Source organism: Sceloporus occidentalis, unplaced genomic scaffold (assembly GCF_023333645.1).
Source record: "Sceloporus occidentalis isolate IW3139 unplaced genomic scaffold, rSceOcc1.0.p SCAF_1, whole genome shotgun sequence".
NCBI classification, from domain to species: Eukaryota; Metazoa; Chordata; class Lepidosauria; order Squamata; family Phrynosomatidae; genus Sceloporus; species Sceloporus occidentalis.
In genome coordinates this window covers 4,594,616-4,657,926 of record NW_028316981.1, presented here as the reverse complement: position 1 = coordinate 4,657,926, position 63,311 = coordinate 4,594,616, and the positions used below count along the sequence as shown (strand labels likewise).

The 63,311-nt window shown below is 44.0% G+C and overlaps 1 protein-coding gene across 1 annotated transcript; it reads right to left on the bottom strand.

Moving 5' to 3' along the window:
- Positions 1 to 5,862: 5,862 nt before the first annotated feature.
- On the bottom strand, positions 5,863 to 29,739 carry LOC149320438 (vomeronasal type-2 receptor 26-like). Its single transcript, XM_089499711.1, has 5 exons — positions 29,458 to 29,739; positions 21,263 to 21,667; positions 18,096 to 18,326; positions 13,768 to 13,894; positions 5,863 to 6,917 (listed from the first exon to the last, which is right to left on the bottom strand). Exons 1-5 carry the CDS (start codon positions 29,737 to 29,739, stop codon positions 5,992 to 5,994), a joined length of 1,971 nt encoding a protein of 656 aa, XP_089355837.1. The 3' UTR covers positions 5,863 to 5,991.
- Between the last annotated feature and the right edge of the window lie 33,572 nt (positions 29,740 to 63,311).

Genomic DNA, 63,311 nt, shown 5'->3' with positions numbered 1-63,311 from the left:
TCACCACGGGTCAGCGTAAGAGGGGCGCCCCAAAGAAGAGATACAAGGACTCCCTGAAACAACATCTCAGGCTTGGCCAAATTGATCACCAACAATGGTCTGCCCTGGCCTCGCATCAGGAGGCATGGAGACGCACTATCCACGATGCTGCAGCCTTCTTTGAAAGCTCACGCCGAACGAGTCTCGAAGAGAAACAACAACACAGAAAGAGCCACAACCCAGAAACATCACCCAAGAAGACTTTCTGCTGTGCTTTCTGCAACCAAACTTGTTTATCTCGGATTGGCCTTTTTAGTCATCAGCGCGCTTGTAGAAAGTGCAGGATGAGTCCTTCCTGAATCTTTGTTCGCGAAGTAAAGCCAGAGAGAGATTATTTTAAAAAATAAATTATTATTATTATTATTATTATTATTATTATTATTTTAAAAACATTTTTTGGTTTTTTTTAAATTATAATTATTATAATTATTCTCCATGCTCCCTAAAATACCACCTCCCTGAATCCAATCCACTCTCCTTCCCTTTGTAACAGTTGCCTTCTCTTAGGTTGCATCCACACTGGGGAGATAATCTGGTTTAACTCCACTTTAACTGTCCTGGCTCAGTGTCATGGAATTCTGGGAGTTGGAATTTGTTGTGGGGTCCTTGGTTTGAGGCTATGAAATTCTGGGAACTGGAGTTTGTTGTTCCCCCCAGCCTCCAATGCCCCCCTCCATTGCTCCCATCTCTCCCCCCAGCCTCCTGTTTCATTCCCTCCATCCCTGTCATCTACCCTTCCGAGCAACGGAAGCAATTGGGGCAAAATTGCAGTGCAGCATCATGGGAAATTTGCCTCTTTGGAGGTTTTGGGGGGGGGGGGTGTACCGGGATGGAAGCAAAGTTGCATTCCACACCAGATCAATTCGGAGTGAAATCGAAGTGAGCTTGAATGCAAATTCTGTGAATTCACTTTTTACTGATTTCCCCAAAATGTGGAGTCACTTTGCATTCACTGCGGAAGCACCATGGAAGGAGCACCCATAGAATGGGATCACGTCTGATAACACATTCATGTTATAATGTGAATTCGCATCGTTGGACCCGCAGTCACCCCAGAACTAAGCTGCAAAAAGCTTTAAAAACCTCCGTGTGATAAACACCCCTGTCTTGGGTAGGAGAATGAATTTGGACCAAAGTCGTATCTGCACTGCTTTGCAATAGTTCATGTACTCTCCCCACTCCCAGAACTCCTTTGGTGTGATCAAGTGGATATTTTGTTGGGTTGTTTTCACCAAACCACTCTCTGACTTTTATGTTTCCCACATGAATCTCCTTTTGGTAGAGTGGTAAGGCATTAGGTATGTGGCGAGTGACCAAGAATCCCAAACCACAGCACTACTAACTTTTGATAAAATTTACTACTTTGTTTCAGTTGACAGCAAATTCCAATAAGAAAAATAGGAGGGAATAATAAATAAACAGACTCCTTTATCTGCATAGAAACAACTGCCATGGCTCTATCCTCTAGGCTCCTGGGATTGGTGGTTTTGTGAGGCACCAGCATGTTTTGGTATAGAAGACTAAAGACCGCATGAAATGACAAATCCCAGTATTCCATAGGATACAGCTACAGCACCTAAAGTGTCGTCAAACTGCATTATTCCTCCATTTTAGATACACCCTTAGGCTAAGTCAACTGAATCAAGAGGCTGGATGGCTATCTGTCGGGGATGCTTTGACTGAGAGTTCCTGCATGGCAGGGGGTTGGACTGGATGGCTCTTGCGGTCTCTTCCAACTCTGATTCTATGATTCTATAATCAGAGTCGTTAAGGAATATAGGTCTTTTCTTCCACATACTTTTCAGAGAAAATATATGCTTAGGTTTATTAGCGTAAATTTGAAGAAGATGATGTAAAGCACTCACAGTTATTTGGCTGGGTTCCTGAGAATCTGCTCCCAGGCCCAAGAGTGATAAGTCTGGCTATCCGTATTTTCCTAGAAGCCTTTTTCCTGGGACCATTAGATAATAGGTATATTCCATTTCAAATGATGCCTTTCTGGCTCACCTTCCCTGGTGCAAAACCCATAAGAGCTTAATTACCATCAGGGCAGGTAATGTTGAACTTTCTGCCCCAAGAAGCCATGGCAGAAGGTGGTTAAGATGATTCAAGTGATGACATGAGCATTATCTCTTCCATTTCCCAGGGTCAGTTTATTGGGATACATAATCATAGTACCCCCACAAATGGCCATCCAGCCTCTGAGTAAAACCCTCCAAAGAAGGAGACTCCATCACTCTCTGAAAGAGCACATTCCACTATCAAGCAGCTCTTACTGCCAGGAAGTCTTTCCCGATATTGAGCTGGAATCTCTTTTCCTATAGTTTGAATCCATTGCTCTGAGTCCTATTCTTTGGAGCAGCAGAAAAGGAACTTCTCCATCCTCAATATGACCACCCCTCAAATATTTAAACAGGGCTATCATATCACCTCCTAACCTTCTCTTCTCCAGGCTAAACATACCCAGCTCTGGGCTACCACCCCCTTTCCTCTTGGGCAACAACCCTAGCACATCTGCAGTCATATTTTTTTATATTAAGCCTACTGTTCTGCAAATTCAGAACAGCCAGTCTCAGTCACTGCTCCTTTTGCACCAAGTTATCTTGGAAACAGCAACCAAGCAGCTGGCTGAGAAGCAACTGAGAAGCTTCTTGCTTGTGCCAGTCTTGCAGCAAAGCTTGGCACAGATGAAAGTCTTTTTGGTCGCAGTTTGACTCGTTGTTCAGTCACTGCTCCCTTTGCATCCTTTCATCCTGGGAGCAGCAACTGAGCAGTTGGCTAAGCAGTCTCTCACCCATGCCAGCTTTGCAGCAAAGACCAGTGTGGATAAGAGGCCTCTTGGTTGGTGCTCAGTCAGTTGCTCAGTTGCTGCTCCCACGGTAACCAGGTGCAAGGGAGAAGCTTCATTGGGTCAGAGAAACACACAACATGTGGGCGGTTTACAGAGTGAAAATTGTCTTGGACCAGGAAAAGGAGAGATGTTAACTACAGGAGCTGCTCCAAGATAAAGGACTCTTTCCAGTAATCTAACAGAGTTACTCCTTCTCCAGAAATGATGATATTATTATTATTATTATTATTATTATTATTATTATTATTATTAAATACCCCGCTATTTAGAAATGCTCTCAGAGCAGAAGACATGTCTTCCCCATGCAGTTTCAAGTGTCCACTCTCTCTTTAAAAAATGTTTTTTCTGCTACTTCTGTCTGATGAAGGAAAACAGGAGCAGCAGTGCAACTCCAATCTGCTAGCTAAGTCCCAGCAAAGCTCACAAAGCTTAAGCAGGCTGCCAAATTTGAAAGCTCCCTTTTGCAGCCACTTTCCCACCACCACTATGCGTTCTTTGCTTTAGTCTGTCCCAAAATGGTGCCACTCCAAGCCACAGAAGCAATGCCATGCTCAAGCCTCACAAGAGTTTCCCAATTGCCACTAGTAGCGAAAATGATTCATTGTTCTGTCAGAACTGGGATAATGAAGTTTACCATCATTAGCATAACATTGTATAGGACCCAAGGTGAGAATCAAATGGATAAATAAAGTAACACCCCAAATAAAAACATCTGTTAACCTGTGCTAAAAGAGGGTATATAAAAAAGCTCAGCATGAAATGTGAATGAATAATGAAATGGGTATGGAAAATGAATAGACTAGAATAGAGTAACATCACAGATAAAAATCTCTGTAAGTTCATATTTGCTACAAATGGAGAATATTGTAAAGAGCTCTCTCTATGAAGTTGATCATAAAATCCTAGAGTTGGAAGAGAACCTAAGGGCCATCCAGTCCAACCTTTCATCATGCAGGAAGACACAAAGCACTCCTGGCAGATGGCCATCCAGCATCTGCTTGAATACCTCCAAAGAGGGAAACTCTATCACATTCTAAAGCAGCATGTTCCACTGTTGAACAGCTCTTACTGTCAGGCGGTTCTTCCTAATATTTATGTACATGACAAGTCCATGTGGTCATGCCTAACAGACCCTGGCTGGAATTAAGAATGGGACTTACATCTTTATAAATGGACTAATGTGTGTGGAAAATAGAATTTATTTATTTTGTAATGTCTCTATTTGCCTGGGTCTACTGTGATGTTACAACATATGGGTGTCCATTGTGTAATGATAGCCATTGGTATGATTGATGTGTCATAATCCCAATATACAATGGGCACTGATGCACAAGGCATTCATAAATCATAATGCACATTGAGACACTGGCTAGCAAGTACTGGAGTGAAACAGGAGTGCCTGATGTGCATGAGAAGTGACCAATGTGTATCAGAAGTGTCCCATGCTCCCTAGAAGTGCCTGATATTCATCAAGAGCACCCAGTGCCTATTAGAGGCACCCTGTGTTCACCAGAGCATTCTTGTCAGTGCCTGTATGTATATCTTTGTAATTCACTAGCAGGGATTCATTGAATTTCTGTAACATAGCTATGGATTCTTCTGAAGTAATTGCTCCAGGTCTTTGTTTCTGCTCATGGTATTTGTTTCTACTAGTAGAAACTGGAGCAATTACTGAGGAAGGTCAAGGAGGAAAGTGCCAAGGTCAGATTAATGTTGAACATTAAGAAAACAAAAATAATGACCATGGAAGATCTGCAAGAATTTATCCTAAACAATGAGAAAATTGAAATGGTCAAAGGTTCCCTCTGTCTTGAGTAAAATATTGATCAGAACAGAAACCAGTCAGGAAATCAGAAAAAGGCTGGGATTAGGAAGGGCAGCTATGAAAGAACTAGACAAGATCATAAAGTATAGACACAGAACTCTTTTGAAAGGCTTTCTCACTATGTCATGCTGATCCCATGAATGAAGTGGAATTGCCCACTCATTTCCCATCATTTGGTATTATTGGAACATCCTGTTAATGCAATTCCATTTCACTGACAGAACATGACAGGATCAGCCCAATGTAGTGAGAAAGGCTTTTGGGTGATCACTTTCACTCATGCTTTCTGGATGGGATAAGGATGCCCGTCCCCATGTGATAAAGTCCTAAGTTCAGAGTCTCTTGGCTCCATGATCTTATGTAGGCTGCACACTGTAGTGCTACTTTCTGCCACACCTATGTGATAGGAATCTGATAAATATCTATGATTCTATGAATAATGAAGCACAGAAAAGATGGGCCTCCAGTTCTCTGCCTGGAGAAAGCATGAGTGGCACAAATAACAGTTCAGTTCAACCTTTTCTATATTTCTACCTCTATCTGAAGCTCCCTTGAAAGTAACTGGCCTTGGATGCACTCTAGTTGTTTTCTGCCCTCAGTGGATGTTGTACTTTTAGGCGTGCTCCTAATGAACAGTGTGGGAATTTCTTCAACTCTAGTTTTTAGGAGCGGATATGTCATTCTTTGTTTTCATCATGAGATGCTGCTTTGTGTTCAGATCAGCCTGAACAAAATAATATAGCATTTAGGAATGAAGATGCAGTCCAGTAGCCCAGCATTGGAGGTCAAGATGGAGAAGATCTGCATGACTACCGTGTATTTCTCCTTTAACTCTACATGTCCTTAATATATGTAATTGATAAACATGTTATTGTTTCCTGTTTTACCAATTGGTTGCTGCATATATTGTATTGTTCTATTCAGATAACTCTCTCCTTGTTAATACACCATCTTGATTTATTTAGACTTGTATTGCTTTGTTCACCCTTGCATTTGGTGCTTTTGGTATTTTTGTGTTATTATTATTCTACACTGTAACCCCCCTTTTATTTATCATATAGTTCCTGTACATTATTTTGCAAAAAATATCTTTAATATCATAACATAAAGTAAATTTACATCCTTAAATTACTTTTTTTCCCATTAGTTCATCTATTGTAGTATAGCCAAAGTTCTCGGATCATTGTATCTGGCACTCCAGATGTTTTTTGCCATCCGCGGAAGTTGTTACAGTATTTTTGTCTACCTTCTGGTGAGGGGGTGTATTTCCTCAACCCTAATTCTTAGGATCAGATATATTACCCTTTGTTTTCATCATGAGATGCTCCTTTGTGTTCAGATCAGGCCTTAACATGATAATGTAGCACTTGGGGATAAAGATACAGCCCAGGAGCCCAGCACTGGAGGCCAAGATGGAGAAGATCTGCACGGCCACCATGTATTTCCCCTTGGTGCTCATATAGGTGGGCACAAAGGAGATCCAGACACTGCAGAAGACCAGCATGCTGAAGGTGATCAGCTTGGCTTCATTGAAGGCCCCAGGCAGCTTCCTGGCCAGGAAAGCAACTGTGAAGCAGGTGACAGCAAGGAAGCCCATGTAACCAAGGGCAGTGTAGAACATGGCAACAGAGCTTTCATTGCACCGTAGTAGGATTTCTCCTGGCTGGGAGTGCATGTCAGAATCAGGGAAGGGTGGAGAGGAGCTCAGCCAAATGGTGCAGATGATAACTTGAACAGATGAACAGGAAAACACAGTGGCATTGGCCAAGGTCTTCCCCAGCCATCTCCTTGCCCTGTTCCCTGGTTTTGTGGCCAGGAAGGCCAATACCACAGTGATTGTTTTTGCGAACACAGAAGAAACAGCCACTGAGAAGATGATGCTGAAAGCCACTTGTTGGAGAAGACATGTTGTTTTCTTTGGCTGTCCAATGAAGAGGAAGGAGGACAAGAAGGAAAGCAAGATGGAGACAAGAAGAATATAGGAGAGGTCCCGGTTGTTGGCTTTGACTATGGGAGTCTCTAGATATTTAATAAATATGCCTAACACAAACGCTGTAGTTAAGGACAAAAACAGAGTCAAGGAGAGCAGGACGAGCCCCAAAGAGTCTTCATAGGACAGGAAGGTTATATTCCTTGGGAGACATTGATTTTGGTCTCTGTTGGGATATTTATCTTCAGGACATCTGGAACACTTGTCTGCATCTGCAAAGAATGAAAAAGGAAAGGGACAGGCAGGGGAGGGGGAGGAGAAAGATGTCAGGATCACTAATATCATGTAAGTTGAACCAAATTTGGTACAAAATAAAGGCTTTGATCTAGCTTCAAATCATCATCATCATCACCACCACCATCACCCAAATTTCACAGTTCTTCCAAGGCACTCAGGATATTGCTACATTGGAGCCATGTGGGTAAGAATTTGAAGTGAGCCAGGAACTAGGAACCTTATTGCATGAGGCACCTGTCTTGCTATTATTGTGTTCCCTGTAAAAACAGGAGCAAACCAGGTTTGCCTTTTACCTTTCACACTTCCAGAACCATTGTGTCCATTAGTGCTAATGTGTTTCTACACAGAGTAACTGCTCACCCCCTCTTCCCTTTCAATATTTGGCACACAGGGCATTCTTGGGTGATGTAACTTTTTAAAAAAAGGAAGATGTATGTGCATGTGTGTTTATGTGTGTGTGAGAGAGAACGAGTATTAGAGAGAGGCAGAGGCTTTGCATTGGAACTGAGCAAATGAGAGAGAGGTAGCTCTATAAATGTGGGAGGCAGAGGCTTTGCATCAATACTGAGAGAGGGGGGATGTGTGAGGGACAGAGCCTTTGTATTGGAACTGAGCAAGAAAGAGAAGGGGATCTGTGTGTGTGTGTGAGAGAGAGAAAATGAAGCAAAGACTTGCCATCAGAACTGACAGTTGGGCATATGTATGTCTGTGTGTCAGAGAAACTTTGCATTGGAACTGAGCAAGAAAGAGAAGGAGACTTGTGTCTGGGAATTGAGCAAGCAACTGAGATATAGAGGGATCTCTCTCTCTCTCTCTCTCTCTCTCTCTCTTTGTGTGTGTTTGTATGAAGCAGATGGTTTAATCAGAACTAAGCGAGCAAGTGAAGGGAGAAGATGAGGTATTAGAATACCCTGCTATAGCAATGTTGCAACCAAAGGCACTATTATTCTGGCACTATTTTGCTCTACTGCGCCCATGAGATAAGCCTCTAGGAGGCACTGAACAAGTCAGTAGTCAGGACAAAGGAGTGCATCATAGCCAGAATAAATCAAGACACAGGAGCTAGCCAGAAATCTGCTTGGGGAAGAATAACCAAAACTATAGAGGCATGCCAGTCCTCAGGAAGTCCTTGTTGCTTGTGCAAGGCTGAAGAGGAAGCACTTCTACAAGGGTCCCTGTATGCAATGCTTCAGTGGTAGCTAGTGGGTTTCATGTCACTGAGCATGTCAGTTCATGCTGGTATTTAACTCCACTGTTCCTAGGCCTACCCTCTATGTTCCAAGTGCCATAGCTCTGGTCTCTGAGGAAGAGAAGAACAGCCAAATACAGCACCATTGTTCCTTGCCCTGAGGCAGGTGAGACCCCCTCTCTTCATCCTAACTCCCATTGCTCTGGTCTTTGAGGGAGAGAAGAGCAGCCAAGCACACGTCCATCATACGTGAGCTCCAGAGCTGGTGGGAGGATTTCCCTCCATGTCCCAAGTGTTATGGCTCTAGTCTCTGAGGACGAAAAAGAAGCCAGAATCTAAAATTTAATTTCCTCCCTCACTGACAATCTCTCTTTCCTTACTTATACCACCTTATTTAGACTGAAAGCCTCAGACCAAGGAACTGTCAAATTAATGGTAGTACAGTTCCCTGGGAGACATTTTGGCTGGAGGTAAGGCTTAAATACAGTGGTCCCTCCACATTCGCTGGGGTTAGGCGTGAAAGACCCCATTGAATGTGGAAAAATCGCAAATAAAAGCAACAACACTATTCTATTTACCTAAGAGAACACCTCTCTAGGGGGTCATTCCCACTACAATTTGCAGTGCATCATGATTCAGGGTATATGACCGTCGTTTCCACTTGAAACTGCTTCAGATCCTCATCTGATCGATTCCAGTTGGAATAAAACAGGGCAAATGCAAAAGAACAGGATTTTCCTGACACTACTTTCAAAGTGGTTCTTTTGAAAAGAATCGATTCTGAAGAGTGTTCAGCAAGTGGGAAGTACAGACTGGAATCACATCATTATTTTATGGAGGGGGAGGGACGAATGGGAGAGGGGTGGGAGATGTCACAAACACCCCGTGTTGCCTTTTTGATTTTTTTAAAATAAATATTAATCGATAAATCGACTGTTTGAATTTGCAGTTACCTGCAAAGGCAAGTAATTGCTAAACCACTCTACACCCTACTGATGTGGAAACCACCATTGAGAGACTCAATGACCAAACTGGAGATGGGATGAAGGGAGACAAAGACAGTCTGGGACTGAAAAGGTTCTTAGAATCATAGAATCATAGAGTTGGAAGAGACCACTAGGGCCATCCAGTCCAACCCCCTGCCATGCAGGAAATCCAATTCAAAGCATCCCTGACAGATGGCCATCCAGCCTCTGTTTAAAGACCTCCAAGGAAGGAGACTCTATCACCCTCCGAGGGAGTGCATTCCACTGTCGAACAAGCCCTTACTGTCAGGAAGTTCCTCCTAATGTTCAGGTGGAATCTCTTTTCCTGTAGCTTGCATCCATTGTTCCGGGTCCTGTTCTCTGGAGCAGCAGAGAACAAGCTTGCTCCCTCTTCAATATGACATCCTTTCAAATATTTAAACAGGGCTATCATATCACCTCTTAACCTTCTTTTCTCCAGGCTAAACATCCCCAGCTCCCTAAGTCGTTCCTCATAGGGCATGGTTTCCAGACCCTTCACCATTTTTGTCGCCCTCCTTTGGACACGCTCCAGTTTCTCAATGTCCTTTCTGAATTGTGGTGCCCAGAACTGGACACAATATTCTAGGTGGGGCCTGACCAGAGCAGAATACAGTGGCACTATTACTTCTCTTGATCTAGACACTATACTTCTATTGATGCAGCCTAAAATAGCATTGGCCTTTTTAGCTGCCGCATCACACTGTTCACTCATGTTCAACTTGTGGTCTACTTGGACTCCTAGATCCCTTTCACACGTAGTTTCATTCAGCCAGGTGTCACCCATCCTATATCTGTGCATTTTATTTTTCCGCCCTAAGTGCAATACCTTACATTTCTCTGTGTTGAATTTCATTTTGTTAGCTTTGGCCCAGCTTTCTAGTCTATTCAGGTCATTTTGAATCTTGATCCTGTCCTCTGGGGTATTAGCTATTCCTCCTAATTTGGTGTCATCTGCAAATTTGATAAGTATGCTCCCAATTCTGTCATCCAGGTCATTGATAAAGATGTTGAATAGCACTGGGCCCAGGACAGAGCCCTGTGGGACCCCACTGGTCACCTCTCTCCAGGATGAAAAGGAGCCATTGTTGAGCACCCTTTGGGTTCGGCCGGTCAACCAATTACAGATCCATTTAACAGTTCCTTTGTCTAGCCCACATTTTACAAGCTTGTTTGCAAGAATGTCATGGGAAACCTTGTCAAAGGCCTTACTGAAATCAAGATATACTATATCCACAGCATTCCCTTCATCTACCAAGCTGGTAATTTTATCAAAGAAAGAGATTAGGTTTGTCTGGCATGACTTGTTTCTCTGAAACCCATGTTGACTTTTTGTGATTATGGCATTGCCTTCTAGATGTTCAGAGACTCTCTGTTTAATGATCTGCTCCAGAATCTTTCCTGGTATTGATGTCAGACTAACTGAACGATAATTGTTGGGATCCTCTTTTTTCCCCTTTTTGAAGATGGGGACAACGTTTGCCCTCCTCCAGTCTGCTGGGATCTCTCCTGTTCTCCAGGAGTTCTCAAAGATTATTACCAATGGCTCCGATATTACATTTGCCAGTTCTTTTAATACCCTTGGATGGAGTTCATCTGGTCCTGGAGACTTAAATTCATTTAGATTAATAAGGTGTTCCTCTACTATCTCTTTACTTATTCTGTGCTGAAATTCCCCTATTCTGTCCTCTGCTCCATTATCCTCAGGTTGAGCACCCTTTGCCTTTTCTGAGAAGACTGAGGCAAAGAAGGTGTTGAGTAATTCTGCCTTTTCTCTGTCTTCTGTTAGCATTTTGCCATCTTCTCCACGCAGTGACCCTACCGTTTCCTTCTTCTTCCTTTTGCTGCGGACATATCCAAAAAAGCCCTTTTTATTGTTCTTAACTTCTCTAGCAAGCCTGAGTTCATTCTGCGCTTTAGCTTTTCTGACTTTACCCCTACACATGCCTGCTATTTCTTTGAATTCCTTTTTTGTGATTTCCCCCTTTTTCCATTTCTTATACATGTTCCGTTTCAAACTTAGCTCAGTTGAAAGTTCGTTAGTCATCCATCCTGGTTTCTTGAGACACCTCCCGTTTTTCTTTCTCACTGGAACTGTTTGAAATTGTGCCTTCAGTATCTCTCTTTTGAGAAACTCCCATCCATCCTGAACTCCTTTATCTTTTAGTATTTCTGACCATGGAATCGCCCTCAATACTTCTCTAAGTTTACTGAAATCCGCTCTCCTAAAGTCTAGGATGCGTGTCTGACTCTGCCTGGCTTCTCCTTTCCACTGTATTACAAACTCCAGGAGAACATGGTCACTTCCACCTAATGATCCCACCACTTGCACCCCATTAACCAAGTCATCCTTGTTGGTTAGGATCAGATCTAAAATAGCTGTCCCCCTTGTTGCCTCTTCCACCTTTTGGACCATGAAATTGTCTTCCAGGCAAGTGAGGAATTTGCTAGACCTTGAGGATTTTGCTGAGTTTGACTTCCAGCAAATATCAGGGTAGTTGAAGTCGCCCATCACTACTACATCTCTCCTTTCTGAGTGTGTGGTCATCTGTTCTAGAAAGGCATCATCCAATTCCTCAGTCTGACTTGGGGGTCTGTAGTAGACTCCCACTGTAACATCCTTGTTGTTTCCCTCCCCTTTGATTCTTATCCAGATGCTCTCCACCTGGCTTCCATGATTGATGTCCAGGATCTCTTCACTGGTGTAAATATCTCTGACATATAGTGCTATTCCTCCTCCTTTCTTGTTTGGCCTATTTCTCTTAAAAAGGTTATACCCCTCTATTTCCACATTCCAATCATGAGACTCATCCCACCAGGTTTCAGTGATGCCTATTATATCATATTTGCTTTGTTGTACTAGGAGTTCGAGTTCATCCTGCTTATTTCCCATGCTCTGTGCATTAGTGTAGAGACATCGCAGACCATGGTTCCCTTTTACTTGCTGCCTGTGCAAGTTTTTTTGCCTCCCACTGTTGGGTCCTTGCACTGTTTGCCTTGTTTCCTCTGTGTCAGTTTGACTATTTTCGCCATCCCTTTTGCCTTCCTTAATATTGTCTCCCTTCCGATCGGAACTCAGTTTAAAGCTCTCCTGATCAAGTTCTTGAGACTGTTGGCAAAAACATTTCTTCCAACTGGCGTGAGATGCAACCCGTCTGTTGCAAGAAGTCCCTCCTCATGGAACCGCAGCCCATGATCGAAGAATCCAAATCCTTCTCGGCGGCACCATCTGCGAAGCCAGTTGTTCACATCTGCTATTTTCCTCTCCCTTCCTGGACCATGCCCTTCAACTGGCAGAAGAGACGAGATGACAACCTGTACATCCATTCCTTTCAGCTTCCTACCAAGCGCCTCGTAATCCCTTTTGATGTTCTGAATGCTGTGTCTTGCAGTATCATTAGTTCCCACGTGGACCAAAAGGAAGGGGTATTGGTCAGTAGGCTTGACCAGTCTTGTCAGCCTCTCTGTCACATCACGGATCTTTGCACCTGGAAGACAACACACCTCTCGAGACATCTTGTCAGACCTACAAATCACTGCTTCTGTACCCCTCAGCAAGGAGTCCCCCACTACGACCACACGCCTCCTCCGAGGCTTAGCAGCGACTGTTCCCTCGGGTGGGACTCTCAGGCTCCCCTGCTCCGTTCCTGAAGTCTGTCCATGCTGCTCTTCTTCATCCTCCTTGATAAGGGAAAGAGCTTGGAATCGATTCTCTAGCTGCAAGCTCCCCGAACAATTCCTTCTTGGTTTACTTCTCTTTGTGACATTCCTCCAGCTGTCTGCCTCCTCTGTTTGGCAAGTGACCTCTTCCACCCTAGCATCTTCCTCTGCGTGGTACTCATCCAAGATGGTTAGTTCTATTGTGTCCAGGAAATCCTCTTGTTCCCTAATCTGCTGAAGTGTAGCTACTCTGGACTCCAGCTGCTGCACTTTCTCCTCCAAGAGTGCTACCAACTTGCACTTGGTGCATGTGAAGTTCTCCACTTCTGTAGGCAAGAAGAGAAACATCCCACAAGAGTTGCAGGTGACTGCAGCAGATCCCTCGTTGTCCATACTGCAAAGTCTTTAGTAATGAGTATAACAGTCAATCTACTGGGAATACTTCTTTAAAGGAATGTACTGGCTGCTATCTTACACTTAAAGGGAAGGTTCTGTTTCAATATCCGATTCTAACCTGATGCCACTTGAGCAGAGTTGTTCAGTTAAAGAAAACTAAAATTCTGGAAGTTGGTATATAAAGCTAGTCTGCTAGCTCTGCCCCCTTGTGACTCACAGATGTGACTCACAGAAGCTCCTCCCCTTCAGCAACGAGCACACGGTCTCAAGCACACGGTCTCAAAATGGCTGCCAAGCAGCTCCTCTCCTTCTCCTCTCTCTGGCCGGACTGTTCTGAAGGCTCTGGAAGTTGGTATATAAAGCTAGTCTGCTAGCTCTGCCCCCTTGTGACTCACAGATGTGACTCACAGAAGCTCCTCCCCTTCAGCAACGAGCACACGGTCTCAAGCACACGGTCTCAAAATGGCTGCCAAGCAGCTCCTCTCCTTCTCCTCTCTCTGGCCGGACTGTTCTAAGCGTCTACTTATAACTTTTAATGGTTCACCATGAAAAATATCCCTTCCTTCTGTCACCTACCCTCATGAGTGGAGATGGTTCCTTCTGGGCAAGGCGCACAAGTGTAGCAGCAAATGGGCTTTCCTTCCTCAATCACTATGGTGTATCCCAAGTCACAACTCCTCGTACACCGTGAGCGGGGGAGTGTCTATACAAAGAAAGATCAAGCAAGAAAATATTAAGGAAAATCTCTGTCCATGGGGCAATATATAAATCTATATTATGTGTGTATGTGTGTATGTATGTACAAATAAATATGTATACTCTACCAAGATCCATATGCCATGTGGAACAAAGGTTGGAATCCTGTTGGTCACCCCAACTCATGTACACCCATTGAATCAATTGCTGAATGGGATGTCAACATGTAAGTCGGAGATGGGCAACTTTAGAATAACGGGGGGTCATATTAGCCCCTCAGGTGAACTTGGAAGGTCACATCCCTTCTACTACACCTGTTTCCATAGGGAAAAAATAATCAAGTTTTTGCTCCCAAGTACCTTTTGGTGGGATATAAGGGCACTTTTACGATGTTTTTTGGTTTTCCTAGACCATTTTAGGTCCAGGAGAGGCCTGTTTTTAACAGCAGGAAGTGAACAGAAGTCACTTCCTATTTCAAAAAAGGCCCTTCCTGATCCTAAATGGATAAATGGCAGCCATGGGCCTGTCTCAATTAGTCTCAGGGCCAACTCATTGTGCCGGTAATACTCTTGATGTGATCTTCAGTACGGACTTGGAGGCTCCGTGGGCAGAGATCTCTAGTGTCTCTCCCTTGCCTTGGACGGATCATTTCCTGGTTGAGGCTAGAATCAAGGCTTCTACCATTAACCCTCCCGGGGGTGGCGGACCTATTAGGATGGTCCACCCTCGAAGGCTGATGGAACCCATAAGGTTCCAAGAAGCCCTAGAGGGGTATACGACTGGCTCTGACGGCGATTCTGTTGATGCCCTAGTTGACATCTGGGATACTAATCTCTCTAGGGCTATACACAGCATCGCTCCCAAGCGTCCTTTCCGGCCTGCTTCCAAAAAACAACCCTGGTACACGGAAGATCTCAGGGTAAGGAAGCGGGTCGCGCAACGACTAGAGCACAAATGGCGAAGACATCAGCGCTTGTCTGACAGGACACTCCTTCGCTCTCATTTAAGAGCTTATGGAGTGGCAATACGTGCAGCAAAGAATTCCTTCTATGCTGCACGTATTGCGTCCGCAGAGTCGCGTCCAGCAGAGCTGTTCAGGGTTGTGAGGGAGCTAACCCGGCTCCCTCCCACCCTGAGCCCGATCTTGGAGCCATCTAAAGCCTGCTGCGACGATTTTAACAACTTCTTTGCGGATAAAATCTCTCGGGTAAGGGCTGATCTCGACGCCAGTTTTTGTGCAGATCCTATAGGAGAGGTGTCCGAAGCGTCCGTGGTCCCTGTTATACTGGATCGCTTTGAGTTTGTTAGTACCGATGAAGTGGACAAGATCCTCCGAAGTGTCAGGAGGACGACTTGCTCTCTTGATCCCTGTCCCTCATGGTTGACAGCTCAGGGGGGAGATGTGGTGCGACTAATGTTGCACCACATAATTAATACATCTCTAAGCGAGGGCCAGTTCCCATCTAAATTAAAATTAGCAGTGGTTAAACCCCTGCTAAAGAAGCCCTCCTTAGACCCCCTGCTTCGTAATAATTATAGACCAATCTCGCTGCTACCTTTCTTAGGGAAGGTGATCGAGAGAGCAGTCGCCTTCCAGCTTCAGTCGATCTTGGACGACACCGATTTTCTAGACCCATTTCAAACTGGCTTCCGGGCGGGCTATGGAGTTGAGACTGCCATGGTCGCCTTAGTTGATGATCTCCGTCTGAGCATGGACAGGGGGAGCGTGTCCCTGTTAGTGCTTTTGGACATCTCAGCGGCCTTCGATACCATCGACCATGGTATCCTTCTGGGACGCCTGAGGGAGTTGGGAATCGGGGGCACTGCTTTGCAGTGGTTCCGTTCCTACCTCTCGGACAGATCCCAGATGGTGGAGCTGGGGGACTGTCGCTCCGATAGGAGGGCCCTGATATCTGGTGTCCCTCAGGGAGCGATTTTGTCCCCTATGCTATTCAACATCTACATGAAGCCGCTGGGAGAGATCATCCGGAGACATGGGGCGCGGTGTTATCAGTACGCTGATGACACCCAGATAATTTTCTCTATGTCTCCGACTGATGCAGTAACTAAGGATGGCATCTCTCCTCTAGATGCCTGCTTGGCGTCAGTAATGGGCTGGATGAGGGAGAACAAACTCAGTGTGAATCCAGGGAAAACGGAAGTACTGGTGATAGGTTCCCCGGTTCCTGGTGGTGAGATTTGTCACCCGGCCCTGAACGGGGTCACGCTCCCCCTGAAGGACTCGGTGCGCAGCTTGGGAGTACTCCTTGATTCGTCGCTCCAGCTGATTTCTCAGGTGGATGCGACGGTCAGGAGTGCCTGTTATCAGCTTCGGCTGATACGCCAGCTGCGTCCCTACCTGGACCGAAAGGACCTAGAATCTGTTGTACATGCTTTGGTAACCTCTCGTCTGGATTTCTGCAACGCGCTCTACATGGGGCAACCCTTGTACCAAACTCGGAAGCTGCAATTAGTGCAGAATATGGCAGCCAGATTGGTCGCTGGTAGTTCCAGGTCGGACCATATAACACCTGTTTTAAAAGATCTTCACTGGCTGCCTATTCGCTTCCGGGCTCAATACAAGGTGTTGGTTTTGACCTATAAAGCCCTAAATGGCTTGGGCCCAGGGTACTTGGAGAACCGCCTCTCCCCACACAATCCACCCCGCACACTCAGAACCTCTGGGACCAACTTGTTGGAGGTTCCCAGGTCCAATCTGACCCGAACCTCACAGAGGGCTTTTACCACCGCTGCCCCTGTACTTTGGAATAAGCTCCCTGCAGAGCTTCGCTCCGCCGCCTCGTTAGATGTTTTTAAAAAACAGCTGAAAACATATCTATTTCGGCTGGCCTTCCCACCTTAAATTGTTTGTCTATTTCTCCTGCCCCTTTTTTTCCTCTGACCCTGGATTGATGATTGTTTTGCATTTTTCTATTGCCCCTGATAGATGTATCTTTTACTTATCGTCTTCCTGTTCCGGTTTTTGTAATAATGGTTTTTAACTGTTGATTGAATTTTACCTGTATTGTAATGTTTTTTATAACTTTGTAAGCCGCCCTGATCATTTCTTGGAAGGGCGGGGTAGAAATAAAATTTATTATTATTATTATTATAAATGTACCTCAAGGGCATTTGAGAGCAAATATCTACAATAGGGTCCCACCAACTGTGGGATTGTCATCTGCGGATTTGAGCAGCCTTGGATAGCAAGGCCTGTTGAGGTACAGTGTTTTTTCTTATCTGCAGGCAGGATGTGTGGGTCTGGAATGGATCTGCATTGATACGAAGAGTTGACTGTATATATATGTGGTGGTGGGGGGGATTTTGCAAACTTTTTGTTTGATCCCTGCAGGATCCAGGTGGTCTGCCTCAAACATGGTTGAAATGCCTTCTGCACTCCCTAGAATGCATTATTTTTGGGAAATAAACTTTTAAAAACTTTTTTACCCATAGTGGACCCTGGGGTCCCCAACAATGTCCACTTTTCCCACCCCTATATAGATAAATCCAATTGATTTAATTCGTCTCCTCTAGTCAGGACTAGTAATAGGATGTAGGTCATAAAATGCACAAATTAAAATACTAAGATCTTGCATCGAGTCACATGGAGTGTGATGCTGATGGTGTCTGGCTGTTTATACATCTATGTCCCAATGCATTTTCCCCATTAATATTCTCTAGCTAGCATCCTATTGGCATTCACATATATACATGTGAATTTAGGGGGGCAGCTGAACAGAGGGGATTGCCTCCTGTCCCACTGCTGTGCTCTAGGAAGAAAACGGAGAGGAAGAAAGTCACCTTCCCTCCTTTCTTTCCTCTTGCCATATCAGCATTCAGTTGGGCTTGAAAGCATGCTGAAGGAAGGCAGTGCAAAGTTGTAGGATTACAGTTACTGTGTTATTACTGTACAGTCTGCATGGCTACAGTGTTGCTCATGGTATCTCCTTGAAATTAGAGGTGAAGCAGATGAACCAATACTGTTGTTGTTATGTGCCTTCAAGTTGTTTCTGACTTATGACAATTCAATCACTCATTTTTCCTGACAAGACTTTTTCAGAGGAAGTTTGCCATGGCCCTCCTTTGTGGCTGAGAGAGTGTGACTTGCCATGATCTCCATGGCTGAGTGCGGATTTGAACCCCGGTTTCAAAAAATCCTTGTACAATACCAAAACCACCACACTACACTGGCTCAACATTTTACCCACCTGGTTAAACCAGCTGGGCCACACAATGGCATCCTGATCAATGTTGAACTTGATACGGGATGAGAATGCTTCTCGCTCTATACTCCCAACTTTCCTTCGGCCAAAGGAGCCATTAGGGAACAGCACCCAGTTCACAATATCATAGTCAGCAGCCAAGTCCCCATTCTCATCCACATAAACCTTATCAACAGAAGTGTTGCAAAACTGGGCATTTCGCAGGAAAGGGTGAAGCTAGAGTGACAAAGAGAATGGCAGGATTTAGGAAGCTGAAAGAGTTGCATGTCATGTTTAGAGGATCTATGTGGGACTGATAAGGAAACGCCTTTTCAGGCACAGGGAATAATGAATAAGTGGGCAAATGGTGGCCTGCAGGCTTCATGCAGCTTCTGGAACCCATTATTGTGGTCCTCGAAGCACCCAGCCAGCCCTCTCCTAGATCCCACCTTTTAAAAGAAAATATTCCATAGGATCTTCAGGCCCCAAAAAGGAATAGAAAGCCCTCAAACTCATGAACATATGCAAAACACTCAGACCAACACTCCCAGAACCCTGTACAAAACACCAGTTTCTTTCTCCAGTCCTTCTCAAAATGGTATCACTTCCCTTCCTCATTTTGAGAGGGACTGCAAGGGAGGGGAAGGAGAGGATTTTGGTTTGCTATTGGAAGTGCAGATTCTGGAGGGGAGGGTTCAGGGGGGCATATATCTTCCCATATAGGTCTGCCTGTGTTCTAAGATCCCACCAAGTTCACAAGCACATTTACTAGAAACACAAGAAAAGGCCTTTAGGGGTTGCCCCCAGTCTCTGGAATGACTTTCCCTGAGAGGCTATCCTTTTATTGGCATTTTTATTTTTATTCCAGCATATTTTTGAGAACTGTTGACATCAAGGGTGGGCAAAGTCCCCTCTAGAGGGCATGGGGACATTTCCATCATGTTTGGAGGCTCCCTGGAGCCCCTGTTCCCCATGAAAAAAAATTCCACAGAAAAATCTTTTTACTATCAAATGGAGGCATGGGGAAAGGAATTTCCATCATGTTTTGGCAACCCTCTGGTCTCATCAGGCTCAGAAAAAGCTTTTTTTGTTTTTGGAAACAAGAAGTGTGGTTAAAGAAAAGGCCTTTTCTGTGTCTAAATGGCCTAGGAAGGTTCAAAAACATAAACAATGCCCTCCATGTCTCCTTGAGGGTGTTGGAGGGCATTTGTTGACTTAAAACATGCTGGGTTTGGTGTGTGGGGGGGTTGCAACCACCCAATGTCTCGTTTTTGTTGGAGATTATTGCACATGACTCATACACAAAATATCTCTGATGCAATAGACATGTGTTTAACCCTCAATGATGGATTCATTGACTGCATTCTTCCATGGTGAACCATAGATAGCCCATATGCAGCCTGGGCGTATCCCATAGCCTTTCAAGAATGGGAAAATCCCATTCTTGAAAAGCCATGGGACAAGCACAGGCTGCATATGGCCCCACCACGGGAGAGTATGTTAAGATCCATCATTGAGGCTTAAATGCACGTCTATACCATTGGGGATATTTGCTTGTGAGTCATGTGCGATAATCTCTGTCTGCTGTTGTGTGCCTTCAAATCATTTCTGACTTATGGTGACCCTGAGGTTGAAACAAATACAGAGATTTCTTGACAAGATTTGTTCAGAGAGGGTTTGCCCTTGCTTACCTCTGAGCATGCGAGTGTGACTTGCCCGAGGTTACCCAGTGGGTTTCCATGGCTGAGTGCGGATTTGACTTCCAACACTCAAACCACTACTACACCATTTGGTCATCTGGTCTCCTGGGGGAAACTAATGCAGCCCCCTACCCTTTCATAGTTGCACTCACCTCATTTTCACTTGTTTCATTTTGGGCTGTCCCCTCATAGGTTTTTCATGTAAAAGACATTCAAAAGGGGTTTATCATGCCTCCTTCTGTGCAGTCCTGACAAGGGTTAGCTATGGCGCCAATGCTGTTGTCTCTAAGGGTTTCTCTGCCAATGTTATCCTCACTTCTGCTGCTGCCCAGTAGCTGTTTGGCATATTTAGGCTGCAACTGCACTGCAAAAATAATTAAGTTTGATGCCACTTTAACTGCCATGTCTCAATGCTATGGAATTCTTGGAACTGTAGTTTGTTGTGGCCCCATAGGTCTCTGACAGAGAAGGCTAAATGTTTCACAAAAGTACAGCCCCCAGAATTCCATAGCATTGAGCCACAGCAGTTAAAGTGGTATCAAACTGGATTATTTCTGCAGTGCAGAGGCAGACGTAGTCTGGCTCCTCAGCAAAAACCTTTCTGACATGGAAAGGCCTACCAACAGCACTACTGCCAACATGAGTAGCCTCTTGCCTGACAGGAACATGCAATCTCACCACGGTGGAAAGGCAGTGCCATGATGAGACTTTATGTGCCATTGTGGGACTTTGCTTTTATATGGTTTTAAGTCTGTAGACCAGTGGTTCCCAAACTTTCTTCCTCTAGATGTTTTGGACTTTAGCTCCCAGTATTCCTGACTGTTGGCTGAGCTGGCTGGGGCTTCTGGAAGCTGGAGTCCAAAACATGTGAAAGATCAAAGTTTGGGAGTCACTGCTGTAGACAGTTTAATGGTATTTTAATCTTAGGTTTGTCTGTTTTAGTTACCTTGGTTTTTGTTTGTCCTTTTTTATATCATAAACCACATTGAGTCCCATCTTTGTGGGAAAGGTGGCATATAAATAAAATTAATCAAGGGATAATAGGATAGATACCTGCCATGGCTGTAGCCTCTGGTGTTCCAACTGATTCCCATGCCCCATTGCTAGCTGTTTGGATCTGGAGAAACGCATTGCATGAATGGCATGTGCCATGCACTGGATAGTCTTGAATATACTGTATCCATCCTCAGAAAGGACACCTTTGAGCACATCCTGGGTTGGAGCCTCCAATTTCTCTCTCTCTCTGCATCTATCTTGGCTTTTCACAGACAATGCATGCTTTCCATCTGAACAATGGAATGCTTTGGTCCCAAAGTCCTTGATGGGTTTAAAAAATGTGTCTAATTTGTTATAGTTTTGCCCTGCTTGGGTCTGGATCGAGAAGGACAGAGAACCATGAAGGCGATGTATTTCTGAAACCAGAGGAGCCAAGGTGATGTCCTTCAAAATGGCTATGATCCAAATGCTCCCAACGATAGGTCGTTTCACAGTTGTCTGAAGAAATTTCTTCAGGGTTATGAAGTCAAACAGGGAGTGGGAGTCCCCATAGTAAAGCAATACAGTGACTTTTCTCTGCGTCATTAACCAGAGCACATGGCTCATGTCTTGATACATTTGTCCAAAAAAGATAGTCATTCCCATGATGCTTTTTGAGAAGGCCACACAAATGCCATTGGCAGTGAGTACAGAAGTCAAGGTCTGCACAAACCTTTCTCCATTATCGTTCTTTGGTGCTATCAGACCGACCCATGTCCACCTGAAATGAAGGAGCAATCTGATCATCCCCAGGTAGTGGGGCTTTTGTTCGGGAACCATTCGGTAAGAAAAAGGAAACAGTGCTTTATCATTGAGAAGATGGGAAGCAAAACCATAACTGGCCTGGAAAAGAAAAGAGGAGCTGGCTGTTTTACATTTGTTAGTCCTGTCTAGAGCAGACTCATTGAATCAATGGGATTTAGCTATGGGTTGACTCACCATTCAACAAATGGGGCTATTCTAGTCTAGAGATTAACCAACAAAATGTCAGCCAAAATGTGGAAACATCTTTCACTTCAGTAATAATAATAATAATAATAATAATAATAGATTTATTTCTAGCCTGCCCAATCACGAAGAATCCGGGCGGGTTACAACAATAAAATACAACAAATTACAATAGAGTTAAAAAATCAAACCCTAGACCTACCACCACCCCCCATTCCCAGTACTAAAACAGAATTAAACAGTAATAATATTAAAACATTAAAAACATTAAAAACACTGAACAACCAAAAAATAGGCAGAAACATTGGTGGGGGGAAATAGACAGATGAGGGGACAAATATCTCTATATCTGGGGAGGGTAACTAGGTTGGAAAGGCCTGCCGGAAGAGATCCGTCTTGAGTGCTTTCTTAAAAGCTACCAGAGTGGAAATGTAACGGATCTCCTCCGGCAGGTCATTCCATAGTTTAGGAGCAGTAGTAGAAAAGGCCCTCTGGGAGACAGATGTTAGCCTAGATTTTTTTGGCTGTAGTGGATTTCTTCCAGAGGACCTTAGTGTGCGGGACGGACAATAGGGAAGAAGGCGTTCCCTCAAGTACTCAGTAATGTTGGTCCTTTTCACACTATACAGTTATTGTGCTATGGTTCCACTATAACTATTACAACAATATCCTATAGGATCCTGGCTTTGCAGTTATAAATTCTCAGCTGGAATAAATCAGCAACCTCAAACTCAAACCTGGAAACATCAGCTTTGATGTGGTCTCCTTGTTCACCATAATGGACACCATCATCCGAAAATTTTTTCGGGAAGACATCACAGCCCTGTTCAAACATTGCCACACCACAAGCTACTTCCAGTGAAACAATGGATTCTATGAGCAGAGATGGGGTAGCCATGGGAAGGCCCCTGAGCCCTGTGATAGCAAACTTTCACATGGAACACTTCGAAAAGCAAGCCCTGGAAACAGCACCAAAAAAGCCTACAACATGGTTCTGATATGTGGATGACACTTTCACCATTTGGAGCCATGGAGAAAAAGATCTAGCAGTGTTTCTGAACCATTTGAACAACATCAACCCGAATATCCAATTCACGATGGAAAAAGAAAAGGAAGGAACATTGCCATTCTTGGATGTCCTGGTCATCCACAAACCAAACCAATGTTTCGGCTACACAGTATACAGAAAACCTACACACATGGATAGATGTCTACATAAGAACTCCAACCATCACCCAGGACAAAAAAGAAGCACAATAAAAACACTGGTAGACCAGGCAAAATGGATCTGTGAACCCCACTTCTTGGAAGATGAATTGAAGCACCTAGACTGGGCTCTACAGGCTAAAGGTTACTCCAGCTCAGACATCAGAAGGGCTGCCAGACCCAGAAAAACCCATAGGGGTGAAGACAAACAACCACTTAAAGGGAGGGTATATTTACCATACATCAAAGGAGTCACAGACAGAATAAGGGAAACTGGTCTACAAACCAATCAAGCAAATCCAGCAAATGCTTTACTCAGCGAAGGACAGGAAGGACCCTCTCATGGCTGCAGGAGTTTACCGCATACCATGCAGCTGTGGACAAGTCTACATAGGGACCACAAAATGCAGCATTCAAACACAAATCAAGGAACTTGGGAGACACTGCAGACTGGGTCAGCCAGAAAAGTCAGCAGTAGCAGAACATGTTATAAACCATCCTGGGCATAAAATGCTGTTTGAAAACACTGAAATTCTGGACCACACCAACCACTACCATGTCAGGATGCCCAGGGAAATAATTGAAATCCACAAATACCTAGACAACTTCAACAAGAAAGAAGAAACCCTGAAATAAACAAAGGTTGGCTACCAGTGCTGAAAAACAGCAAACGCAAGATCCAGCAAATGCAAATAAAAAAACCCCAGGTTCAGGGGGGTTTCCTAGCAGAAAATGGATCACTAGTTAAATAGACACCCCGAGGCCTTGCCTGGATTCCCTCCCCCTCCCCCCCGTTTTTTTAACTTGCACAATAACTTGAGATAGCTGACATTGCAAACATAACAAGACATTCACATAACATTCACACACATTCTCAGACACATCAAAACACCCACAGCCTGCTCTGCTCTGCTCTGCTCTGTGAGCAGCATTTTGTACATCAAAATTATCTATGGGGTTCATCACACTGGGGCTGATTTCACCATTAAAGAGAGATTAAAGTGCATTTAAAGCATCCCTCAAATGAAGCAGAAATGGCGGATAATTGCATGAACGATTATCACACACAATTGCGCAAATAAAGTGATATTGGATATGCATTCTTGCTGAAATCCCGAAAGTAAAAAGATGTGCATTAATGCTTCTTTGTGACCTCTTTAATGGTGGGTTTTGTGTGACATCATTTGAAATCGTTACATGTAATTACACGATTTTTCTGAGATATTCACAGGATAAACTCCCAATCTCCTTTGTGTGATAAAATTCCTATGTCAAAGAAGTCATGAGCCTGAGCGTTGTTCTTGTGTGTCTCCAAGTCATTTCTGACTTATTGTGACCTGGACACAAATCTTTCATGGGATTTTCCAGGGCTGAGAAAGTTTGACTTGCCCAAGTTAATCCAATGATTTCCATGGCTGAATAGGGAATCAGACTGATTTCCAGAGTCATAGTCAACACTACACCATGATGGCTCTCTAGCCTGATCATATTACTACAAAAATGCTGTTTGATGAAGTTTTCCCCCCAAAATTGAATTCATATTAGGCTTTGAAGGATGACAATGTATCTTAAAGCCTTATAGAGACCTCCCCCTGTCAATCCCCCTCTATCTCTGTATCTTATTTGCTTTTATGTGCTGCCAAGTTGGCTTTGACTTATGGTGAGTGAGAAATGAGAGATCTCCAAGAGACTCATTAATTCTCCCATTCAAGTCTTGCAAACTCAGGGCAGTTTGTGGCTTGCTTAACTGAGTCTATCCATCTGTAATGCAGTCTCCCTCTTTTACAATTCCCAGAATTCGCTACCATTGAGCCAGGGCAGTTAAAGTGGTCTCAAACTGGATTATTTCTGCAGTGTGTTTTGGATCTAATAATGCAATGAAACCCTGTTGGTAAATTGTGAAGATCATAGAATCATAGAATCATAGAGTTGGAAGAGACCACAAGGGCCATTCAGTCCAATCCTATTCTGCCATGCAGGAAATCTAGATCAAAGCATCTCCGAGAGATGGCCATCAAGCCTCTGTTTAAAGACCTCTAAAGAAGGAGACTCCACTACTCTCTGAGGAAGGAGTGTGTTTCAATGTCGGACAGTCCTTACTGTCAGGAAGTTCCTCCTAATGTTGAGGTGGAATCTCTTTTCCTGTAGCTTGCATCCATTGTCCTGTTCTCTGGAGCAGCAGAAAACAAGCTTGCTCCCTCCTCAATATGACATCCCTTCAAGTATTTAAACAGGGCTATCATATCACCTCTTAACCTTCTTTTCTCCAGGCGAAAAATCCCCAGCTCCCTAAGTCGTTCCTCATAGGGCAAGGTTTCCAGACCTTTCACCATTTTAGTCGCCCTCCTTTGGACATGCTCCAGTTTCTCAATGTCCTTTTTGAATTGTGGTGCCCAGAACTGGACACAATATTCCAGGTGGGGTCTGACCAAAGCAGAATATAGTGGCACTATTACATCCCTTGATCTAGACACAATACTTTTATTGATGTAGCCTAAAATCACATTGGCCTTTTTAGCTGCCACATCACACTGTTGACTCTTGTTCAACTTGTGGTCTACTTGGACTCCTGGATCCCTTTGATTATCTAGGCACTAGTAAGAGATCTTTAAAATTCACCAAGCACGTCTGATGTGCATTGAGCACTCCTGACATGAATTGGGAATTTCTATTGTGTTCTGGTACTTCCTAACCACTGTTCAGATGTGCATTGAGCACTGGCTCAATGCATATTGGTGACCATTGGACATCTGGCATTCCAGTGGCTATCATTGTTTAATGAATGCCTGGAAATTGCAATGTCAGGGCAGACTCTAGGTAAATATGGATATTGTGAAACTGTTCTCCTTTCTAACGAAGATGTAAGTCTCCTATAGAATACCAAATATCATTTCATCTTCTAATGTGTCCAAGGTACAATTGTTGTTGTTGTGTGCCTTCAAGCTGTTTCTGAGTTATGCCCTAAGGCTATCATGGAATTTTCTGGGCCAGATTTGTTCAGAGGAGGTTTGCCATTGCCTTTCCCTGAGGCTGAGAGCATGTGACTCAGCCAAGGTCACCCAGTGGGTTTCATGGCTGAGGTAGGACTCCAGAGTTGTAGTCCCATACTCAGGCGAGCTTGTTTGCTGCTGCTTCAAACCTGGAGCAATGGATGCAAGCTGAAGGAAAAGAGATTTTACCTAAACATTAGGAGGAACTTCTTGACAGAGCTGTTCAACAGTGGAAAACACTCCGTCAGAAAGTGGTGGAGTCTCCTTCTTTGGAGGTCTTTAAACAGAGGCTGGATGACCATCCATCGGGAATGCTTTGATTGACAGTTCCTGCATTGCAGAATGGGGTTGGACTGGATGGCCCTTGGGGGTCTCTTCCAATTCTATGATTCTATTTGCAGATGACACCAAATTCGGAGGAATAGCTAATACTCCAGAGGACAGGATCAACATTCAAAATGATCTGAATAGACTAGAAAGCTGGGCCAAAGCTAACAAAATGAAATTCAACACAGAGAAATGTAAGATACTGCACTTAGGGCAGAAAAATGAAATGCACAGATATAGGATGGGAGACAGATTGCTGAATGAAAGTACATGTGAAAGGGATCCAAGCAGACCATAAGTTGAACATGAGTCAACAGTGTGATGCGACAGCTAACAAGGCCAATGCAATTTTAGGCTGCATCAATAAAAGTATAGTGTCTAGATCAAGAGAAGTAATAGTGCCACTTTATTGTGCTTTGGTCAGGCCCCACCTGGAATATTGTGTCCAGTTCTGGGCACCACAATTCAAAAAGGACATTGAGAAACTGGAGCATGTCCAGAGGAGGGTGACTAAAATAGTGAAAGGTCTGGAAACCTTGCCCTATGAGGAACGACTCAGGGAGCTGGGGATGTTTAGCCTGGAGAAGAGAAGGTTAAGAAATGATATGATAGCCCTGTTTAAATATTGGAATGGAAGGGATGTCATGTTGAGGAGGGAGCAAGCTTGTTTTCTGCTGCTCCAGAGACTAGAATGTGAAACAATGGATGCAAGCTCCAGGAAAAGTGATTCCACCTCAACATTAGGAAGAACTTCCTGACAGTAAGGGCTGTTCGACAGTGGAACAAACTCCCTCGGAGTGTAGTGAAGTCTCCTTCCTTGGAGGTCTTTAAGCAGAGGCTAGATGGCCATCTGTTGGGGATGCTTTGATTTGGATTTCCTGCATGGCAGGGGGTTGGACTGGATGGTCCTTGTGGTCTCTTGCAACTCTATGATTCTATGATTCTGTGTTAGCTCCCCAAAGGTACAATAGCCTTGCTTTATTCGTTTTAGCTTCTAATGAGAGTTCAATTTTGATTTGCTGTTGGACCCATTTATTTAGCTCTGATCCATGGTAGCTGTAGAAGTCTCCTCCAGCACCACATTTCAACCCCCCCCCCCGCATCAGATTGATGTAGTGGTGGCTCCATATGTATTGGAAAATCTACCCTTCATTTCAATGATAACCCTCAGTTCAACAACAGCATCTCTACAATACGTCAGGTTTGTTGTTGAAGAGCTGTCCAACTGCTGAATCTATGCAAGTTCAGCATCTGAATCACTGCAGTAATCTTCACTGAGCCTCCTTCTGCCTTCCCCTTTACAGGCTGAGACTCCTTTATCTGGAATTCTGAAATGTGAAATGCCCTCCAAAACCAAACCTTTTTTGATGGTTGCCACATGGGAGGACACAATCAAAGCACCTCTGGCAGATGGCCATCCAGCCTCTGTTTAAAAACCTCCAAAGAAAGAGACTCCACCAGTTTTGAGGGAGTGTGTTTCATGGCAGAATGGGGTTGGACTGGATGGCCTTTGTGGTCTCTTCCAACTCTAGGATTCTAGGATTCTATGATTCACTATCGAACAGCTCTAACTGTCAGGAAGTTCCTCCTAATGTTTTGATGAAATCCTAATTATTGTGATGGAGCTCTGTCATCATACTTATCATGAGGCTGGATCTCATCCTACCTGTCACAATGGCTTACTTCTTAGTAGTTTTCATTAGCAAGGTTACTGATGTTAGCCTTCTCTGTCTCTGATGCCACAATAAAGTGGCTCACAAAAGATACTTTGAAAATCCAGTATAACTTGATAATCCGAATTTAAAACATTACCCCAATAAAACCAGTTAAAAATACAAAATCGTTAAAAACATGCTAAGCTAAAGGTACAAAAGCCTTAAAAGCATGTAAAAGATAACACCCCATAAGACCTCCCTGGGTACAATTACATATTAAAAGCTTGCTTAAATAAGAATGTTCTTGCTGGCTGGACAACGGAAAGCAGGGAGGGGGGCAGACTAGACTTCCATGGGCACAAATGCCTCCTGTGAAGGGTCTCTCTCATGTCCTTACCAAGCGGGACCAAGAAAAAGCCTTTTCCTGAAGATCGTAAGATTTTGATTAAGTTTATATGGAGTTGGAAGGGACCTTCAGGGTCATCTAGCTTAACCCACTGACCGTGTAGAAACCCACTGCTAAAAACCCCTGAGAGGGATATCAAATAAACAATTAGATAGATAAATGATAGATAATGAGCCAGTGTGGTGTAGATATTTGAGCGCTGGACTACAACTTTGAATCCTGACTCAATTTTGTGTTCCCACTGGGTGACCTTGAGCAAGTCACACTCTCTCAACCTCAGAGGATGGCAATAGCAAAAACCTCTCTGAAGAAACTTGCCAAGAAAACAGTGTAATAGGTCCACCTTAGGGTCACCCGTAAGCTGAAAACTCATAGAATCATAGAATCATAGAGTTGGAAGAGACCACGAGGGCCATCCAGCCCAACCCCCTGCCATGCAGGAACTCTCAATCAAAGCATCCCCAACAGATGGCCATCCAGCATCTGTTTAAAGACCTCCAAGGAGGGAGACTCACCACAGTCTCTGAGGGAGTGTGTTCCACTATCGAACAGTCCTTACTGTCAGGAAGTTCCTCCTAATGTTGAGCTGGAATCTCTTTTCCTGGAGCTTGCATCTATTGCTCCAGGTCTTAGTTTCTGGACCAGCAGAAAACAAGCTAACTCCCTCTTGAATATGACATCGAAGGCACACAACAACAACAACAACAACAACAACAACAACAAGATTATAGATAGCTATCTAGCTAGATAGATAAGAGAGATATTGTTCAATGGATATAGATATATTTTTTCAGTGAGCTGAAACATCCAGAGGTTACTGTTCATGGTATGAATTCAAGAATCCATAGCAGATTTTTGAAAATACTGGAGGCTTTGACATTAAAAAATTTTTTAAAAATTGCCACAGGTTTTTGAAAGGAGGTGGCAGCAAGACAACAATAAAGCTTAATGTTGACATAAGGGGGATGTTGAATGTTCACTATTCAAAATGTCCACTGCCTCACTTTTTGAGATCCATGGTTGTCTTGTGAAAAGATTGCAATGTGTAATTAATCGCAGCTATATACAACTACTACCTCCGTACCGCCCTCCCTTTCATACCTGTGGGATTTTGAAGTTGCCCAGCACAGTTGAAATCTGGTTAGAGATTTCATAGTTGCCCCCTTCAAGAACAGCCAGCAGGTGATTCTGTTTTCCACAAGCATAGTTTGGAACATTTGCCAGCCCAGAAGAGAGCAAGTCTGCCAAGGCTTCAGAAGTCAGTACTGCAGTGAAATAATTTTCATAGATGTTGTAACCCAAGGTGATATTGGGTAGAAGCCAGTGATTCTGGTTGATTTCACGAATGGCAAAGGAGAAGGACAGGATGTGCCAGTAATTCATAATGGCAGTCCTAAACACATAAATAGATCGCATTGTCTTGCTCTGTTCAAATATGACATGCCAAATTCCTCATTGATGAACTCATGAGGGTCTTTCCAGGGAAACTAAGTGTCTAGCTGTTGTTTTAAAGACACACTCCCCCCATAATTTCACAATGACATTGCATTCTTAGATGCAAGTCAACTTCATTCTGCAACAAAATAGAAGACTAAAAGGTAATATGATACAGCCTCCTTCAAGGGCTCTTACAGTATATGAATAGGGTTTCCGGAGTGAAAACTGGAGTGGGCTCCTGTAACTTTAATGGTTGTATAGAAGAGGAAATTTTAGCAAGTGTTGCTTGTCACACAACCAGATAACAAGCGATGCCAGCTGACATTCCCTCTTCTCTCTGTGTATCTGCCTTCAAGTCACCTGTTTGGCAACCCCATGGATTTCTTAAGCAAAGAAAACCCCGTGGTGGTTTTGCCAGTTCCTTCCTTTGAAATGTAGCCTGCTACATCAGTTGGAGGTCTCCCATCCAAGTATTAACCAGGGTTTACCTTCCAAGATTAGACAGGATCTGGTACCTTTAGGTACAGTAGTCCTCTCCAGTTTTCACTCTGGGAACCCTACTTGCGGAAGCTGGAGCACCTTGTTTCTGCTATTCCAAAGGGTGGGGCTTCTGAATTTATATGACAAGAAAGGAAATTCTGACTAAACATTCAAAAGTATTTCCTGGTGATCAGAGTTATTTAGGAATGGAACAACCTCCCTCAGAAACAAATGGCGTCAAATGACAAGAAAGGGAAATCAAATTTTCGCCTAACGTAAAGTAGTGGTTTCAAGCACTGGGCATGAAACAACAGATTTCAAGAAATGAGATTCCAACTAAACATTAGCCAGAACTTCCTGACAGTAAGAGTTGTTCAACAATGAACCACATTCCTCAAAGAAGGCAGTGGACCCATTGGCAATTGGATGGCCACCTCTCTGGGATGCTTTAGCTGTAGATTCCTGCAGTGTCAAAGGGTTGGACTAGACAGCTCACATGTTCCCCTCCAATTCTCACAATGTAAATAGAATATTTTCTATCTGAACAGGTCTCTGGGAGACAGAATAAAATCAGTATATAAAGAGATCTTGTAGCACCTTTGAGACTAACGAAAAGAAAGAAGTTGGCAGCCTTTGCTTTCATTGACTTAAGTGGAAGTAGACTTAAGTCTATGAAAGTTCATGCTGCCAACCTCTTCTCAGTTACAAGATTTATTACACATGTAAGCATGACAAGGACCTTATTTTTTGGTATTCACCAATTCTTTCTCAAGGGACAAAAGAGAGCCAGCACTTTACTAGGACTGAGCAGCTAAAACAAGGACTGGTCCTCTGAAGCAGGAATATCACGCTTCTATGAAATCAGGATAAAGTAGAATAGTAACCAATCTATCATTTCTTACGGGGCAAGTAATGTAGATGGAGTCCTGTGGAAATTGTATGGCAAGATAGTAGCAGTCGCTGTTGAGATGAGGCCTCCGATGAGGTAGTCTCCTGGCTTGTAATAGTTTATGGTCTCTATTTCATCCTTTTTCAGAGTCAGCAAGCATTTGGCCTTCAGCTTCATACAGGCAGCATGGGGCAGGAGAAGGAGGAGAAGGAACGATGCCAGCATCATGTCTGGGTCTGCTTGCAATAGCCACCCCCTCCTGTGGGGCTTGATGCTCTCAGCTACATCATGCAACCGAATCAGAAAAAGGAAACCTAACACAAAGTTGCTTGAAAGATGACAACTAGTATGATTTTTCTTATATAGAGCTTCTCTTCTGTTTCATAGCTGAAGGGGACTTTATCAAACTTCACAGTTCCTACCTCCCAGTGGCACAGCCAATGTTTTAAATAACAGGCCCTTCATTACAAGAAGTTCCTATGTGTTATAGGCTCAATTGTGATGTTTAGGCAATCTCTGGCACATCCTTTGAGACTTGAAGAGAAGGAGGAGGAAGAGAAATCACTGTGGTTTTGATAATTACAAAGAAGTATTGACCTCTGCAACAAAATCTGGCCCCATGTTCTTACTCCAGGCGCAGGTGTGTTGTTGTTTGTGCACCTTCAAGTTGTTTCTGATTGATGGCAATGGCAAACCTAAGGCTGGGTTTTCTTAGCAAGATTTATTCAGAGGGAGTTTGCCTTTGCCTTCCTCTGAGGCTGAGAGAGTGTGACTTGCCCAAGGTCACTGCAGTGGGTTTCTGTTTGAACCCTAGTCTCCAGAGCTGATAGTCCAACACTCAAACCACTACACCACTCTGGCTCCATATTACAATATCACTATTATTGTAGAATATGATATAATATTATAAAATTTATATTATGTGTATTCTATATTATATATACTTATCATATGCCTACGATTTTGTTTTTAAACCCTGCATATACAGCTGGCCCTCCATATCCACAGGTTCTTTAGCCACAGATTCAACCATCCGCAGCTTAAAAATATTTTTAAAAATATAAATTTTAGAAAGCATACCTTGATTTTGTCATTTTATATAAGGGACACCATTTTACTGTGCCATTGTATTTAATTGGGCTTGAGCATATATGGATCTAATTTAGCAAGGTGTCCCCCATCCTAATGGGGGACACCCCATTAGCTAGGTGTTCCCCATCCTATATTTGTGCATCAGGATGGGGGACACCTGGCTGAATGAAACTACATGTGAAAGGGATCTAGGAGTCCAAGTAGACCACAAGTTCCTGGAGTCTCGTTCAGCCATGTGTCCCCCATCCTATATCTGTTCATTTCATTTTTCCACCCTAAGTGCCATGTAAAGATGGCAAGATGGCTGTTATGCTAGCTGATGAGCCAGTGTGAAAGGGATCTAGGAGTCCAAGTACATGAGCCAACAGTTTGATGCAGCAGCTAAAAAGGCCAATGTGATTTTAGGCTGCATCAATAAAAGTATAGTGTCAAGATCAAGAGAAGTAATATTGCAACTCTACTCTACTTTGGTCAAGTCCCACCTGGAATATTGTGTCCAGTTCTGGGAACCACAATTCAAAAAAGACATTGAGAAATTGGAGCATATCCAAAGGAGGGTGACTAAAATGGTGAAGGATCTGGAAGCCATGTCCTATGAGGAACGACTTTGGGAGCTGGGGATATTTAGCCTGGAGAAGAGAAGGTTAAGAGGTGATATGATAGCCCTGTTTAAATATTTGAAAAGATGTCATATTGAGGAGGGAGCAAGCTTGTTTTCTGCTGCTCTAGATAACAGGACCCGGAACAATGGATGCAAGCTGCAGGAAAAGTTTCCACCTCAGCATTAGGAGGAACTTCCTGACAGTAAGGGCTGTTGGACAGTGGAACACACTCCTTCCTCGGAGTGGTGGAGTCTCCTTCCTTGGAGGTCTTTAAACAGAGGCTGGATGGCCATCTATCAGGGATGCTTTGAATGTGATTTCCTGCATGGCAGGTGGTTGGACTGGTTGATCCTTGTGGTATCTTCCAACTCTATGATTCTAGGATTCTAGGTGAAACGTCAGGAATAAATTCTTCTGAACACAGCCACATAGCCTGAAAAATCCACAAAAAGCCATGTTGGAAGAGTGTTTTGGAGGTTTTTTTGGACACTGGTGGACTTACCGTGTGGTTTATAGGCAACAAAAATGGCCCAAAAATTGTGCTAATTTTTCTCTGCAATAGTTCAGGATAATTGGGGGGAGGGGGGGCTTTGGATGGAGGGTCTAGCATGCATATGTGGCTCACAGACCAAACTTTACCTTCCCTGTCATACGCTATCACATGAAGACAGGGCAGTCACCAAAGGGCATGTTTCAAGACCACCAGGAGAAGAAGCAGATTTTCTTACCTGGCAACTGAAGTCTAGAGAAGACACTTTCCCAACCAGAGAAGGGAGATGCTTCTTTTAATGATTTGTTACTCATACTGTCATTTAATCAGATTTTTTGCCTCCTTCAGGAGCATCTACAAAAACTTTATAGTTTTCAAAAACTTTCTCAAGTTCTTCTCCCCTTCCCCTTTCTGACCCATGCCAACAAAAAGTTGCTATCCCAGATTCTTGCAAACTTATTTTTTTTAAAATCTTGCTCTGCCATCTGGGCCCCAAGTCCATGCAAAGAGCCCAAGATATTGCAAATGTGAGGCCTCCCCATATAATTAACAAAATCATGATGATTCATTCTTGTTACTCTTACCCAGACTCCATGGTTGCTCTCCAGAGTCACCTTTTGAGTCCCATGACATCAGCTTCAGAATTTGGAATGACTGGAATGCACTTTTTATCAGTTAGCTGAAAGATCTCAGTGCATCCCCCCAAAAAACCCCACAATTCATATGCTACTGAAAAGGTGACCTGGACTTTAAGACAGGTGAGGCAGAGGGACTTTGCTAGAGTGAGGTTTGCTATCACGCCCTTCATGCACCAGGCTAGACTGTGTTGGTATTTGCAAACTGCCTTCAGCCAGAGTGCTAAGAGAAGAGGTTGGCTGATAACTGCCTGACAGCAACCGCCACAAAGGGATGCTATTGTACCAAGCAGTCCCATAAGGATAGGGTTGCCATAAGTCAAGACCTCCAAACCGGGACAAATGTAGGACAAATGAAGAACAACATTTTCAAATGTAGGATACATTTCACAGTTCTTGCACCAAGTGTACTTCTCAGAAGTGTGTACTTGGTCAAGGGACTTTGGTTTTCTTCACTGCGCGTGAGTTTGTAAAAATCACAGCAATTTACATTGACTATGCCTCAGAGACTTGCTGATATCAATATCACCATTAAAGAACCAAAAACACACAGAAAAGGCACTTTGGAAAGTCACACTCTCTTGGCTTCAGAAACAGTGTGTGCGTGCCTCTAAAGCTGACTCATATCATCATCATCATCATCATCATCATCACACTATCACTGTTAAAATTATTAAATAATTATTATTATTTTTAGTATATGATCTTTATTGAGTATTTTAAACATTAAAAAAGTACACATTTACGATTATATACGTAAAAGTTTTCACTACATCTGATAATTATCAAATAGAGTAAATTAGTAAACAGAAATATAATCGCATATAATTTTCCATTACCACGCTAAAATCAAAACTTCCTCTGAGGAGGCGGGACAAGTGAGTGTGAAACTAGAGAACCTATTACACTTCTGTCATGATTACATAACTCATTTCTCACATGTTTATTGTTACATCAAAACATCAAGCTGTTTTCTTAAGTATTTGCTACTGTACTTCATTATCTTGCCCACCTATAGGACTATAAAGGCCAGTTTATACAATTACTATTACCAAATAAAATCTGAGGGCAATTCTTCTTTTTCCAAAAACACATACAAAAGGTTCCCAAACTCTTTTTTCTTTTTTCCAATCCAAGTTCCTTACATAACATGTTAGTTTATCCATTTGCATATAATCCAACAACTTCATGGCCCAATCATTCCACGAGGGATGTTGGGTCGCTTTCCAATAAGAAGCAAACACGATTCTGGCTGCTGAAATTATATAAAACAACAGTTTACCATGCGATCTTTCTAACTTATCATTCATAATCATGTTCAACAAATACATTTTAGGATCTAGAGGAAGAGTCTGTTGTAAAATAGTTTGCACCTTTTGATGAATTATTTTCCAATATTCTTTTGCGAAGTCACAAAACCACCACATATGCACATAAGAACCGATGGCCTTATTACAATTCCAGCATATTGGATTTTGATTTTAATATATCTTAGAGAGCTTCAAGGGGGTCAAGTGCCATCTGTATTGCATTTTCAAATAATTTTCTCTAATAATGACACAAGCCGTGTATTTCATCCTAGTGGACCAGTGTTTTTCCCATTGGTCTAACGGTAGGCTTTCACGTAGATCTTGGGCCCATTTTACCATGGACGGTTTTATTAACTCCTCGTGCATCTCAAGGTTCAACAGAAATTTATAAAATTTTGAGATCCTACCTGCACTTTTTCCAAAAATAATTTTGTCAAAATCTGGTTGTTCTAAACATATACCTATATCTTTAACATCTGATACAAATCTTTCCTTTAATTGCCGGAACAAAAACCAGTTTATACAATAACCTTCTTTCGTTAGCTAATCCATGGACTTCATTGTTAATATATTCGTTGTTGGGTCTTTAATTAGAATATCCTTATATGTAACCCAACGGTTACACGCTATTTCGTCGCGCCTATGGAAAGCTTCGTTTGTAGAAGTCCACGGTGGGATTTTTGGGTAAATCAAATGTTTAAATTTCATCCATACCCTCAAAAGGACCTTTCTAACAAAATGTGACAAGAAAGCGTGATTAAATTTTGTCTTCTCATAAAATAGATAGGCATGAATACCGAAGATATTCCCTGCCATTTCCAAATTTAACAAATTTCTATCATTTAATGTAAACCATGGGATTAAGCAGTCAAAGCAACTTGCGTAAAAATAAAGTTTTAAAATTATTAAATAATTATTTAAAATTATTAAAAAATAATAAAAATATTAAAATTTAAAAAACCCTTGTTGCCAGAGGCCTCTGGCCACTCACCACCTCCTCCTTTTCCTCCTCCTCCTTCTTTACTTCCTCCTGCTAATTTTCCTCCCCCTTTTGCTACTCCTCCTCCTCCTCCTCCTCCTCCTTCTTCTCCTCCCCCCTCCTCCTTTGCCTCCCCCTTTTCCTCCTCCTCCTCCTCCTCCTTCTTCTCCTCCCCCTCCTCCTCCTCCTCCTCTGAGGCTCCTCCCTCCTGCATGCACCAAGAGTTTGAATGGCCCCAAGGGCTATCCAGTCCTGCCCCTCTTTCTGCAATGCAGAAGGAGGGGCATACATAGGATCCTAGAGTTTGAAGGGCAGCAAGGGCCACCCAGTCCTGCCCTCCTTCTGCTCTGACGGAATTAATAGGATCCTTGAGATGGACGGGAGCTCCAGAGGCCCTGACCCAGTCCACTCCTCGTTCTTCTGCCATGCAGGGATACCTAGGGCCCTCGAGATGGAAGGGAGCCCCAGAGGCACTGAACCAGTCCACTCCTCGTTCTTCTGCCATGCAGGGATACCTAGGGCCCTCGAGATGGAAGGGAGCCCCAGAGGCACTGACCCAGTCCACACCTCATTCTTCTGCCATGCAGGGATACCTAGGGCCCTTGAGATGGAAGGGAGCCCCAGAGGCCCTGAACCAGTCCACTCCTCGTTCTTCTGCCATGCAGGGATACCTAGGGCCCTCGAGATGGAAGGGAGCCCCAGAGGCACTGACCCAGTCCACACCTCATTCTTCTGCCATGCAGGTTTACCTAGGGTCCTTGAGACAGAAGGGAGCCCCAGAGGCCCTGACCCAGTCCACACCTCATTCTTCTGCCATGCAGGGATACCTAGGGTCCTTGAGATGGACGGGAGCCCCAGAGGCCCTGACCCAGTCCACACCTCATTCTTCTGCCATGCAGGGATACCTAGGGCCCTTGAGATGGAAGGGAGCCCCAGAGGCCCTGAACCAGTCCACTCCTCGTTCTTCTGCCATGCAGGGATACCTAGGGCCCTCGAGATGGAAGGGAGCCCCAGAGGCACTGACCCAGTCCACACCTCATTCTTCTGCCATGCAGGTTTGTTTGATTGATTTTCTTCTTTATTTTATTTTTAAATGTAAATGTAAGTTTGAATGAATGATTTCTTTTCTTTTCCATTTTCTGCCTGAGGAGGCTGTCGAACTGAAATTCAGCCACAGGAGGGCGCCGGAGAGCAAGCAAGGCAGCGCTGTTTCCCAGTGAGGTCACAGATGGCAGAGAGGCTAAGAGGAGCAGGAGAAGGTTCCCTAGCGGCACCCAGCGGTGGCGCATGGGGCTAACAGACCGGAAGGCAAGGGTCGTGGCCTGGGATTGTAAGATCAAGCCTCTGGGTGTCCCTTTTTCGAAAAGGCTGCTTAATAAAGAGACACATCGATTATTTAAAAGTATTTCATTTCTTTTAAAAAAAATTCTAAGAAAACGTGGAAAAATACTTATTAAATTACGTTATTATATGAATTATTGTATTTATTTTATTTTCTACTTCCTACCTCAGGCGGCCACAGGAGGGCGCCATAGAGCACTGCTTTGGAGATTGTGGGGGAGTCTCCTTCCTTGGAGGCCCTTAAGCACAGCCTGGATGGCCAACTGCCGGTGAGGCTTGGATGGAGAGTTCCTGCATGGCAGAAGAAAGGGCTTGCATTGCATCAGGGCCCTTCTTGGGGTCTCTCCCCACTCGAGGAGTCTAGGATAAGAAAGCCCAGGAGGACATACTGCTTTCTAGAGGCTTGCAATGCGGGTGAACGGTAGTCCAGTCTGAAGAGTAAAGCTGTTACCTCCCTTTTGATTTCTAAATATCCATTAAAGCCCCCTCCTTCTGCCATGCAGGAATACATAGGGTCCTAGAGTTTGAAGGGCCCCAAGGGCCATCCAGTCCTGCTCTTCCTTTTGCCATGCAGGAATACATAGGGTCCTAGAGTTTGAAGGGTCCTAAGGGCCATCCAATCCTGCTCCGCCTTCTGCCATGCAGGAATACATAGGGGCTTAGAGTGTCAAGGACACCAAGGGTCACACAGTCCTGCCCTTTCTTCTGCGAAGAAGGTATATATAGGATCCCCGACTTTGAAGGGCCCCAAGGGCCACCCAGTCCTGCCCTCCTTCTGCTCTGACGGAATTCATAGGATCCTAGAGATGGAAGGGAGCCCCAAAGGCCCTGACTCAGTGTCTACATCGTTCTTCTGCCATGCCGGGATACCTAGGGTCCTTGAGATTGAAGGGAGCCCCAAGGGCCCTGACCGAATCCACACCTCGTTCTTCTGCCATGCAGGGACACCTAGGGTCCTTGAGATGGAAGGGAGCCCCAGAGGCCCTGACCCAGTTCACACCTCGTTCTTCTGCCATGCAGGGATACCTAGGGTCCTTGAGATGGAAGGGAGCCCCAAAGGCCCTGACACAGTCCACACCTCATTCTTCTGCCATGCAGGGATACCTAGGGTCCTTGAGATAGAAGGGGGCCCGAAAGGCCCTTACCCAGTCCACACCTCGTTCTTCTGCCATGCAGGGATACCTAGGGTCCTTGAGATGGAAGGGAGCCCCAAAGGCCCTGACACAGTCCACACCTCATTCTTCTGCCATGCAGGGATACCTAGGGTCCTTGAGATAGAAGGGGGCCCGAAAGGCCCTTACCCAGTCCACACCTCGTTCTTCTGCCATGCAGGGATACCTAGGGCCCTTGAGAGGGAAGGGAGCCCCAAAGGCCCTGAACCAGTCCACACCTCGTTCTTCTGCCATGCAGGGATACCTAGGGCCCTTGAGATGGAAGGGAGCCCCAGAGGCCCTGAACCAGTCCACACCTCGTTCTTCTGCCATGCAGGGATACCTAGGGCCCTCGAGATGGAAGGGAGCCCCAGAGGCACTGACCCAGTCCACACCTCATTCTTCTGCCATGCAGGTTTACCTAGGGTCCTTGAGACAGAAGGGAGCCCCAGAGGCCCTGACCCAGTCCACACCTCATTCTTCTGCCATGCAGGGATACCTAGGGTCCTTGAGATGGACGGGAGCCCCAGAGGCCCTGACCCAGTCCACACCTCATTCTTCTGCCATGCAGGGATACCTAAGGTCCTTGAGATAGAAGAGAGCCCCAGAGGCCCTGACCCAGTCCACACCTAATTCTTCTGCCATGCAGGGATACCTAGGGTCCTTGAGATGGACGGGAGCCCCAGAGGCCCTGACCCAGTCCACACCTCATTCTTCTGCCATGCAGGGATACCTAGGGCCCTTGAGATGGACGGGAGCCCCAGAGGCCCTGACCCAGTCCACACCTAATTCTTCTGCCATGCAGGGATACCTAGGGTCCTTGAGATGGACGGGAGCCCCAGAGGCCCTGACCCAGTCCACACCTCATTCTTCTGCCATGCAGGGATACCTAGGGCCCTTGAGATGGACGGGAGCTCCAGAGGCCCTGACCCAGTCCACACCTCGTTCTACTGCCATGCAGGGATACCTAGGGTCCTTGAGATGGAAGAGAGCCCCAGAGGCCCTGACCCAGTCCACTCCTCGTTCTTCTGCCATGCAGGTATCCATAGGTTCATAGAGTTGGAAGGCACATCTTATAAACAAAAATTAATTTACATAAAATTAAAAATAAAATAAAATATAAATATAAGTTGATTTACATTACCAATAAAATGCAATGAAAATAAAGTATAGAAATAAAAAATAATAAAAATGAAGGAAAATGAGATAGACAATAAAAATAAAAAATCAAATAATATGAAATGAAATAGAAACAAAATTACAATTAAATTAAATATAAAATAAACTCTAAAATGAATATTGGCATATAAAATAAAATAAAAACAAGAAGAATAAAGTAAAAAAAATAAAAAATATTAAAATAAAAAAACATAGTTATAACAAAGTAAATAATAAGTAAAATACATGTAGACCCACCATTTAAATCTATGAAGAAGGAATGTAAAATAAACAAAAGAAATCAGAAGGGGCAATGACTGATAGGAAAAGATATTAAAAAACCATAATGAAGGAGAAAAAAGAAAGAAAAGGTGGATAAGAATTGGAAAATAAATAAAAAGAAGCTCACCTAAAACAAACAGATGAAAACAGGAAATAAAATGAGGGAGGGAGGGAGGAGGTAAGGAATATAGAATGAAATAGGCAAGCAGGAATGTGAAAGGCAAAAGGAAAAAGGAAGGTTAAAACTTACAAAGCAGAGAAAGAGGAGGAATGAAGATAAAAGAAAAAGAAGTAAAGAAGGAGGAAAAGAATTAAAATAGAAGAGGATGGCACGAGACACGAGGAAATAAGGATCAAGAAATACAATTGTAAATTTTTTGGTGATTTGATTTATTTTTTATATTTTTAATTTTCAAATGTATTTGTTATTTTTTATGTTTTTCCGTTACTTTTATTTTTAATTTTTAATTATTTTATTATTTATTTTCGATCTTTAATTTCTGTTTTGTTTGATTTTCTTCTTTATTTTATTTTTAAATGTAAATGTAAGTTTGAATGAATGATTTCTTTTCTTTTCCATTTTCTGCCTGAGGAGGCTGTCGAACTGAAATTCAGCCACAGGAGGGCGCCGTAGAGCAAGCAAGGCAGCGCTGTTTCCCAGTGAGGTCACAGATGGCAGAGAGGCTAAGAGGAGCAGGAGAAGGTTCCCTAGCGGCACCCAGCGGTGGCGCATGGGGCTAACAGACCGGAAGGCAAGGGTCGTGGCCTGGGATTGTAAGATCAAGCCTCTGGGTGTCCCTTTTTCGAAAAGGCTGCTTAATAAAGAGACACATCGATTCTTTAAAAGTATTTCATTTCTTTTAAAAAAAATTCTAAGAAAACGTGGAAAAATACTTATTAAATTACGTTATTATATGAATTATTGTATTTATTTTATTTTCCACTTCCTACCTCAGGCGGCCACAGGAGGGCGCCATAGAGCACTGCTTTGGAGATTGTGGGGGAGTCTCCTTCCTTGGAGGCCCTTAAGCACAGCCTGGATGGCCAACTGCCGGTTAGGCTTGGATGGAGAGTTCCTGCATGGCAGAAGAAAGGGCTTGCATTGCATCAGGGCCCTTCTTGGGGTCTCTCCCCACTCGAGGAGTCTAGGATAAGAAAGCCCAGGAGGACATACTGCTTTCTAGAGGCTTGCAATGCGGGTTAACGGTAGTCCAGTCTGAAGAGTAAAGCTGTTACCTCCCTTTTGATTTCTAAATATCCATTAAAGCCCCCTCCTTCTGCCATGCAGGAATACATAGGGTCCTAGAGTTAGAAGGGCCCCAATGGTCACACAGTCCTGCACCTCTTCTGCCATGAAGGAATGCATAGGGTCCTAGAGTTTGAAGGTCCCCAAGGGCCATCCAGTCCTGCCCCTCCTTCTGCCATGCAGGAATACATAGGGTCCTAGAGTTTCAAGGGACCCAAGGGCCATCCAGTCCTGCCCTTCCTTTTGCCATGCAGGAATACATAGGGTCCTACAGTTTGAAGGGTCCTAAGGGCCATCCAATCCTGCTCCGCCTTATGCCATGCAGGAATACATAGGGTCCTAGAGTGTCAAGGACCCCAAGGGTCACACAGTCCTGCCCTTTCTTCTGCGATGAAGGAATATATAGGATCCCCGACTTTGAAGGGCCCAAAGGGCCACCCAATCCTGCCCCTCTTTTTGCCATTCAGGAATCCATAGGGTCCTGGAGTTTGAATGGCCCCAAGAGCCATCCACTCCTGCCCCTCCTTCTGCAGTGCAGGAATACATAGGGTTCTAGTGTTTGAAGGGCCCCAAGGGCCACCCAGTCCTGCCCTCCTTCTGCTCTGACGGAATTCATAGGATCCTAGAGATGGAAGGGAGCCCCAAAGGCCCTGGCTCAGTGTCCACATCGTTCTTCTGCCATGCAGGGATACCTAGGGTCCCTGAGATCTAAGGGAGCCCCAAGGCCCTGACCCAATCCACAGCTTGTTCTTCTGCCATGCAGGGATACCTAGGGTCCTTGAGATGTAAGGGAGCCCCAAAGGCCCTGACCCAGTCCACACCTCGTTCTTCAGCCATGCAGGGATACATAGGATCCTTGAGATGGAAGGGAGCCCGAAAGGCCCTTACCCAGTCCACACCTCGTTCTTCTGCCATGCAGGTATACCTAGGGCCCTTGAGATGGACGGGAGCCCCAGAGGCCCTGACCCAGTGCACACCTCATTCTTCTGCCATGCAGGGATACCTAGGGCCCTTGAGATGGAAGGGAGCCCAAAAGGCCCTGACCCAGTCCACACCTTGTTCTTCTGCCATGCAGGGATACCTAGGGTCCTTGAGATGGACGGGAGCTCCAGAGGCCCTGACCCAGTCCACACCTCGTTCTTCTGCCATGCAGGGATACCTAGGGTCCTTGAGATGGACGGGAGCTCCAGAGGCCCTGACCCAGTCCACTCCTCGTTCTTCTGCCATGCAGGTATCCATTGGTTCATAGAGTTGGAAGGCATATCTTATAAATAAAAATTAATTTACATAAAATTAAAAATAAAACAAAATAAAATACAAATCGATTTGAATTAAAAATAAAACACAATGAAAATAAAATATAGAAATAAAAATAATAATAAAAATGAAGTAAAACGAAATAGACAATACAAATAAAAAATCAAAGAATATGAAATGAAATAGAAAGAAAATTACAGTTAAATTAAATATAAAATAAACTCTAAAGTGAATATTGGCATATAAAATAAAATAAAAACATAAGAAGAATAAAGTAAAAATAAATAAAAAATAAAAAATATTAAAATCAAAAAACATAGTTATAACAAAGGAAATAATAAATAAAATCCATGTTGACCCACCATCTAAATCAATGAAGAATGAATGTAAAATAAACAAAAGAAATCAGAAGGGGCAATGACTGATAGGAAAAGGTATTAAAAAACCATAATGAAGGAGAAAAAAGAAAGAAAAGGTGGATAAGAAGTGGAAAATAAATAAAAAGAAGCTCACCTAAAACAAACAGATGAAAACAGGAAATAAAATGAGGGAGGGAGGGAGGAGGTAAGGAATATAGAATGAAATAGGCAAGCAGGAATGTGAAAGGCAAAAGAAAAAAGGAAGGTTAAAACTTACAAAGCAGAGAAAGAGGAGGAATGAAGATAAAAGAAAAAGAAGTAAAGAAGGAGGAAAAGAATTAAAATAGAAGAGGATGGCACGAGACACGAGGAAATAAGGATCAAGAAATACAATTGTAAATTTTTTGGTGATTTGATTTATTTTTTATATTTTAAATTTTCAAATGTATTTGTTATTTTTTATGTTTTTCCTTTACTTTTATTTTTAATTTTTAATTATTTTATTATTTATTTTCGATCTTTAATTTCTGTTTTGTTTGATTTTCTTCTTTATTTTATTTTTAAATGTAAATGTAAGTTTGAATGAATGATTTCTTTTCTTTTCCATTTTCTGCCTGAGGAGGCTGTCGAACTGAAATTCAGCCACAGGAGGGCGCCGGAGAGCAAGCAAGGCAGCGCTGTTTCCCAGTGAGGTCACAGATGGCAGAGAGGCTAAGAGGAGCAGGAGAAGGTTCCCTAGCGGCACCCAGCGGTGGCGCATGGGGCTAACAGACCGGAAGGCAAGGGTCGTGGCCTGGGATTGTAAGATCAAGCCTCTGGGTGTCCCTTTTTCGAAAAGGCTGCTTAATAAAGAGACACATCGATTATTTAAAAGTATTTCGTTTCTTTTTAAAAAAAAATTCCCAGAAAACGTGGAAAAATACTTATTAAATTACGTTATTATATGAATTATTGTATTTATTTTATTTTCCACTTCCTACCTCAGGCGGCCACAGGAGGGCGCCATAGAGCACTGCTTTGGAGATTGTGGGGGAGTCTCCTTCCTTGGAGGCCCTTAAGCACAGCATGGATGACCAACTGCCGGTGAGGCTTGGATGGAGAGTTCCTGCATGGCAGAAGAAAGGGCTTGCATTGCATCAGGGCCCTTCTTGGGGTCTCTCCCCACTCGAGGAGTCTAGGATAAGAAAGCCCAGGAGGACATACTGCTTTCTAGAGGCTTGCAATGCGGGTGAACGGTAGTCCAGTCTGAAGAGTAAAGCTGTTACCTCCCTTTTGATTTCTAAATATCCATTAAAGCCCCCTCCTTCTGCCATGCAGGAATACATAGGGTCCTAGAGTTTGAAGGGCCCCAAGGGCCATCCAGTCCTGCTCTTCCTTTTGCCATGCAGGAATACATAGGGTCCTAGAGTTTGAAGGGTCCTAAGGGCCATCCAATCCTGCTCCGCCTTCTGCCATGCAGGAATACATAGGGGCTTAGAGTGTCAAGGACACCAAGGGTCACACAGTCCTGCCCTTTCTTCTGCGATGAAGGTATATATAGGATCCCCGACTTTGAAGGGCCCCAAGGGCCACCCAGTCCTGCCCTCCTTCTGCTCTGACGGAATTCATAGGATCCTAGAGATGGAAGGGAGCCCCAAAGGCCCTGACTCAGTGTCTACATCGTTCTTCTGCCATGCCGGGATACCTAGGGTCCTTGAGATTGAAGGGAGCCCCAAGGGCCCTGACCGAATCCACACCTCGTTCTTCTGCCATGCAGGGACACCTAGGGTCCTTGAGATGGAAGGGAGCCCCAGAGGCCCTGACCCAGTTCACACCTCGTTCTTCTGCCATGCAGGGATACCTAGGGTCCTTGAGATGGAAGGGAGCCCCAAAGGCCCTGACACAGTCCACACCTCATTCTTCTGCCATGCAGGGATACCTAGGGTCCTTGAGATAGAAGGGGGCCCGAAAGGCCCTTACCCAGTCCACACCTCGTTCTTCTGCCATGCAGGGATACCTAGGGCCCTTGAGAGGGAAGGGAGCCCCAAAGGCCCTGAACCAGTCCACACCTCGTTCTTCTGCCATGCAGGGATACCTAGGGCCCTTGAGATGGAAGGGAGCCCCAGAGGCCCTGAACCAGTCCACACCTCGTTCTTCTGCCATGCAGGGATACCTAGGGCCCTCGAGATGGAAGGGAGCCCCAGAGGCACTGACCCAGTCCACACCTCATTCTTCTGCCATGCAGGTTTACCTAGGGTCCTTGAGACAGAAGGGAGCCCCAGAGGCCCTGACCCAGTCCACACCTCATTCTTCTGCCATGCAGGGATACCTAGGGTCCTTGAGATGTACGGGAGCCCCAGAGGCCCTGACCCAGTCCACACCTCATTCTTCTGCCATGCAGGGATACCTAAGGTCCTTGAGATAGAAGAGAGCCCCAGAGGCCCTGACCGAGTCCACACCTAATTCTTCTGCCATGCAGGGATACCTAGGGTCCTTGAGATGGACGGGAGCCCCAGAGGCCCTGACCCAGTCCACACCTCATTCTTCTGCCATGCAGGGATACCTAGGGCCCTTGAGATGGACGGGAGCCCCAGAGGCCCTGACCCAGTGCACACCTCATTCTTCTGCCATGCAGGGATACCTAGGGCCCTTGAGATGGAAGGGAGCCCCAAAGGCCCTTACCCAGTCCACACCTCGTTCTTCTGCCATGCAGGTATACCTAGGGCCCTTGAGATGGACGGGAGCCCCAGAGGCCCTGACCCAGTGCACACCTCATTCTTCTGCCATGCAGGGATACCTAGGGCCCTTGAGATGGAAGGGAGCCCAAAAGGCCCTGACCCAGTCCACACCTTGTTCTTCTGCCATGCAGGGATACCTAGGGTCCTTGAGATGGACGGGAGCTCCAGAGGCCCTGACCCAGTCCACACCTCGTTCTTCTGCCATGCAGGGATACCTAGGGTCCTTGAGATGGACGGGAGCTCCAGAGGCCCTGACCCAGTCCACTCCTCGTTCTTCTGCCATGCAGGTATCCATTGGTTCATAGAGTTGGAAGGCATATCTTATAAATAAAAATTAATTTACATAAAATTAAAAATAAAACAAAATAAAATACAAATCGATTTGAATTAAAAATAAAACACAATGAAAATAAAATATAGAAATAAAAATAATAATAAAAATGAAGTAAAACGAAATAGACAATACAAATAAAAAATCAAAGAATATGAAATGAAATAGAAAGAAAATTACAGTTAAATTAAATATAAAATAAACTCTAAAGTGAATATTGGCATATAAAATAAAATAAAAACATAAGAAGAATAAAGTAAAAATAAATAAAAAATAAAAAATATTAAAATCAAAAAACATAGTTATAACAAAGGAAATAATAAATAAAATCCATGTTGACCCACCATCTAAATCAATGAAGAATGAATGTAAAATAAACAAAAGAAATCAGAAGGGGCAATGACTGATAGGAAAAGGTATTAAAAAACCATAATGAAGGAGAAAAAAGAAAGAAAAGGTGGATAAGAAGTGGAAAATAAATAAAAAGAAGCTCACCTAAAACAAACAGATGAAAACAGGAAATAAAATGAGGGAGGGAGGGAGGAGGTAAGGAATATAGAATGAAATAGGCAAGCAGGAATGTGAAAGGCAAAAGAAAAAAGGAAGGTTAAAACTTACAAAGCAGAGAAAGAGGAGGAATGAAGATAAAAGAAAAAGAAGTAAAGAAGGAGGAAAAGAATTAAAATAGAAGAGGATGGCACGAGACACGAGGAAATAAGGATCAAGAAATACAATTGTAAATTTTTTGGTGATTTGATTTATTTTTTATATTTTAAATTTTCAAATGTATTTGTTATTTTTTATGTTTTTCCTTTACTTTTATTTTTAATTTTTAATTATTTTATTATTTATTTTCGATCTTTAATTTCTGTTTTGTTTGATTTTCTTCTTTATTTTATTTTTAAATGTAAATGTAAGTTTGAATGAATGATTTCTTTTCTTTTCCATTTTCTGCCTGAGGAGGCTGTCGAACTGAAATTCAGCCACAGGAGGGCGCCGGAGAGCAAGCAAGGCAGCGCTGTTTCCCAGTGAGGTCACAGATGGCAGAGAGGCTAAGAGGAGCAGGAGAAGGTTCCCTAGCGGCACCCAGCGGTGGCGCATGGGGCTAACAGACCGGAAGGCAAGGGTCGTGGCCTGGGATTGTAAGATCAAGCCTCTGGGTGTCCCTTTTTCGAAAAGGCTGCTTAATAAAGAGACACATCGATTATTTAAAAGTATTTCGTTTCTTTTTAAAAAAAAATTCCCAGAAAACGTGGAAAAATACTTATTAAATTACGTTATTATATGAATTATTGTATTTATTTTATTTTCTACTTCCTACCTCAGGCGGCCACAGGAGGGCGCCATAGAGCACTGCTTTGGAGATTGTGGGGGAGTCTCCTTCCTTGGAGGCCCTTAAGCACAGCATGGATGACCAACTGCCGGTGAGGCTTGGATGGAGAGTTCCTGCATGGCAGAAGAAAGGGCTTGCATTGCATCAGGGCCCTTCTTGGGGTCTCTCCCCACTCGAGGAGTCTAGGATAAGAAAGCCCAGGAGGACATACTGCTTTCTAGAGGCTTGCAATGCGGGTGAACGGTAGTCCAGTCTGAAGAGTAAAGCTGTTACCTCCCTTTTGATTTCTAAATATCCATTAAAGCCCCCTCCTTCTGCCATGCAGGAATACATAGGGTCCTAGAGTTTGAAGGGCCCCAAGGGCCATCCAGTCCTGCTCTTCCTTTTGCCATGCAGGAATACATAGGGTCCTAGAGTTTGAAGGGTCCTAAGGGCCATCCAATCCTGCTCCGCCTTCTGCCATGCAGGAATACATAGGGGCTTAGAGTGTCAAGGACACCAAGGGTCACACAGTCCTGCCCTTTCTTCTGCGATGAAGGTATATATAGGATCCCCGACTTTGAAGGGCCCCAAGGGCCACCCAGTCCTGCCCTCCTTCTGCTCTGACGGAATTCATAGGATCCTAGAGATGGAAGGGAGCCCCAAAGGCCCTGACTCAGTGTCTACATCGTTCTTCTGCCATGCCGGGATACCTAGGGTCCTTGAGATTGAAGGGAGCCCCAAGGGCCCTGACCGAATCCACACCTCGTTCTTCTGCCATGCAGGGACACCTAGGGTCCTTGAGATGGAAGGGAGCCCCAGAGGCCCTGACCCAGTTCACACCTCGTTCTTCTGCCATGCAGGGATACCTAGGGTCCTTGAGATGGAAGGGAGCCCCAAAGGCCCTGACACAGTCCACACCTCATTCTTCTGCCATGCAGGGATACCTAGGGTCCTTGAGATAGAAGGGGGCCCGAAAGGCCCTTACCCAGTCCACACCTCGTTCTTCTGCCATGCAGGGATACCTAGGGCCCTTGAGATGGAAGGGAGCCCCAGAGGCACTGACCCAGTCCACACCTCATTCTTCTGCCATGCAGGTTTACCTAGGGTCCTTGAGACAGAAGGGAGCCCCAGGGGCCCTGACCCAGTCCACACCTCATTCTTCTGCCATGCAGGGATACCTAGGGTCCTTGAGATGGACGGGAGCCCCAGAGGCCCTGACCCAGTCCACACCTCATTCTTCTGCCATGCAGGGATACCTAAGGTCCTTGAGATAGAAGAGAGCCCCAGAGGCCCTGACCCAGTCCACACCTAATTCTTCTGCCATGCAGGGATACCTAGGGTCCTTGAGATGGACGGGAGCCCCAGAGGCCCTGACCCAGTCCACACCTCATTCTTCTGCCATGCAGGGATACCTAGGGCCCTTGAGATGGACGGGAGCTCCAGAGGCCCTGACCCAGTCCACACCTCGTTCTACTGCCATGCAGGGATACCTAGGGTCCTTGAGATGGAAGAGAGCCCCAGAGGCCCTGACCCAGTCCACTCCTCGTTCTTCTGCCATGCAGGTATCCATAGGTTCATAGAGTTGGAAGGCACATCTTATAAACAAAAATTAATTTACATAAAATTAAAAATAAAATAAAATATAAATATAAGTTGATTTACATTACCAATAAAATGCAATGAAAATAAAGTATAGAAATAAAAAATAATAAAAATGAAGGAAAATGAGATAGACAATAAAAATAAAAAATCAAATAATATGAAATGAAATAGAAACAAAATTACAATTAAATTAAATATAAAATAAACTCTAAAATGAATATTGGCATATAAAATAAAATAAAAACAAGAAGAATAAAGTAAAAAAAATAAAAAATATTAAAATAAAAAAACATAGTTATAACAAAGTAAATAATAAGTAAAATACATGTAGACCCACCATTTAAATCTATGAAGAAGGAATGTAAAATAAACAAAAGAAATCAGAAGGGGCAATGACTGATAGGAAAAGATATTAAAAAACCATAATGAAGGAGAAAAAAGAAAGAAAAGGTGGATAAGAATTGGAAAATAAATAAAAAGAAGCTCACCTAAAACAAACAGATGAAAACAGGAAATAAAATGAGGGAGGGAGGGAGGAGGTAAGGAATATAGAATGAAATAGGCAAGCAGGAATGTGAAAGGCAAAAGGAAAAAGGAAGGTTAAAACTTACAAAGCAGAGAAAGAGGAGGAATGAAGATAAAAGAAAAAGAAGTAAAGAAGGAGGAAAAGAATTAAAATAGAAGAGGATGGCACGAGACACGAGGAAATAAGGATCAAGAAATACAATTGTAAATTTTTTGGTGATTTGATTTATTTTTTATATTTTAAATTTTCAAATGTATTTGTTATTTTTTATGTTTTTCCGTTACTTTTATTTTTAATTTTTAATTATTTTATTATTTATTTTCGATCTTTAATTTCTGTTTTGTTTGATTTTCTTCTTTATTTTATTTTTAAATGTAAATGTAAGTTTGAATGAATGATTTCTTTTCTTTTCCATTTTCTGCCTGAGGAGGCTGTCGAACTGAAATTCAGCCACAGGAGGGCGCCGGAGAGCAAGCAAGGCAGCGCTGTTTCCCAGTGAGGTCACAGATGGCAGAGAGGCTAAGAGGAGCAGGAGAAGGTTCCCTAGCGGCACCCAGCGGTGGCGCATGGGGCTAACAGACCGGAAGGCAAGGGTCGTGGCCTGGGATTGTAAGATCAAGCCTCTGGGTGTCCCTTTTTCGAAAAGGCTGCTTAATAAAGAGACACATCGATTATTTAAAAGTATTTCGTTTCTTTTAAAAAAAATTCCCAGAAAACGTGGAAAAATACTTATTAAATTACGTTATTATATGAATTATTGTATTTATTTTATTTTCCACTTCCTACCTCAGGCGGCCACAGGAGGGCGCCATAGAGCACTGCTTTGGAGATTGTGGGGGAGTCTCCTTCCTTGGAGGCCCTTAAGCACAGCCTGGATGGCCAACTGCCGGTTAGGCTTGGATGGAGAGTTCCTGCATGGCAGAAGAAAGGGCTTGCATTGCATCAGGGCCCTTCTTGGGGTCTCTCCCCACTCGAGGAGTCTAGGATAAGAAAGCCCAGGAGGACATACTGCTTTCTAGAGGCTTGCAATGCGGGTTAACGGTAGTCCAGTCTGAAGAGTAAAGCTGTTACCTCCCTTTTGATTTCTAAATATCCATTAAAGCCCCCTCCTTCTGCCATGCAGGAATACATAGGGTCCTAGAGTTAGAAGGGCCCCAATGGTCACACAGTCCTGCACCTCTTCTGCCATGAAGGAATGCATAGGGTCCTAGAGTTTGAAGGTCCCCAAGGGCCATCCAGTCCTGCCCCTCCTTCTGCCATGCAGGAATACATAGGGTCCTAGAGTTTCAAGGGACCCAAGGGCCATCCAGTCCTGCCCTTCCTTTTGCCATGCAGGAATACATAGGGTCCTACAGTTTGAAGGGTCCTAAGAGCCATCCAATCCTGCTCCGCCTTATGCCATGCAGGAATACATAGGGTCCTAGAGTGTCAAGGACCCCAAGGGTCACACAGTCCTGCCCTTTCTTCTGCGATGAAGGAATATATAGGATCCCCGACTTTGAAGGGCCCAAAGGGCCACCCAATCCTGCCCCTCTTTTTGCCATTCAGGAATCCATAGGGTCCTGGAGTTTGAATGGCCCCAAGAGCCATCCACTCCTGCCCCTCCTTCTGCAGTGCAGGAATACATAGGGTTCTAGTGTTTGAAGGGCCCCAAGGGCCACCCAGTCCTGCCCTCCTTCTGCTCTGACGGAATTCATAGGATCCTAGAGATGGAAGGGAGCCCCAAAGGCCCTGGCTCAGTGTCCACATCGTTCTTCTGCCATGCAGGGATACCTAGGGTCCCTGAGATCTAAGGGAGCCCCAAGGCCCTGACCCAATCCACAGCTTGTTCTTCTGCCATGCAGGGATACCTAGGGTCCTTGAGATGTAAGGGAGCCCCAAAGGCCCTGACCCAGTCCACACCTCGTTCTTCAGCCATGCAGGGATACATAGGATCCTTGAGATGGAAGGGAGCCCGAAAGGCCCTTACCCAGTCCACACCTCGTTCTTCTGCCATGCAGGTATACCTAGGGCCCTTGAGATGGACGGGAGCCCCAGAGGCCCTGACCCAGTGCACACCTCATTCTTCTGCCATGCAGGGATACCTAGGGCCCTTGAGATGGAAGGGAGCCCAAAAGGCCCTGACCCAGTCCACACCTTGTTCTTCTGCCATGCAGGGATACCTAGGGTCCTTGAGATGGACGGGAGCTCCAGAGGCCCTGACCCAGTCCACACCTCGTTCTTCTGCCATGCAGGGATACCTAGGGTCCTTGAGATGGACGGGAGCTCCAGAGGCCCTGACCCAGTCCACTCCTCGTTCTTCTGCCATGCAGGTATCCATTGGTTCATAGAGTTGGAAGGCATATCTTATAAATAAAAATTAATTTACATAAAATTAAAAATAAAACAAAATAAAATACAAATCGATTTGAATTAAAAATAAAACACAATGAAAATAAAATATAGAAATAAAAATAATAATAAAAATGAAGTAAAACGAAATAGACAATACAAATAAAAAATCAAAGAATATGAAATGAAATAGAAAGAAAATTACAGTTAAATTAAATATAAAATAAACTCTAAAGTGAATATTGGCATATAAAATAAAATAAAAACATAAGAAGAATAAAGTAAAAATAAATAAAAAATAAAAAATATTAAAATCAAAAAACATAGTTATAACAAAGGAAATAATAAATAAAATCCATGTTGACCCACCATCTAAATCAATGAAGAATGAATGTAAAATAAACAAAAGAAATCAGAAGGGGCAATGACTGATAGGAAAAGGTATTAAAAAACCATAATGAAGGAGAAAAAAGAAAGAAAAGGTGGATAAGAAGTGGAAAATAAATAAAAAGAAGCTCACCTAAAACAAACAGATGAAAACAGGAAATAAAATGAGGGAGGGAGGGAGGAGGTAAGGAATATAGAATGAAATAGGCAAGCAGGAATGTGAAAGGCAAAAGAAAAAAGGAAGGTTAAAACTTACAAAGCAGAGAAAGAGGAGGAATGAAGATAAAAGAAAAAGAAGTAAAGAAGGAGGAAAAGAATTAAAATAGAAGAGGATGGCACGAGACACGAGGAAATAAGGATCAAGAAATACAATTGTAAATTTTTTGGTGATTTGATTTATTTTTTATATTTTAAATTTTCAAATGTATTTGTTATTTTTTATGTTTTTCCTTTACTTTTATTTTTAATTTTTAATTATTTTATTATTTATTTTCGATCTTTAATTTCTGTTTTGTTTGATTTTCTTCTTTATTTTATTTTTAAATGTAAATGTAAGTTTGAATGAATGATTTCTTTTCTTTTCCATTTTCTGCCTGAGGAGGCTGTCGAACTGAAATTCAGCCACAGGAGGGCGCCGGAGAGCAAGCAAGGCAGCGCTGTTTCCCAGTGAGGTCACAGATGGCAGAGAGGCTAAGAGGAGCAGGAGAAGGTTCCCTAGCGGCACCCAGCGGTGGCGCATGGGGCTAACAGACCGGAAGGCAAGGGTCGTGGCCTGGGATTGTAAGATCAAGCCTCTGGGTGTCCCTTTTTCGAAAAGGCTGCTTAATAAAGAGACACATCGATTATTTAAAAGTATTTCGTTTCTTTTTAAAAAAAAATTCCCAGAAAACGTGGAAAAATACTTATTAAATTACGTTATTATATGAATTATTGTATTTATTTTATTTTCTACTTCCTACCTCAGGCGGCCACAGGAGGGCGCCATAGAGCACTGCTTTGGAGATTGTGGGGGAGTCTCCTTCCTTGGAGGCCCTTAAGCACAGCATGGATGACCAACTGCCGGTGAGGCTTGGATGGAGAGTTCCTGCATGGCAGAAGAAAGGGCTTGCATTGCATCAGGGCCCTTCTTGGGGTCTCTCCCCACTCGAGGAGTCTAGGATAAGAAAGCCCAGGAGGACATACTGCTTTCTAGAGGCTTGCAATGCGGGTGAACGGTAGTCCAGTCTGAAGAGTAAAGCTGTTACCTCCCTTTTGATTTCTAAATATCCATTAAAGCCCCCTCCTTCTGCCATGCAGGAATACATAGGGTCCTAGAGTTTGAAGGGCCCCAAGGGCCATCCAGTCCTGCTCTTCCTTTTGCCATGCAGGAATACATAGGGTCCTAGAGTTTGAAGGGTCCTAAGGGCCATCCAATCCTGCTCCGCCTTCTGCCATGCAGGAATACATAGGGGCTTAGAGTGTCAAGGACACCAAGGGTCACACAGTCCTGCCCTTTCTTCTGCGATGAAGGTATATATAGGATCCCCGACTTTGAAGGGCCCCAAGGGCCACCCAGTCCTGCCCTCCTTCTGCTCTGACGGAATTCATAGGATCCTAGAGATGGAAGGGAGCCCCAAAGGCCCTGACTCAGTGTCTACATCGTTCTTCTGCCATGCCGGGATACCTAGGGTCCTTGAGATTGAAGGGAGCCCCAAGGGCCCTGACCGAATCCACACCTCGTTCTTCTGCCATGCAGGGACACCTAGGGTCCTTGAGATGGAAGGGAGCCCCAGAGGCCCTGACCCAGTTCACACCTCGTTCTTCTGCCATGCAGGGATACCTAGGGTCCTTGAGATGGAAGGGAGCCCCAAAGGCCCTGACACAGTCCACACCTCATTCTTCTGCCATGCAGGGATACCTAGGGTCCTTGAGATAGAAGGGGGCCCGAAAGGCCCTTACCCAGTCCACACCTCGTTCTTCTGCCATGCAGGGATACCTAGGGCCCTTGAGATGGAAGGGAGCCCCAGAGGCACTGACCCAGTCCACACCTCATTCTTCTGCCATGCAGGTTTACCTAGGGTCCTTGAGACAGAAGGGAGCCCCAGGGGCCCTGACCCAGTCCACACCTCATTCTTCTGCCATGCAGGGATACCTAGGGTCCTTGAGATGGACGGGAGCCCCAGAGGCCCTGACCCAGTCCACACCTCATTCTTCTGCCATGCAGGGATACCTAAGGTCCTTGAGATAGAAGAGAGCCCCAGAGGCCCTGACCCAGTCCACACCTAATTCTTCTGCCATGCAGGGATACCTAGGGTCCTTGAGATGGACGGGAGCCCCAGAGGCCCTGACCCAGTCCACACCTCATTCTTCTGCCATGCAGGGATACCTAGGGCCCTTGAGATGGACGGGAGCTCCAGAGGCCCTGACCCAGTCCACACCTCGTTCTACTGCCATGCAGGGATACCTAGGGTCCTTGAGATGGAAGAGAGCCCCAGAGGCCCTGACCCAGTCCACTCCTCGTTCTTCTGCCATGCAGGTATCCATAGGTTCATAGAGTTGGAAGGCACATCTTATAAACAAAAATTAATTTACATAAAATTAAAAATAAAATAAAATATAAATATAAGTTGATTTACATTACCAATAAAATGCAATGAAAATAAAGTATAGAAATAAAAAATAATAAAAATGAAGGAAAATGAGATAGACAATAAAAATAAAAAATCAAATAATATGAAATGAAATAGAAACAAAATTACAATTAAATTAAATATAAAATAAACTCTAAAATGAATATTGGCATATAAAATAAAATAAAAACAAGAAGAATAAAGTAAAAAAAATAAAAAATATTAAAATAAAAAAACATAGTTATAACAAAGTAAATAATAAGTAAAATACATGTAGACCCACCATTTAAATCTATGAAGAAGGAATGTAAAATAAACAAAAGAAATCAGAAGGGGCAATGACTGATAGGAAAAGATATTAAAAAACCATAATGAAGGAGAAAAAAGAAAGAAAAGGTGGATAAGAATTGGAAAATAAATAAAAAGAAGCTCACCTAAAACAAACAGATGAAAACAGGAAATAAAATGAGGGAGGGAGGGAGGAGGTAAGGAATATAGAATGAAATAGGCAAGCAGGAATGTGAAAGGCAAAAGGAAAAAGGAAGGTTAAAACTTACAAAGCAGAGAAAGAGGAGGAATGAAGATAAAAGAAAAAGAAGTAAAGAAGGAGGAAAAGAATTAAAATAGAAGAGGATGGCACGAGACACGAGGAAATAAGGATCAAGAAATACAATTGTAAATTTTTTGGTGATTTGATTTATTTTTTATATTTTAAATTTTCAAATGTATTTGTTATTTTTTATGTTTTTCTGTTACTTTTATTTTTAATTTTTAATTATTTTATTATTTATTTTCGATCTTTAATTTCTGTTTTGTTTGATTTTCTTCTTTATTTTATTTTTAAATGTAAATGTAAGTTTGAATGAATGATTTCTTTTCTTTTCCATTTTCTGCCTGAGGAGGCTGTCGAACTGAAATTCAGCCACAGGAGGGCGCCGGAGAGCAAGCAAGGCAGCGCTGTTTCCCAGTGAGGTCACAGATGGCAGAGAGGCTAAGAGGAGCAGGAGAAGGTTCCCTAGCGGCACCCAGCGGTGGCGCATGGGGCTAACAGACCGGAAGGCAAGGGTCGTGGCCTGGGATTGTAAGATCAAGCCTCTGGGTGTCCCTTTTTCGAAAAGGCTGCTTAATAAAGAGACACATCGATTATTTAAAAGTATTTCGTTTCTTTTAAAAAAAATTCCCAGAAAACGTGGAAAAATACTTATTAAATTACGTTATTATATGAATTATTGTATTTATTTTATTTTCCACTTCCTACCTCAGGCGGCCACAGGAGGGCGCCATAGAGCACTGCTTTGGAGATTGTGGGGGAGTCTCCTTCCTTGGAGGCCCTTAAGCACAGCCTGGATGGCCAACTGCCGGTTAGGCTTGGATGGAGAGTTCCTGCATGGCAGAAGAAAGGGCTTGCATTGCATCAGGGCCCTTCTTGGGGTCTCTCCCCACTCGAGGAGTCTAGGATAAGAAAGCCCAGGAGGACATACTGCTTTCTAGAGGCTTGCAATGCGGGTGAACGGTAGTCCAGTCTGAAGAGTAAAGCTGTTACCTCCCTTTTGATTTCTAAATATCCATTAAAGCCCCCTCCTTCTGCAATGCAGGAATACATAGGGTCCTAGAGTTGGAAGGGCCCCAATGGTCACACAGTCCTGCACCTCTTCTGCCATGAAGGAATGCATAGGGTCCTAGAGTTTGAAGGTCCCCAAGGGCCATCCAGTCCTGCCCCTCCTTCTGCCATGCAGGAATACATAGGGTCCTAGAGTTTCAAGGGACCCAAGGGCCATCCAGTCCTGCCCTTCCTTTTGCCATGCAGGAATACATAGGGTCCTACAGTTTGAAGGGTCCTAAGAGCCATCCAATCCTGCTCCGCCTTATGCCATGCAGGAATACATAGGGTCCTAGAGTGTCAAGGACCCCAAGGGTCACACAGTCCTGCCCTTTCTTCTGCGATGAAGGAATATATAGGATCCCCGACTTTGAAGGGCCCAAAGGGCCACCCAATCCTGCCCCTCTTTTTGCCATTCAGGAATCCATAGGGTCCTGGAGTTTGAATGGCCCCAAGAGCCATCCACTCCTGCCCCTCCTTCTGCAGTGCAGGAATACATAGGGTTCTAGTGTTTGAAGGGCCCCAAGGGCCACCCAGTCCTGCCCTCCTTCTGCTCTGACGGAATTCATAGGATCCTAGAGATGGAAGGGAGCCCCAAAGGCCCTGGCTCAGTGTCCACATCGTTCTTCTGCCATGCAGGGATACCTAGGGTCCCTGAGATCTAAGGGAGCCCCAAGGCCCTGACCCAATCCACAGCTTGTTCTTCTGCCATGCAGGGATACCTAGGGTCCTTGAGATGTAAGGGAGCCCCAAAGGCCCTGACCCAGTCCACACCTCGTTCTTCAGCCATGCAGGGATACATAGGATCCTTGAGATGGAAGGGAGCCCGAAAGGCCCTTACCCAGTCCACACCTCGTTCTTCTGCCATGCAGGTATACCTAGGGCCCTTGAGATGGACGGGAGCCCCAGAGGCCCTGACCCAGTGCACACCTCATTCTTCTGCCATGCAGGGATACCTAGGGCCCTTGAGATGGAAGGGAGCCCAAAAGGCCCTGACCCAGTCCACACCTTGTTCTTCTGCCATGCAGGGATACCTAGGGTCCTTGAGATGGACGGGAGCTCCAGAGGCCCTGACCCAGTCCACACCTCGTTCTTCTGCCATGCAGGGATACCTAGGGTCCTTGAGATGGACGGGAGCTCCAGAGGCCCTGACCCAGTCCACTCCTCGTTCTTCTGCCATGCAGGTATCCATTGGTTCATAGAGTTGGAAGGCATATCTTATAAATAAAAATTAATTTACATAAAATTAAAAATAAAACAAAATAAAATACAAATCGATTTGAATTAAAAATAAAACACAATGAAAATAAAATATAGAAATAAAAATAATAATAAAAATGAAGTAAAACGAAATAGACAATACAAATAAAAAATCAAAGAATATGAAATGAAATAGAAAGAAAATTACAGTTAAATTAAATATAAAATAAACTCTAAAGTGAATATTGGCATATAAAATAAAATAAAAACATAAGAAGAATAAAGTAAAAATAAATAAAAAATAAAAAATATTAAAATCAAAAAACATAGTTATAACAAAGGAAATAATAAATAAAATCCATGTTGACCCACCATCTAAATCAATGAAGAATGAATGTAAAATAAACAAAAGAAATCAGAAGGGGCAATGACTGATAGGAAAAGGTATTAAAAAACCATAATGAAGGAGAAAAAAGAAAGAAAAGGTGGATAAGAAGTGGAAAATAAATAAAAAGAAGCTCACCTAAAACAAACAGATGAAAACAGGAAATAAAATGAGGGAGGGAGGGAGGAGGTAAGGAATATAGAATGAAATAGGCAAGCAGGAATGTGAAAGGCAAAAGAAAAAAGGAAGGTTAAAACTTACAAAGCAGAGAAAGAGGAGGAATGAAGATAAAAGAAAAAGAAGTAAAGAAGGAGGAAAAGAATTAAAATAGAAGAGGATGGCACGAGACACGAGGAAATAAGGATCAAGAAATACAATTGTAAATTTTTTGGTGATTTGATTTATTTTTTATATTTTAAATTTTCAAATGTATTTGTTATTTTTTATGTTTTTCCGTTACTTTTATTTTTAATTTTTAATTATTTTATTATTTATTTTCGATCTTTAATTTCTGTTTTGTTTGATTTTCTTCTTTATTTTATTTTTAAATGTAAATGTAAGTTTGAATGAATGATTTCTTTTCTTTTCCATTTTCTGCCTGAGGAGGCTGTCGAACTGAAATTCAGCCACAGGAGGGCGCCGGAGAGCAAGCAAGGCAGCGCTGTTTCCCAGTGAGGTCACAGATGGCAGAGAGGCTAAGAGGAGCAGGAGAAGGTTCCCTAGCGGCACCCAGCGGTGGCGCATGGGGCTAACAGACCGGAAGGCAAGGGTCGTGGCCTGGGATTGTAAGATCAAGCCTCTGGGTGTCCCTTTTTCGAAAAGGCTGCTTAATAAAGAGACACATCGATTATTTAAAAGTATTTCGTTTCTTTTAAAAAAAATTCCCAGAAAACGTGGAAAAATACTTATTAAATTACGTTATTATATGAATTATTGTATTTATTTTATTTTCCACTTCCTACCTCAGGCGGCCACAGGAGGGCGCCATAGAGCACTGCTTTGGAGATTGTGGGGGAGTCTCCTTCCTTGGAGGCCCTTAAGCACAGCCTGGATGGCCAACTGCCGGTTAGGCTTGGATGGAGAGTTCCTGCATGGCAGAAGAAAGGGCTTGCATTGCATCAGGGCCCTTCTTGGGGTCTCTCCCCACTCGAGGAGTCTAGGATAAGAAAGCCCAGGAGGACATACTGCTTTCTAGAGGCTTGCAATGCGGGTTAACGGTAGTCCAGTCTGAAGAGTAAAGCTGTTACCTCCCTTTTGATTTCTAAATATCCATTAAAGCCCCCTCCTTCTGCCATGCAGGAATACATAGGGTCCTAGAGTTAGAAGGGCCCCAATGGTCACACAGTCCTGCACCTCTTCTGCCATGAAGGAATGCATAGGGTCCTAGAGTTTGAAGGTCCCCAAGGGCCATCTAGTCCTGCCCCTCCTTCTGCCATGCAGGAATACATAGGGTCCTAGAGTTTCAAGGGACCCAAGGGCCATCCAGTCCTGCCCTTCCTTTTGCCATGCAGGAATACATAGGGTCCTACAGTTTGAAGGGTCCTAAGGGCCATCCAATCCTGCTCCGCCTTATGCCATGCAGGAATACATAGGGTCCTAGAGTGTCAAGGACCCCAAGGGTCACACAGTCCTGCCCTTTCTTCTGCGATGAAGGAATATATAGGATCCCCGACTTTGAAGGGCCCAAAGGGCCACCCAATCCTGCCCCTCTTTTTGCCATTCAGGAATCCATAGGGTCCTGGAGTTTGAATGGCCCCAAGAGCCATCCACTCCTGCCCCTCCTTCTGCAGTGCAGGAATACATAGGGTTCTAGTGTTTGAAGGGCCCCAAGGGCCACCCAGTCCTGCCCTCCTTCTGCTCTGACGGAATTCATAGGATCCTAGAGATGGAAGGGAGCCCCAAAGGCCCTGGCTCAGTGTCCACATCGTTCTTCTGCCATGCAGGGATACCTAGGGTCCCTGAGATCTAAGGGAGCCCCAAGGCCCTGACCCAATCCACAGCTTGTTCTTCTGCCATGCAGGGATACCTAGGGTCCTTGAGATGTAAGGGAGCCCCAAAGGCCCTGACCCAGTCCACACCTCGTTCTTCAGCCATGCAGGGATACATAGGATCCTTGAGATGGAAGGGAGCCCGAAAGGCCCTTACCCAGTCCACACCTCGTTCTTCTGCCATGCAGGTATACCTAGGGCCCTTGAGATGGACGGGAGCCCCAGAGGCCCTGACCCAGTGCACACCTCATTCTTCTGCCATGCAGGGATACCTAGGGCCCTTGAGATGGAAGGGAGCCCAAAAGGCCCTGACCCAGTCCACACCTTGTTCTTCTGCCATGCAGGGATACCTAGGGTCCTTGAGATGGACGGGAGCTCCAGAGGCCCTGACCCAGTCCACACCTCGTTCTTCTGCCATGCAGGGATACCTAGGGTCCTTGAGATGGACGGGAGCTCCAGAGGCCCTGACCCAGTCCACTCCTCGTTCTTCTGCCATGCAGGTATCCATTGGTTCATAGAGTTGGAAGGCATATCTTATAAATAAAAATTAATTTACATAAAATTAAAAATAAAACAAAATAAAATACAAATCGATTTGAATTAAAAATAAAACACAATGAAAATAAAATATAGAAATAAAAATAATAATAAAAATGAAGTAAAACGAAATAGACAATACAAATAAAAAATCAAAGAATATGAAATGAAATAGAAAGAAAATTACAGTTAAATTAAATATAAAATAAACTCTAAAGTGAATATTGGCATATAAAATAAAATAAAAACATAAGAAGAATAAAGTAAAAATAAATAAAAAATAAAAAATATTAAAATCAAAAAACATAGTTATAACAAAGGAAATAATAAATAAAATCCATGTTGACCCACCATCTAAATCAATGAAGAATGAATGTAAAATAAACAAAAGAAATCAGAAGGGGCAATGACTGATAGGAAAAGGTATTAAAAAACCATAATGAAGGAGAAAAAAGAAAGAAAAGGTGGATAAGAAGTGGAAAATAAATAAAAAGAAGCTCACCTAAAACAAACAGATGAAAACAGGAAATAAAATGAGGGAGGGAGGGAGGAGGTAAGGAATATAGAATGAAATAGGCAAGCAGGAATGTGAAAGGCAAAAGAAAAAAGGAAGGTTAAAACTTACAAAGCAGAGAAAGAGGAGGAATGAAGATAAAAGAAAAAGAAGTAAAGAAGGAGGAAAAGAATTAAAATAGAAGAGGATGGCACGAGACACGAGGAAATAAGGATCAAGAAATACAATTGTAAATTTTTTGGTGATTTGATTTATTTTTTATATTTTAAATTTTCAAATGTATTTGTTATTTTTTATGTTTTTCCTTTACTTTTATTTTTAATTTTTAATTATTTTATTATTTATTTTCGATCTTTAATTTCTGTTTTGTTTGATTTTCTTCTTTATTTTATTTTTAAATGTAAATGTAAGTTTGAATGAATGATTTCTTTTCTTTTCCATTTTCTGCCTGAGGAGGCTGTCGAACTGAAATTCAGCCACAGGAGGGCGCCGGAGAGCAAGCAAGGCAGCGCTGTTTCCCAGTGAGGTCACAGATGGCAGAGAGGCTAAGAGGAGCAGGAGAAGGTTCCCTAGCGGCACCCAGCGGTGGCGCATGGGGCTAACAGACCGGAAGGCAAGGGTCGTGGCCTGGGATTGTAAGATCAAGCCTCTGGGTGTCCCTTTTTCGAAAAGGCTGCTTAATAAAGAGACACATCGATTATTTAAAAGTATTTCGTTTCTTTTTAAAAAAAAATTCCCAGAAAACGTGGAAAAATACTTATTAAATTACGTTATTATATGAATTATTGTATTTATTTTATTTTCTACTTCCTACCTCAGGCGGCCACAGGAGGGCGCCATAGAGCACTGCTTTGGAGATTGTGGGGGAGTCTCCTTCCTTGGAGGCCCTTAAGCACAGCATGGATGACCAACTGCCGGTGAGGCTTGGATGGAGAGTTCCTGCATGGCAGAAGAAAGGGCTTGCATTGCATCAGGGCCCTTCTTGGGGTCTCTCCCCACTCGAGGAGTCTAGGATAAGAAAGCCCAGGAGGACATACTGCTTTCTAGAGGCTTGCAATGCGGGTGAACGGTAGTCCAGTCTGAAGAGTAAAGCTGTTACCTCCCTTTTGATTTCTAAATATCCATTAAAGCCCCCTCCTTCTGCCATGCAGGAATACATAGGGTCCTAGAGTTTGAAGGGCCCCAAGGGCCATCCAGTCCTGCTCTTCCTTTTGCCATGCAGGAATACATAGGGTCCTAGAGTTTGAAGGGTCCTAAGGGCCATCCAATCCTGCTCCGCCTTCTGCCATGCAGGAATACATAGGGGCTTAGAGTGTCAAGGACACCAAGGGTCACACAGTCCTGCCCTTTCTTCTGCGATGAAGGTATGTATAGGATCCCCGACTTTGAAGGGCCCCAAGGGCCACCCAGTCCTGCCCTCCTTCTGCTCTGACGGAATTCATAGGATCCTAGAGATGGAAGGGAGCCCCAAAGGCCCTGACTCAGTGTCTACATCGTTCTTCTGCCATGCCGGGATACCTAGGGTCCTTGAGATTGAAGGGAGCCCCAAGGGCCCTGACCGAATCCACACCTCGTTCTTCTGCCATGCAGGGACACCTAGGGTCCTTGAGATGGAAGGGAGCCCCAGAGGCCCTGACCCAGTTCACACCTCGTTCTTCTGCCATGCAGGGATACCTAGGGTCCTTGAGATGGAAGGGAGCCCCAAAGGCCCTGACACAGTCCACACCTCATTCTTCTGCCATGCAGGGATACCTAGGGTCCTTGAGATAGAAGGGGGCCCGAAAGGCCCTTACCCAGTCCACACCTCGTTCTTCTGCCATGCAGGGATACCTAGGGCCCTTGAGAGGGAAGGGAGCCCCAAAGGCCCTGAACCAGTCCACACCTCGTTCTTCTGCCATGCAGGGATACCTAGGGCCCTTGAGATGGAAGGGAGCCCCAGAGGCCCTGAACCAGTCCACACCTCGTTCTTCTGCCATGCAGGGATACCTAGGGCCCTCGAGATGGAAGGGAGCCCCAGAGGCACTGACCCAGTCCACACCTCATTCTTCTGCCATGCAGGTTTACCTAGGGTCCTTGAGACAGAAGGGAGCCCCAGAGGCCCTGACCCAGTCCACACCTCATTCTTCTGCCATGCAGGGATACCTAGGGTCCTTGAGATGGACGGGAGCCCCAGAGGCCCTGACCCAGTCCACACCTCATTCTTCT

What these genes read in the sequence shown, in the direction of transcription:
- LOC149320438 (XM_089499711.1), bottom strand. Translation starts at nt 29,739, where the DNA reads ATGAATTACTGGCACATCCTGTCCTTCTCCTTTGCCATTCGTGAAATC. An exon ending in GCAACTTCAAAATCCCACAG is followed by an intron (nt 21,668 to 29,457) that starts GTATGAAAGGGA and finishes TTTCTTTTCCAG; the next exon opens with GCCAGTTATGGTTTTGCTTC. An exon ending in GGCCCAGCTGGTTTAACCAG is followed by an intron (nt 13,895 to 18,095) that starts GTGGGTAAAATG and finishes TTCTTTGTATAG; the next exon opens with ACACTCCCCCGCTCACGGTG.